The sequence below is a fragment of the Schistocerca nitens genome, chromosome 6 (genome assembly GCF_023898315.1).
Source record: "Schistocerca nitens isolate TAMUIC-IGC-003100 chromosome 6, iqSchNite1.1, whole genome shotgun sequence".
In the NCBI taxonomy this organism is placed as follows: Eukaryota; Metazoa; Arthropoda; class Insecta; order Orthoptera; family Acrididae; genus Schistocerca; species Schistocerca nitens.
The window spans coordinates 416,578,476-416,650,564 of record NC_064619.1 but is presented as its reverse complement, the minus strand read 5'-3'; positions in this window follow the sequence as shown (position 1 = coordinate 416,650,564).

Genomic DNA, 72,089 nt, shown 5'->3' with positions numbered 1-72,089 from the left:
GCAGCTGACCTCGGTCCGTCGTTGGACTGACCCTGCGGACTACAGCATGTCGCCTCCAACAGGGTAGTCTGACCAGCACGGCGGGGCTAGACGTACGGCGGTCTCCAGTGGTCAATGCAGCATGAAGACTCGAGGGCACTAAAGGAGGAACACACTAAGAGCAAAACTGCCGCGCAGCTTTCTTAAATTGGACAGACGGAGGCACCGCAAGCACTCAGGCAAGACGCTATAAAAGGCCCTCCTCGTCACTAGGTATCAACATCAAAGATATAGAGGGAAGGCCGGTACACAGCTCATCAATGTCTGTGAATTCCAATGATGCTTTCGGTGAACCAGCGCGACAACAACGGAGGGAATGGAAATGTGGTAAGACAGAACACTGTCAGACGGATGGTGAGTGTCGACTACCAAGCAACATAGTAACTTACGATAGTCGAAGCAGAGACGATATAAAATGCAGACAGCCAGAAGCAAGAAAAGAGTATCTGAATAAGAGTAATTTGTCTGTAGTATACCCCTATATGAAACGAACGCGGACAACAAACAGGTCGGATATGAACAAAAATATGGTGCTACAGAACAATGCCGAAGTTTTACGTTCACGCTTCACCACATATCACGCAGGGTGGAGGCTTCGCCACATTTCACGGGGGGAAGGAGGCAATCTAGGGCAGGTGTGACACTCATAGGACAGGGACATGTGTGTCGGAGAACTCCGTTCAGCGCACATTGCTCACCATGGGAGGAAGAAACGAAGACTAATGTTTGAAGTCCCGTCGACATGAGGTTATTAGAATCGGAGCACTAGCTCGGAACAATCCTGTCAGGTGCAGGGAGCGTTTCAGGGAAATCATGGAATACCTAAAGCCGGATGGCCGGACAAGGATTTGAGCCGTCGTCCTCTCGAATGCGAATCCAGTACGCTCTGTGCCACCCCGCTTGGTGTGTTGATAATGGGGCTCTACAGCAAGCGAACCCTACTTGTTCTTTTGTTGATCTAATGACATCGTCAACTACGATTCTAGTGGGCAAGGAAAATCGAGATTGGACAGTGGATCGGTGGGAACGTGTCACGGGGTCGAATTAATCACTTTTCATGTTACGCCATTTCTACGATCACATCCAGATGCGCCGTCATCAAGACGAATGGCGGCTCGAAACATTCACTGCTCCACTCAGACCCCAGTGAGGTTGGGTTGGGTTGTTTGGGGAAGGCGATTTAGGGAAATCACGAAAATCAGAATGGCCGGAGGCGGAGACCCCAGTGAGACCGCTATTACGCCACATGGGACTTTCACCTGTCTTTCGTTAGACTTGGGACAATAATCGCAGGCTACATGACAACTGTAGACTATATGAACACTATTACGACTACCTGCATCCCTTCATGCTTTGTATCTTCCCGACGGCGATAGCATCTACCAGCAGGATAAATGGCTGCGTTAAAAGGCCAGAATCGCTCTAAAACGACTGAACTCGTCGTTGATGTGTTGACCACCAAAGTTGGCTGATCTAAAGGCGATGGAACGCATCTGGAACCACTAAGTCTAGAATTGCGTAGCCTGCACGAAGACATCTGGCGTCACGTAGCTCCGTAGATCTACGAAGGACTTGTCGGATGTATGCCAAGCAGAATCGTTACTGTGTTTTGTTCCAAAGGCAGACCAAGACGCTTTTAAGCAGGTGGTTATAATGTTCCGGCTCAGCAGTGTACATTGAAACTAATATATGGTTTGTTAATTTGTGCCAGCCGGTGGGGCCGCACTGTTCTAGGCGCTACAAAAAAAATGTTCAAATGTGTGTGAAATCTTATGGGACTTAACTGGTAAGGTCATCAGTCCCTAAGCTTACACACTACTTAACCAATATTATCCTAAGGACAAACACAGACACCCATGCCCGAGGGAGGACTCGAACCTTCGCCGGGACCAGCCGCACAGTCCATGACTGCAGCGCCCAAGAGCGCTCGGCTAATATCGCGCGGCTAGGCGCAACAGTCTGGAACCGTGCGACCGCTACGGTCGCAGGTTCGAATCCTGCCTCGGGCATGGATGTGTGTGATGTCCTAAGGTTAGTTAGGTTTAAGTAGTTCTAAGTTCTAGGGGACTGATGACCTCAGAAGTTAAGTCCCATTGCTCAGAGCCATTTGAACCAATTGTTAATTTGTATTTCCCACGAATAAACTGAATCGAGTAACCGCTCAGTAGATATAAGAGTCGCTTCGCCTGAGTTGCAGTAATCTGTACTTTTTCTGAGTGGTGAGAATAGTTTTGGGGGTGTGGAATCTCCTCGCTTGACACCTGCTTCACTTCTGAATTTCTAGCTGTCCTTATGAAATTTAATGAATGATGTTGCATTGACGTACGTTTTCTTATATGTTTGCAGGTTTATAACGCTTCCACTGTTAAGTGCGTCTTCTTCTTCACGGCATCTAAATGCGCAGTGCGCTCTTCCCGATTCATTCCTGCGTTTTCGCCGTTGGTGTTGCAGTGAGTGTAGAGGTTCGTGACCCGTGTTTGCAAACAACGGCTGGCCTGAGTCGGGCCGCCTCGCTGCTCGGAGCTGGCTGGCTCATTACGCGCTTAACGAATCACCAGCACAGCACGCAACGTCACGGCGCGCCCCGCGAGAGCCACTCGCCGACCCCCGCAGCAACGGCGCGCCTCCGCGCCAGTCTGAATCGCTGCTACCGCGACGCCACGTCTCTCTCTTCACTCTTCACCCACTCCAACGCACACCGGCGTCTGTCAGCTTTTTTACTGCCACGTTAAATGATGTAAAGTTATCCGACGCCTTCAGAATTACGAACGGGACGCGATTCCTAATTAGCGTCGACAACATTCAGTACCATCCCGTGCCGCACCTGCAACGAATCAGTAAACACCTTTCAGAAGAAAAAGAAACCTTTCATGCGTCGCCCTGCCTGTCAGATCGTGTCTCTCTTCTTCGAGCATTCGTGAAATGGAGCAGTAAGCCTTTTTTATGCGCGCACCCATAGATTCTACGAGGGTTATCCAGAAAAGAATTTCCCACACAGGCGAAAAGTGGAAATACTGTGTGAGGGTATCGCGCCTGTTTCAGATATGTAAGTAGTAGCTGTCGTGTTCGACAGCTGACACTGCGTAACGTAACAAAGTGGAGCATCCTCACTATAACATCTCTACGTGTTACAAATTCCACTGCAGCGTTTTTAAGTCTGTATGTTATTACTAATCTCAGGAACTACTGTAGAGATTTTGATACGGTTTACACTAACAGATACTCTGATTCACAAGGACTGTTTTTGTGAGTAATTAGTTGTTTCCAAAATATTCAAATGTATGTGAATTCCTCAGGGACCAGACTGCTGAGGTCATCGGTCCCTACACTTACACACTACTTAAAGTACCTTATGCTAAGAACAACACACACACACCCATGCCAGATTACGGACTCGAACCTCGGGCGGGAGGGGCCGCGGAATCCGTGACAGGGTGCCTCAAACAGCACGACCACTCCGTGCGATAGTTTTTTACAGAAATAATGTGTGTAGAGTATATAATACACAACTGGACATTAAAATTGCTACATTAAGAAGAAATGCAGATGATAAACGGGTATTCATTGAACAAATATATTGCACTAGAACTGACATGTGATTGCATTTTCACGCAATTTGGGTGCATAGATTCTGAGAAATCAGTACCCAGAACAACCAACTCTGGCAGTAATAACAGCTTTGACACGCCTGAGCATTGCGTCAAACAGAGCTTGGATGGCGTGTACAGGTACAGCTGCCCATGCAGCTTCAACACGATACCACAGTTCATCAAGAGTAGTGACTGGCATATTGTGACAAGCCAGTTGCTCGGCCACCATTGACCGGACGTTTTCAATTGGTGAGAGGTCTGGAGAATGTGCTGGCCAGGGCAGCAGTCGAACATTTTCTGTATGCAGAAATGCCCGTACAGGACCTGCAACATGCGGTCGTGCATTATCCTGCTGAAATGGAGGTTTCGCAGGGATCGAATGAAGGGTAGAGCCACGGGTCGTAACACATCTGAAATTTAACGTCTACTGTTCAAAGTGCCGTCAATGCGAACAAGAGATGGCCGGCCAGAGTGACCGTGCGGTTCAAGGCGCTACAATCTCGAAGCGTGCAACCGCTACGGTCGCAAGTTCGAATCCTGCCTCGGGCATGGATGTGTGTGATGTCCTTAGGTTGGTTAGGTTTAAGTAGTTCTAAGTTCTAGGGGACTGATGACCTGAAAAGTTAAGTCCCATAGTGCTGAGAGCCATTTGAACCATTCGAACAAGAGATGACCGAGACGTGTAACCAATAGCACCCCATACCATCACGCCATGTGATACGCCAGTATGGCGATGACGAATACACGCTTCCAATGTGCGTTCACCGGGATGTCGCCAAACACGGATGCCACCATCATGATACTGTGAACAGAACCTGTATTCATCTGAAAAATTGTTGTTTTGCCATTCGCGCACCCAGGTTCGTCGTTGAGTACACCATCGCAGGCGCTCCTAACTGTGATGCAGTGTCAAGTGTAACCGCAGCCATGGTCTCCGAGCTGATAGTCCATGCTGCTGCAAACGTCGTCGAACTGTTCGTGCAAATGGTTGTTATCTTGCAAACGTCCCCATCTGTTGACTCAGGTATCGAGAAGTGGCTGCACGATCCGCTACAGCCATGCAGATAAGATGGCTGTCATCTCGACTGCTAGTGATACGAGGCCGTTGGGATCCAGCACGGCGTTCCGTATTACCCTCCCGAACCCACCTTTCCATATTCTGCTAACAGTCATTGGATCTCGACCAACGCGAGCAGCAATTTCGCGATACGATAAACCGCAATTGCGATAGTCTACAATCCGACCTTTATCAAAGTCGGAAACGTGACGGTACGCATTTCTCCTCCTTACACGAGGCATCACAACAACGTTTCACCAGGCAACGCCGGTCAACTGCTGAGTATGAGAAATCGGTTGGAAAGTTTCCTCATGTCAGCACATTGTAGGTGTCGCCACCGGCGCCAACCTTCAGTGAATGCTCTGAAAAACTAATCATTTGCATATTACAGCATCTTCTTCCTATCGGTTAAATTTCGCGTCTGTAGCACGTCATCTTCATGGTGTAGCAATTTTAATGGCCAGTAGTGTACGTGTATTATTGTCTGTTCCACATTTAATTAGTGCTTCACGTGACATCTTTTGGCAACGTCGAGAGCTACGAGCTGATCAACTAGACAGGAGGCGGTATCTGCTGGGAAAAGCGGTAAACAACCGCTGCTACTCCGGAGCGCAGCGAAGTCACACCAGAATCTCTACATATCATTAATTCAAGACTCACTCCAAACGAGTTTTTCTATCAGTATGTGAAAGCTAACCTCAGAAACTACTGTAGGGATTATGATAGAGTTTTCACAATATGTTATAAACAAGTCGTCCGACCATAGATGCTTATGCTACCCTTGCGAAGCAAGTCGCTAATCACTTATATAGTGCAGTTAGTTTTGGACAACAATTACGTAGTAGATATTCAAGGTGTACTTCTCTCACAAAATTTTCTAAATTATTATTATAAAATAGTAGTTCGATTTGCTCACTGGTAGTGTATAGTTAGTTTAGCAAAAAAAAATTGCACTACAGTGGAGGACTTGATATTTAAAATTTCGTAATAGCACATGCTCGAAAAATTCCGCCCTTACTTTAACTGGGACACTTGCCTGTACGAATTGCTAGTATTAAGTTTTCTGACTGCATAAAAGTGTTTGATTTAAACTGACATGTCATTATTCGGAACATCTTCTATTAGCATCATCATTCGTATAATACAAAATAATGCATAATGCGTTAATTTCACTCCAAAAATATAGAAACTGATTAACATTTAAAAGCGCTAATAAACTCGTCGTTCCGCGCCCCTAACCGACACACAAAATTTAAAACTGCTTATGAATTACTAATGGGTACAGGGAAATGTGCGATCGTTTTGTTATATTATTAGCTAAACATTCGTTAGCGTAACTAATCCTAATTGCATAAATTTTGAATTATTGGATGAAAGTGAAACAAAGTTGCGCACTCGGACGCCACAGCGTGATTTCTTGCATACGTACAGCATAAACATGTCTGTATTAAAAACTCTTTATGCACATATTTTCGATGGAAAAAGTACGTCACACAGTTTAACGAAACCGCAATTATATGTGCGAAAATTATGATGAGTAAACAGTCTGAAGCTCTGATAACCAACTGGTACAGCGGATTGAGTTCTCTGTTACAATACTCGAGTTCAAGAGTTTTCGAAGGGAGAAGTAATCTTTTTTTTCTTTTCATGGTGAATGAGAACACCGCTGACAGCTGGTAAAACTTGGTTTTAATTGATCACACTACCGATGTCATGGCTTATAACCATATCTTCAGGTACAGTTTACTTAGTTAAGAACTGAAATATAATTATAAACTCTGTTCTAATTTTTTGCTGTGGTTAGACAGTGCAACAAATTTGAACTGTGTGTCTTGCGGCAAAATGAAAAATATGTATTCTTTGCTCAATCACGTAAGCTGACTGCGAAAATTAAATCAGAAATGTTCTATCAAGCGCAATTTTTTCTGTAAAACATACATCTCATATACCACTTTCGAGAAACTGAAAACGACGTAGTAACAGTACAGAAGAAATGATGATACTTGATTAGTATACAGATCACGTAACAAAAGTAATTGTTTGTATTACAAAACATAAAACAAAGTGAAAACTGTACGAGAAAGCTGAATAACGTTTGAATTGTACTTACAAGTTAGACACTTTTCCTGGGTACTTTCCGTTTGTGGGTGGACAGTGAAAATTCTCGAGAAGTGTGCAGCAGTAACCCACCAAAAGGTTTGGTAACTCTCTTCCATTATATCGTCTTTTCTACGGCATCAAAACCACAGTGAAATCACTCTCCACGTCCGTTATTCACATCTCCAAGATTAGGTGGGAATAAATCCAAATGGGAAAGAAGGAAATGTAATTTCAGAGACGTCTTGCACCTCGGAGCCTTGTAACCGTCCAGCATGTGTTCTGTCAGTTCCCTGTAAGTCGCAGACACTACATTTTCCCAAGAAATTGTAGAACACGTATTTAAAAGCAAGTCAAGCTGACTTTTCACTATCCGTCAGCAACTATTCAAAAGTAATATCTTTCATCAAATCGCGGATTTGAGGCCCAGTGAAAATTCCTCCTTTAATTTTAGCAGTACTAATCGCAAAAAAATTAGATATCAAAAATAGAAAATATGGCCATCTTTGTCCACTGCTTTCACAAAATTCTTCATAACGCCCAATTTCAGATGGAATGGTCGTAATAGCACACTGTCTTTGTCAACAACGGATTCATGAACACATTAGTTTCACCAGAACTGAAAAATTCTTTCAAAGGTCACTCTTTTACTACATAGTGGTCTTTCCTTGCCCTAGTAATCCAGTGACACAAGATACAGCAATATTTTGTGTAACCAGTCTGCATTCTCAAAAGAAGTCCCAGAACTTTGAGATCACCACAGATTTTCCGTTTGTGATTCTAACAGCCAGTATACTTCAGGAGTAGCCTCATGTTCTCGCAGGTTTCCTTTACGTGAATAGAGTCGGCCACTGGTATCGAAGGTTTCATGTTTTCCGTTATGTAAGAGACCAGCTTTGAGCCTACTCTTCGAGGAATCTACAAATAGTTGCTACTATTCCGGATTGTGAATCATTTCAAATTTTGTAAGCAGCCCATTCATGTCATTACAATATATAAACTCTCTGTCATTAAGAAGAAAGTGGAAGACCAAGCTGTCGTTTACGGAATGAAATACTAGTGTTTGGTTCTAACAGGTTCTTTTCTTGAAGTCGAGACCCAAGTAATTCTCCTAGTCTCTTTGAAAAATTAATATCTCTTACAAGATCGTTCAGTTCTGCCTGCGACAATGGCTGTGGTTGTAGCCATGATGCAGATGTCGTGTACTCAAGATCTTCATGATCCATCGATTTTTCAGTACGATCGTCTGTTTCATCTTCCAGTGTCCATCCCGTTGGTGGTTTTGGGACTGGGAGAGAATCAAAATGCGGAAATGGGAGAATTGCAGATTCCAAATTCGGATAAGAAATTGTGTGCTTTGATTTACTTGAGATTCCTTTTACTTTGATTAAACAAAAGCCACCATCTGTAATGAGTTTTCTGAGTTTCCTCCAAACTGTGGTACGGCAATTGGAGTAGATGGGTGGGTTCCATGCAACCAATCTCCTAAATAGCGAGTGCAACATGAGTAACAGTCTGTGGTTCACAACAGTTACTCTCATCTACCTTTGAATGAAAATACAACTCGTATGCCCTTTTGAGCGATCGGTGCAATGGGATGTCTTTGAGACCTAGTCGTAAACTCTCCACACACATAACAGAAAAGATGTGGTGAATTAACACACTTCCTAGACATAGCTGAGTGTAAGAAACGCACGTTAACGAATGTGCACGCGTCAAGAACCGATACTGCGTGATTTCGTAGTGAAATAGTTGATGGTCCACGGTCGACTGACTGATGCAACTGCAACTTCATTTTACCTGTCCAAAGTGTCTGTCTTCCCATCCCTCCCTACACCCAGCATCGACAGTGATATTCCTAATACAACAGAAAGCGATAAGCGCCGCGACAACATAAATAACGTAGCCGAGCGCAGATAAAATTGAATTTCCAGAGAAAAGTTTTGGAGATAGCGAACAACGATTTTCACCAACGTTATCAGGGCACTGAAGTACATACCAACCACACATTTTTGTTCTGTGGCAAATTTCATTGTCGCCCTGCGTTATTTTGAAGACTTATACTCCCAAAAATTATTACATTAATCTACCACGTGTGAAGCCAACGTTCTTAGTCAATGTATTACCATTCTGACAATACCGCCACATTTTTATTTTTTGTTTTATATTCCTTCTTAATGGCTGTACAGAAATTACAGTAGATGCTATACAAAACACACGAAGTTATTTAATACCAGTAAAGAAATAGTAGAATCGTTTTTATTACTCCGCGCTTAAACATGTATTTTTCTCTAAAAATTTACTCTGTTCTCTTCCACCCAATACACCTCTCCATTCTTTCCGGTCCACTATCAGCAATGCTTTCCGTTAAAAGAGGAATAATAATTATTATACAGAATTGATAGTAGAAGTAAGTAAGTTGGAAACTGTGGCGTAGTTTTATGGACTTAAACAATTCTTGCCAACCAGTATATCGATAATTTTAAGGCTTTTGGAAGTGTTTATGATTCCCATGACCGGAATTCTGCTGAAGAATCAAGTGACAGAAAAATAATTTTTATACCATACCGTTTTGGTATATTAGATTTAGAACAATCACGCACGGAATAAATGACAATACGAGGCGTTACTATTGTAAACTATCTTTATTATTTATGTATACCTACATTACGAAATGGTTCAAATGGCTCTGAGCACTATGGGACTTAACATCTATGGTCATCAGTCGACGAAGTTCAAGCAATAACTGAACAGTGAACATAAATTCATTAGGGCGTAGCATTACAATTTGCGGCTGTGATTCTACCGTCAACTGTTAGGTTTATCAGTACTTCATTTGTACTTACAGAATGTAGAGCCAACCTGTGAGTGGTTTGTCTGCTGGACGCGTTGAGGACTCTGTTGCTGCCCAATTATAAGACGCCAGAATTACGCACTGCCGTTGCCCATGACCGAACTTGGACTTAGGGAATAAGTGCGGCAGCCAAGAACAAACCACTTTGGGCCTCTTTTATCTTTAGGGGCGTTCGACTGTGTCCAATACCGTGTTCCAGATGTCCACCGCACTGGACAGCTGTTAACGTCGCTTCTTGGGCGTTTATAATACGTCCTTAAAACGCACGAAAGGCACAGTACCAGTAGGGAGTATCCACTGGAGTGGACTGCGTGCATTTGCAGCCACAAGGCGTGTTTTAAACGCCAAAGAAGCGATATTAAGGGATGCCGATAGCAGTGGACAGCTGCATCACAAGGCTAATTAATGTACTGTTGTTGGTCAAACTATTCCTGTGTTTTATTGATGATATTTAAATCACATGATCAATTTCGAAATTATCCTATTTTGTTTTCTTGCGTATCTGTGACAGTCCAATTCGGCAGAACTGTTCAAGTAAACAAAGCGGTCCAAAACAAAACCACATCAAAAATCAGTAGAACTGCTGTAACTATATAATATGGTTAGTTTATGTGTGCACAATGTGAAGTCCAAACGGACAATAACCGAAGTTACAGCCTGTCCAATGGAAAGTGATTTACGATTTTCTTCAGGCCTTTATGCTGAAAGGCGTGTCACCAACCATCCTAGAGTACTGATCCTGTGCGGAACACTATTGTGTCTTACTCCAGAAGACATAGTTGGCTTTAAAATGATGCGACTGGAAATACACTAGCTCCAACGTGGCAGACGTCCATGAGGTTTTTATTGTTTCCAGACATACGCTCATACAGCCATAGCGAGATTTATTTTGTGGGCATGGAGTGATGCTTACGCTATATTAAGGCTATACCTCTTTTTTTCTTTATCTTTTGGAAGCGGTACGAAGGAGAGGTGGGGGGCGGGGCGGGGGGCAGGATGAGGGGGAGCTCACCAATCTTCTAACTTCCACCACTTCCCACCACTAAGAATTCCTCTTCTGTACCAGTCTCTTCAACTCAGAGTAGCATTTACGCCTGAGTCCAGAATTATTTCTTGGATAGATTCCAATCTGTGACTTCCACCACAGTTTTTACGCTCCGAAGTTCCTTCTTGTACAATGGAGGTAATTCTCTCTATCACCTCTTCTTCTTGTCAGTGTTTTCACAAATTCATTTCCTCTCCAATTTTGCGAAGTGCCTACTCATTTCTTATATTTGCAGTTGACCTATTTTTCACAATCCTTCTGTAGCACAACATTTCAAACGCTTCTATTCTTTTTTTCTTTCATGATTCACTTCTGTACTGTACTGTGCTCCAAATGTGCAATTACAGTGTCGGCAATTTCTTCGTCCAATTTTACAGCTACGAAACTCGGTCTTTATCACGCCTAAATCCTTTGTACTCGTAGAGAAAAATGTCCTAATCAGGCAGGGGTCCCTGGTCACTGTTAGAATGAAAGGAGCTGGATAATGTAAAACATAAAATATCTTTGGTATTAAAAACAGTCTGTAGATTATACATGATTCTTACATAATGGACGTTCAATCATTCCTAGCAAGTGAGCTGTTCGAATACCTATGTACCTATATATATGCTAGGTGATGGAAAATTCTTGAATATTTTTCCAATACAGACCATCTACGCAAAATATCAGTTGCATTGTGAAGCTACGCAAGGGTTTAACTTTATTTCAGTACTGTCCGTATCAGTGTAGGACGCCATTAAAGCGCAGCACCCGGCGTTGTATTGCGACTGCAATACAGAATAAACACGCTCAGCTAAAATAATATCACACCTATCAGCATTTACTTTTCTTTTCTGTGAGATAACAGGAGCTAAAGCAAACAGCAAATGGCCACCCAAACCATTACAGAACACCTATCGTTCTTGGCCGCTGGATGGAGAAATTCTATAATGTACTTTTTACCCGTTGTTCTCCATTCGCAAACAGACCCTGCGACAGAGAGTATATCGCAGTACACTTACATTACGCTTTGGTATTCCAGGTTCTGTGTTCTTATACGAGTACAGCATATTGCACAGTAGTACTTCTAGCATTAATATCTTATTTCTGCAGTTCACATTTCACCTTATAAATTGGCATGTTTTTAAATGAATACCAAACCAAGCAGTGTCGTTCAGCGGTGCTTGTCTTTCAGTTACTATTAATAATCCTTGTATGTTACCCCATGTCTCAATCAGTGAGTTTATATTTCCGCCACTAGTGTATTCACCAGACGAACTTACCAACAGACTGTGTAAGGCATTCGATGCCACCCGCATACTTTTTTAAGCGCTCGTGGGGAATTTTGTGGTTCGTCACGATCGACGTCACAGGCGATCAGCCACCAGTGCAGCGCCTTGATGCATTTCCAATAAGTGGTACTTCGTCGGCTGGCTACAGATCACCGAAAGATGAGCATAAGCCAGCGTGCAGTTTCGCAACGGAACCTTGTGGAAAGCCATAAGTGATTTCTCCCCAATCAGAAGAATCTCCCTTGCTAGCAATGGTTGAAATAAAACCACCGTTTATCTAGCTATATATTGTGATTCACACAGTTAAATGCTTTAGACAGAACATAGAAAACACCAACCGGTATTTAATGCTTGAAAATTTTGTGAATGAACGTGTCAATGGCAAGAATATAGAACGCTTTATTAAACGCCGAGACAGTGGATATCTTCCACATGCATAATTGTATACATCCCCGAAAGGCACAATACGGTACACAGCGGGCGTACCTTGTTTCACTATTAGTCTTTCCCTTTCCTGTTCCACTCACAAACAGAAACACAGAAGAAAAACTGTCTATATGCCTCAGTAAGAGACCGAATTTGTCTTATCTCGTCTTCGTAATCGTTGGTGGCAGTAGAACTGTTCTGCAATCTGATGGAATTGCCATTTCTTTAAATTTTATTTTTCGTAAAAAAGAACGTCGTCTTCTCTCCAAGGATTCTCATTAGATTTCACGAAGTATTTCTGTAATACTCGCTTATAGATCTAACATGGTGGTAACATTTCTAGAAGAACGTCAATGAATTGCTTCGATTCGTTCTTTTAACCTGTACTGGCGAGGATCTCAGACACTCGAGAAATACTCAAGAACGGGCGCTCTAATGTTCTGCACGCGGTCTCCTTTATAGACGAGATAAATTTTCATCGAATTCTCATTACTGACGACCTTATGAACTCATTCGTTTTGCGACGTTACGCCTAGATATTTAACTGACGTGACTGTGTCAATCGGGACGCGACTAATATGGTTTTCGAACCTTACAGAACTGACTTCCCATCGATCTGCATTATAAATTACATTTTCTGACACTCGGTACAAGCTGCCATCATCAGACCACACAAAAAATTTTGTCACCCTGTATCCTCCAACAGTAACACCAAGATGATACTTTTACGTATATTACAGTGTATCAACAAACAGTCGCAGATTGCTGCTCACTTTAACCATAAGATCACTTATGTACGAGAGTTGGAACTTTAATAATGGAAACTACAAAAAAGATACTTGTTTCAAAGTTTTACTGACCTTCAAAGTAGTCGCCAGCATTGTGTATAAGCCGTTGTACCAGCTATGTGGAAGTCGTAGGACACTCTTAGCAGTGCCAGTTGTGTTGAGACTTCGAGCGGGGCGGTCTATTGCCCGACGAATCTGTAGCAGTTCTGAAGCGAATGCCGTGAAGTGTTTCCTTCAGTTTAGAAATCGACTTGAACTCACGAGGGCTTAAGTCAGGGGAGTGCAGTAGGTGGTATAGCACTTAGCAGCCCCACCAGTCAAACAAATCAGTAACATTTGGAACATTTTGGAACACAACCTACGAAAGCTTAGAGAGAGAAGTGATTTTGCAAGTCAATGCTCAAGCACGTACAGTGCAAGATGTTACAGTCTTGTTTGACTGATTGGGCTGCTAAGTGCTGCACGACCTACTGCACTCCCCTGACTTAAGCCCTCGTAAGTTCAACTCGATTTCTAAACACTTCACAGCATTCCCTTCAGAACTACTACAAATTCGTCCGGCAATAGGCCGCGCCGCTCGAACTGTCAACACAACTGGCACCGCTAAGAGTATCCTACGGCAACGGGTTATACACAATGTTGGTGACTACTTTGAAGGTCAGTAAATCTTTGAAACACGTATCTATTTTGTACGAGCTGTAAATAAATAGTTGCCACTATTAAACTTCCAAACCTCGTATATACAATACAAGAGCACGCCTGACGATACTCCTGTCTCTGATGAACGTTCACCATCCAGGACAACAAAAAGCGTTCTGTTACGTAAGAAATCTTCGAGTCATTATATATTTGGGCGCCTGTTACGTACTCTCGGAGCTTCGTTAACTTTCAGTAGTTAGGCAACACTTTCCAGACGTCGAGGAATGTGGAATATGGCTATTGCCCCCATGTGTGTTTCGCAGGATCCCGTGCGAGAAGAGGCCAGGCTGAGTTTCGCACGAGCGATGCTTTGTAAATCGTTACTGATTTGTGGGCCGAAGTTTTTCTGTCTTTCATTTCCTTTTTTTTAAAAAAGCAACTGACCTCATTTTCCTGTTACAGATTAGCGACTTGTAGCCAGCGTAACAAGGTGGTGGGAGTGCCACCCTTAGAAATACTACTAAACCTGATAAGAGTGGAAAACGGAAATGGAAGAGGCCCTTGAGGCTCGAAATCTAATGTTGTCGGTGTTGAAAAAAAGAGGAGTCAGTCACGGAAAGCTGGCAGGTGTGACACAAGTAAGTGGAAGTAATCATACTTAGCTAACGGCCCATGTGGTTGCCATCCACATATCCACGCTAGGGGAGCTCTCTAGAGGGACTACAGTTTGTCTGAAATCTGACTAAAGATTGAAATGACCATCTAAAATATATGAATCGAAGCTGGTTCTCAAGGAAACTCCGTAACTACTGATCCTTTGACCCTAGAATAGAAGAAAGATAATGACGAATAAGATGGTGCGATTAGCTTTAAATTGTTTGCACATATGTCTAACCCGTATTTGTACGGAGGTTGACCAAATTATGGAAACTGAACAACAAATAACGTTACGAGATGTTTCGCCTATAGTCCGTCAGCGTACGAAGACACGTTTGCTGCAGAAGGGGTTGCGTAGTGACAGACGCGGGCGCCTAAATCTTCGAGGCTCTGTAGGTCGTTGGATGACATTTCCGGACACAGTTTCCCAGCCTCGCCTTGCTCCTCAAAACACCTTCTACAAGTTACCAAACTTCGTCTCAACATTTATGGGACATCCTGTGTAAACAGTATTCTGTCCAGCGCCAATAACGCAGAATTATTGCCCTTTGGTGATGAGGCGAGCATTATAATTAAGCTCAGCAGAACTAGCAATACTTTAAGTATTCAGAAGTGTCACTGACCGGTTCTTGATAAATAGGTCACCACATATGAAAACCGCAGATCCCTCAGATTTGTATAAGGCAAGATAAATCGTCGTCGGTAAAAATAAAGTGGAGGGTCAGGAAATAATTTAAAGTAATTGTTCAAAATTTCTGAGTGAGCAAACTCATCAGAACTTTAACTAGAGATCAAATGTTATAGATGTCATACGCTTGAGTTCAGTAAGACTTGCTGAATTTGTAATTGTTGATTCTGGCGGTGAAAGATTAGAAAAATTATTAATTTACAAATTTCCCTTCACTGACATCATATGGGATAATTTTCTGTGGTATTTCTACATACTCACATAATGCGTTCATTACACAGAAACGTTGTGTGAGGACGATATCTGGTGTGCACCTGCGAACTACAAGTAGGCGACTGCTTACACAATTATGCGAACTAACCATAGCCTCAAAATGTATTTATTCTCTTGTAAAGTTTGTTGTGAAGAATCACACAAAAACTAGAAATAATTATAGCGTTCATAAATATAATAAAATATGTTCAAATGTGTGTGAAATCTTATGGGGCTTAACTGCTAAGGTCATCACTCTCTAAGCTTACACACAACTTAACCTAAATTATCCTAAGGACAAACACACACACACCCATGCCCGAGGGAGGACTCGAACCTCCGCCGGGACCAGCCGCACAGTCCATGACTGCAGCGCCCTAGACCGCTCGGCTAATCCCGAGCAGCATAAATATAACATTATGAACAAAAATAGCCCTCACTATCCACGTCGTAACCTTATCTTGCACGGAAGGGAGCAAAGCATGCAGTGATAAAAATATTTCACAGAAAATGAACGTATAAATTAACTTACCTGACTTTATGATAAACTGCCTTAAAATTTACAAAATAGCACTTTTCTAAAATCTTTTATTGATATGAAACTCTGAACTGGTACGACATTTTCACTGATTCATGCTAGCAATCACTGTGCTTTATAGTGGACAAGAATGACGATAATTAATTTGGCTGGCCTACCTGTGGGCAAGGAACGCGTCTCTTCTGCAACCTGTCACTATTGAGATAATGATGAAACTGTCAAAAATCGAATTTACTTTACCGTACTTGCGATGTGCGCTGCAAGGCGGTATCGTATCACTTTTCACGAAAATGCTTCTGTAGCACACAACCCGCGACGTGACAAAACACATTCATAAAGGTAAAGAAGGAAAACTGAGGAATTAAACTTAACGATTCATAAATGAGAACAAAGACTTCAGATATAGCTATGCTTCATTAAACCGTAATAATATACCCTTACATAAAGTTCTCACAACTAGACAAGTTATCAAAAATCTTTCTCAATAATTTTGCTGTGTACAATTACTTTCCTTGAGACTTATTTCATTTATAAGAACTTACAGTGAACTTTAACCGTACACAAAGTTCTAAAAATAAGAAATCACGCAATTACGAATATACGTATAAAAAACTATATTACCTTAGAAAACTTCCCTTTTGACATTCTTGCATTCGTATGATCTCAGTTCCAGAAAATTTTTCCTCAGAATAAATTAATACGGAATGCTTTTCAAACAATGATGCTTCTACATATAAAATTACTTTCCTTTATAATATGAATATTTATATATGTGTTTGAAGAGTGAGAGATTGATTTTTGATTGAAATTTTTATTTTAAGTCGTAACTCGTACGTAAAGTTTGGTTGCAGCCTCCTTGAATGAGGCTTCTGAACCAGTTGGTGACGTATTAGAATTTGGAGGAAGTTATTGTTCTTTAAGGTTTAAAATATGACTCTGTTAGTTCCTTGACCGTATTGCGGATAGCTTTGAGTCCAAGTTTTCGTAGCTTTTCACACCTAAGGGACCGCTGTTGTAAGTAAATAAGATCAAACAGCAATCTGCTTTTCGTGAGAAAAGAAGATTGCTTGGCACACAAACTTCCTTCAAACTACACGTCCTGCTACATCAAAATTGGTCAGTGGAGATCAGCACCATACTATTTTACAAGAACATAATCCAATTACCGTAATTAAGAAATTATGAAAGGTTGTTACTTATTGAATGAAAACTATGGAGAATGCATTTCTTTTCCTATATTTTAGTGAACTTTGTACACTTACAATTCTGTCGACTGATGGACGGCGACGACAGTGAAGTTCACCTCCTTTTCCAAAAACAAGAAATTTCCAGAAAATTTGTATACATAAATGTTTGACAACTCTTACACATACTTTACTTGTTTTTATCACTAAAATATCAATTTTCATTAAATGTAGCAATACGTTCTGAGCGACGGCCTAGCAACACGTCCTCTTTCCAGAAGATACAGATTAACAGTTCTCTTTTTTTTTTAAATAAATCAGTCGTCTTTTTTTAGAGTCCATACTCAAAGATTCACAACTACTATCGTTTCAAGGATTGCGCGCTGAAGAGTTTGTTGCTGTCCAGCAGCGCTTCACTTCACTTCAAGTACTTTTTGAATGAAATTTACATTTACGGTATTTACATACATTACTGAGCTTCTCAGAATAAAAACAGACACAAATTAGTTTTAAAAAAAGGAGCAGTGCGGCTCACATAACATTACATACTACTCGTACACGGAGGCCAGCTTCCATCCTTCTCAAAGCAAGTACATAGCCAGACTGATTTTTTATTCCAGTCTATGATCACAAATGAATTCTTTAGACGATGACCGATTTCAGTCTGTAATGACAATCCTCAGATCTTTTTTACAACATGTCCTAAAGTGGTACGGCCATAATGGCATCGTCAGAACATATAAATATGCCATTATGGCCCTATCACTTTAGGACATGGTGTAAAAGAGAGCCGGCCCGAGTGGCCGAGTGGTTCTAGGCACTACAGTCTGGAACCGCGTGACCGCTACGGTCGCAGGTTCAAATCCTGCCTCGTGCATGGATGTGCGTGATGTCCTTAGGTTAGTTAGGTTTAAGTAGTTCTAAGTTCTGAGGGACTGATGACCTCAGAAGTTAAGTCGCATAGTGCTCAGGGTAACGTGAACTGTTGTGTCTAGACAAGACAGCCTAGACACAATGAGAGGAAGCCGAAAGGCACGCGCTTAAACTCACGCAGGCTGGCGTGAGGTCTGAAACAGGATACGTAATGAATGCTATATAGAAAAGTACGTAGCTTCTGGAATACTTAACTTTAATCCACATTTGTAGAACATCGCTCTTGATGATACATTAATAGAATCTCAATATCAATTGAATACGGCGCCTTGCTAGGTCGTAGCAAATGTAGCTGAAGGCTATGCTAACTATCGTCTCGGCAAATGAGAGCGCATTTGTCAGTGAACCATTGCTATGAACGTCGGCTGTACAACTGGGGCGAGTGCCAGTACGTCTCTCTAGACCTGCCGTGTGGTGGCGCTCGGTCTGCTATCACTGACAGTGGCGACACGCGGGTCCGACGTATACTAATGGACCGCGGCCGATTTAAAGGCTCCCACCTAGCAAGTGTGGTGTCTGGCGGTGACACCACATGAACCATTTTTGTAAAAGAGATCTGAAGATGGTCATTACAGACTGAAACCGGTCATCGTCTAAGGAATTCATTTGTGATCATAGACTGGAATAAAAAAGCATTTTACAGTATTGGATCACTGTTTGTACATGCGATTATGTCGCAATTGGCGAGACATAGCCAGACTGTCTAAAGCTACTTGCTACTCTCTTCATAAGTCTGTGGTCTCAAGAACAGACTTGCAAAGAATATGGTCATATCGATAATACGGCGGTTGAGTACACTTATCAAATTCACAACTTCACATTTATGGTCAAAACTTCTTGAAAATCGACGTTGCAAATAGGTCAGACCCCTTTGAGACTGGTTTCCTACACTGTATTAGACACGGTAATGTGTTTTAGAGTTTCCTTATTTTTAGCCACTCTCCGCACATGAAGATGACCTGCTTTTCTGTCTCAGGGGAAATTTGTTACATTCGAACTCAGAATGCGTGTCGCGGTACGGTGCGCGACGGTCGGTCGCTGCCCGAGGGGTGTGCGGTGACGCGGCGAGGCAGCTGAGCGGAACCCGGGCGACGGCGGGCTGGGGCAGGCTAGGGCAGGCGAGGCCAGCAGCCGCACAGCACGGCAGAGCAGAGCAGAGGACGGCGGCGCGGCGCGGCGCGTATTGATTCCGCCTTGGGACCGCCGGCGCCCGCGCCGCGCTGCCGGCACGCACCGCGAATATGGCGCGCCAGCGCCGCGCCGCAGCGCCGCCGGAATCTGCGCCCGTTCTCCTGCCCTCTCTCCTCTGCCTGCCCTCTGTGCTCTGCCTCACTGGACGCCGTGTTCTGCGTGCTGCAGTCTCCGGCACGGCTTCTTGTGCAACAATAATCAGTCGACTATCACAGCCGCGGCCAGTGGTTGTTACAGCAGACTGTTACTGTTCCTGTGGTCGTCAGATCTTGGACTGGTCAGATGCAGCTCTCCACATTCGCCTGCGCAAGCATGTTCATCTCTGCATAACTGCCGCTACATCTACATCTACATCTACATCCATACTCCGAAAGGCACCTGACGGTGTATAGCGGAGGGTACCTTGAGTACCTCTATCGGTTCTCCCTTCTATTCCAAAAAATGGTTCAAATGGCTGTGAGCACTATGGGGCTTAATATCGGAGGTCATTAGTCCCCTAGAACTTAGAACTACTTACACCTAACTAACCTAATGTCATCACACACATCCATGCCCGAGGCAGAATTCGAAACTGCGACCGTAGCAGTCGCGCAGTCCCGGACTGAAGCGCCTACAACCGCTCGGCCACCGCGGCCGGCCCCTTCTATTCCAGTCTCGTATTGTTCGTGGAAAGAAGGATTGTCGCTATGCTTCTGTGTGGGCTCTAATCTCTCTGATTTTATCCGTACGGTCTCTCCGCGAGATATACGTAGGAGGGAGCAATATATTGCTTGACTCCTCGGTGAAGGTATGTTCTCGAAACTTCAACAAAAGCCCGTACCGAGCTACTCAGCGTCTCTCCTGCAGAGTCTTCCACTGGAGTTTATCTATCATCTCCGTAACGCTTTCGCGATTACTAAATGATGCTGTAACGAAGCGCGCTGCTCTCCGTTGGATCTTCTCTATCTCTTCTAGCAACCCTATCTGGTACGGATCCCACACTGCTGAGCAGTATTCAAGCAGTGGGCGAACAAGCGTACTGTAACCTACTTCCTTTGTTTTCGGATTGCATTTCCTTAGGATTCTTCCAATGAATCTCAGTCTGGCATCTGCTTTACCGACGATCAACTTTATATGATCATTCCATTTTAAATCACCCCTAATGCGTACTCCCAGAATAATTTATGGAATTAACTGCTTCCAGTTTCTGACCTGCTATATTGTAGCTAAATGATAAGGGATCTTTCTTTCTGCGTATTCGCTGCACATCACACTTGTCTACATTGAGATTCAATTGCCATTCCCTGCACCATGCGTCAATTCGCTGCAGATCCTCCTCCATTTCAGTACAACTTTCCATTGTTACAACCTCTCGATATACCACAGCATTATCCGCAAAAAGCCTCAGTGAATTTCCGATGTCATCCACAAGGTCATTTATGTATATTGTGAATAGCAACGGTCCTACGACACTCTCCTGCAGCACACCTGAAATCACTCTTACTTCGGAAGACTTGTCTCCACTGAGAATGACATGCTGCGTTCTGTTATCTAGGAACTCTTCAATCCAATCACACAATTGGTCTGATAGTCAATATGCTCTTACCTTGTTCATTAAACGACTGTGGGAAACTGTATCGAAGGTCACACATTCGCTTGAACCACCTTACTGTATTAGGACCTTGTCTCCCTATGCAGCTTTTACCGTCCTCTAGCCACCCTCCATTACCAAAGAGATGCATTTTACCCACCAAAAGACCCCCTTCATTTTCTCAAAGTTGTGCAAAAAATTTATTTTCTACCCATGTCGTTTCACTGCATCCTCATTACTTACCTGATACACCCCTCCAATTTTCAACATCCTTTTGTAGTGAAACATATCAAGACAGTTATGTGTCTCCTTCTCTGACCTGTTAATCAACCAGGTTTCAATTCCGTACAAGTCTGAAGTCCAGACAAAAACAGATAAATACTCTGAGGTGACAAAAATCATGGTATACCGCCTAATATCGTGTCAGCCCTCCTTTTTCCCAGGCAGTGCTGCAACTCGAGTGGCATGGACTCCCCATGCAGAAATATTGAACCACCGTTCGTAATTGCGAAAGAGCAGGATTTTGTGCACGAACTGACCTCTCAATTACGTCCCATAAATTTTCGATGGAATTCACATCGAGCGATCTGGGTGGTAAAACATTCGCTCCAATCGCCAAGAAAGTTCTTCAAACCAGTCACGAACAATTGTGGCCCCGTGACACGTTTTAGAACATAAAGTCCATGAATGGCTGCAAATTGTCTACGAGTAGCTGAGCATAATCATTTACAGTCAATGATCGGTTCCACTGGACCACAGGACCTAGTCTATTCCATGTAAACATTGCACAGTATGATGTGACAACTTAGGTCCGTGGCTTCGTGCGGTCTGTACCACACTCGAACCCCACTGTCAGATCTTACCAACTGAAATCGGAGCCTAGGCGCTTCAGTCCGGAACCGCGCGACTGCTACGGTCGCAGGTTCGAATCCTGCCTCGGGTATGGATGTGTGTGACGTCCTTAGGTTAGTTAGGTTTAAGCAGTTCTAAGTCCTAGGGGACTAATGACCTCAGATGTCAAGTCCAATAGTGCTCAGAGCCGTTTGAACCTTTTTTATTTATTTATTTATTTATTGAATCGGAGCTCACCTAACCAGGTCACCGTTTTCCAGTCGTCTAAAGTCCAACCGCCATGGTCACGAGCCCAGGTAAGGCGCTGCGGGCGATGTCGAGCTGTCAGCAAAGGCACTCGCGTCGGTCGTCCCCTGCCGTAGCCCATTAGCGCCAAATTTAACCTCAATTTCCTAACGGAAACCTCTGTCGTACGTCCCATGTTGACTTCTGTGGTTATTGTCTGTTAACACTGACAATTCTACGCAAACGCCGTTTCTCTCTGTGGTTAAGTGAAGGCTGTCGCCCACTGCGTTGTCCGTGGTAAGAGGTAATGCCTGAAATTTGGTGTTCTAGTCACACTCTTGACATCGTGGATCCCGAAATATTGAATTCCGTAACGATTTCCGGGATGAAATGTCCCATATGTCTACCTCCAACTACTATTCCGCGTTCATAGTCTGTTAATGCCCGTCGTACGACTATAAACACGTCGAACATCATTTTCAAACGAATCATCTGAGTACAAATGGCAGATCCGCAATGCACTTCCCATTTATACCTTGTGTACGCGATGCTACCGCCATCTGTACATGTGCATATCGCTAGCCCATGACTTTCGTCGTCTCAGTGTATCTGTTACTACTTTTTATCATCTCATCGTACCTCTTACTACGTAAGAGGTTGGCAACACAAACCGCAGGTGATTTTTGGCCTCCCCAAAGTGGCCTCCCCCATCTTTCTTGGTCCATGCAGTCTTCTCAAATCAGTCACATCATACACATATCCGCCTGCTTAGCTGACTGGTATCGTGTCTGCCTACCATGCTGCTTGCCCGTGTTCGATTCCCGGCCGGGGTGGAGATTTTCTCCGCTCGTGGACTGGGTGTTGTGTTCTCGTCATCAATTCATCATCACCGACAGGCAAATGGCCCACTGTGGCGTCCCCTGAAATAAAACTTGCAACTCGGCGGCCAAAGTACCCGGGATGGGACTACCCGGTCATTAGTACTACTTGGTCATTTCATTTCATACGTATGCCCTCTCTGACCCCGTCCGTCCATCTCATCTGTGATCCTCTCCTTGGTGTATTGCCTCTAATGACTTGTTCCACACCTATCACGTGATCTGGTCTTCATGACGCATGCAGTTACAATGTCCAGCGACTTGTACACCTCGTGCAATTAACAGGTTTTCCTTTTTCTACAGTCATCTCCTCCATTAGCCCAAAATATCTACCTCAGAACAGCAGTCTCAAAACTTAACAGTTTTATTTCTATCTTTTGTGTCATATAGTCCTGCTCTCTGATTCATTTAGTACGGCAGGTTGTATTATTGTTTGACCTGTTTCTCGCCTGGACTGTTGCCATTATTTACTGGTCTATCTCATCCCTTTCACTGAGTTCTGCCCCAAGCTATTCGAAGTCTTTTCACCCTGTCGAAGGTTTTATCATCTACATGTAAAGGACGTTGTCGTTCTCTCCGCTCACTACGAGTTGTTTGGCTTTATCCATATTCATCTTCAAACCTGCTCTCATAACTTGTTCCATTAACACTCTGAACCAGATCTTACTCATTTTGTGCTATTGAAACTCCTTCATCCGCATACGCCAAAGTGTTGGTCTTCCTACCCAGCTTTATTCCTGTCTCCAGACTTGTTACCTTTCTCGGCGGTCTTTCCAGAGTCAGATTAAAGAAGAGGGGAGAGGCTATCTCTCTGTCGTATTATAGTCTTCACCTGAAATTTCTCTGACATCTTTCCATCCACTTTCACCTTGCATGTTGTCTCTTGTATACATGCATGTGTTAGCTTCCACGAAACATGCGCCCTTTTCAGTTCTTGCCATATTGTTTCCCTGGCCACTCTGTCATTCACTTTTGGTCGTCAATAAAAAGACAGTGAACATCTCTGCGAAATTTCCAGTTCTTTGATAACATTTATCTTATTATACTAGTGTGTAGTTAGTCTACAGTTGATTTTCTTCTTCCAAACCCTGGTTGTTGGAACCCAGGTACCTTCTCGAGGTATGGTGTTAGCCGCTTCAGCAACAATATGCTCAGGATCTTGTAAGTTGTGCACAAGGATCCTTTCCCACCTACAAGCTAAAATTCTCTTTCTCAGTGTCTCTGCGGGTACGCCATCTTTTCATGGTGCTTTACCTCTCTTCAGCACTTTTATGGCTTCTCCTACCTCTTCCATGCTCAGTTGTTCATTCTCCGCTGTTGGTATTGTAGTTCTATCTTCCCTGTACAATCCTTCTTCTTTTCGTCTTCTTCTTCTGCTTCTTCTCAACACTTATATTTTTATTGTCTGTAATTAATTAATTTATTTATTTATTTATTTATTTATTTATTTATTTATTTATTTTTTTTTGCAGTGCTGTTCATGCTATTGCCTGTCTACATTTTATATTCTCTCTATTGCTGCCGCGATCAGTTATTTTGCTGTCCTTCTGTCCTTATAGCAAACTCTGATCTAGAATGACTCAATTCCATTATCCTTGTTTTACTTCGGTTGATGTTCGTCTTACAGTCTGTTTCCAAGACATGTCCACTCCGCACAACTGATCGTCCGAGTTCTCTGCCGTCTCTGAGAGAATTACAGTTCCTAATATCAAATATCTGCCTTAATTTGAGGAAGAAATTTCTGAGAACGTACGTCTGGAGGGCAGCATTGTATGGTAGTGAAACATGGACTGTGGGAAATCGGAACAGAAGAGAATCGAAGCATTTGCGATATGGTGCTACAGGAGAATGTTTGAAATTAGGTGGACTGATAAAGTAAGGAATAAGGAGGTTCTGCGCAGAATCGGAGAGGAAAGGAATATGTGGAAAACACTGATAAGGAGAAGAGACAGAATGATAGGACATCCGTTAAGACATGAGGGAATGACTTCCATTGTGCTAGAGGGAGCTGTAGAGGGCAAAAACTGTAGAGGAAGACAGAGATTGGAATACATCCAGCAAATAATTGAGGACGTAGGTTGCAACTGCTACTCTGAGATGAAGAGATTAGCACAGGAGAAGTATCCGTGGAGGGCCGCATCAAACCAGCCACAAGACTGATTCCTGAGTGTCCCTGAACATTTTCTTTCGTCGACCAAGTGGTTCAAATGGCTCTGAGCACTCTGAGACTTAACACCTCAGGTCATCAGTCCCCTAGAACTTAGAACTACTTAAACCTAACTAACCTAAGGACATCCCACACATCCATGCTCGAGGCACGATTCGAACCTGAGACCGTAGTAGTCGCGCGGTTCCGGACTGAAGCGCCTACAAAAAGCTCGGCAACAGCGGCCGGCGAGAATACAGTCTTTACAGCAAAGTTTTTATCTCTGCAGCAAAGTTTTTATTTCTGCTCCTTCAGCTTTAATTCCCTTTCCAAATTTTTTAACGGTTTAGTTTCCTGCTTGCTCAGTGTAAAGCTACAATAACGGCAGTGATGCGTCACAGCCCTGTCTCACTTTCTTCTCAACTGCTGTTTACGTTCCGCGTCCATCGACTCATACAATCGCAACATGATTTCTGTACAAGATGTAGACAACCTTTCGCTCCCTGTATGTCTGTCCTGAAACGTCGCCAAACTGCAACAGCATCCTGACCTGTTTTGTGTACCAAGGGGGATCTGTTCCATCTTAAACTCTACACCTCTACCTCAGTGGTATTATTTTCTCTGTGATAGATTGTATACCTCCTCTGTAACACGAGTCTTCTTTTGCTACAACGATGATCTGATGGTACTTCACATCCGAAACCAACAGTTGCAACGATAAACCAGAAATTCTCATACTTTTAATTAAAAGATAAAAAGTAGACCTCACTCTGTTCAAGTTAATCCATGCAAATGACATCTAAAATTGAAATCACGGATGAAAATATAGAGATAGTGCTTAGTATTGCATTGGCCGACAGGCGTAGCCTTAGTATGTCATTACAACAGAAGTGCCTTGCACAAAAATATAGAGAATAGCTGAGAAGGAAAAAAGAATTTCGATTACCTTGCAAACGATAAAACGTAAACTGGTGAATACTAGGCAAATCTTCCGAATGACATAGTACTATGTTATATGTTTCGCATGGGTCAAACATAACCATTTAAATCACAACGATCGTTGTATTGTGTACGTTTGCAAAGGATCTATAAGTATTATTAAAGCATAAAAAACTAGTGATGGACTAGGTTTGCCAAAACACAGTGAGCCTAGATCTTGGCGGGAAGCACTAGGATTAACTCCATAACCGCAGAACACGAGACCTACTTATCTTACGCGATGCCCGTCTGTAGACAGCAAAGGGAGCTGTACGTGATCAGCAAGGTAGCAAAAGTTGTTCCAATGAACGAAGAAAGCGCTGAATGCAGTCACTCATTGTAAACCAACAGTCATGTTTCCAATTAACAGTACCTTTATTTTACAAAACGTCGTATACTCTTTGGTAGTAAATTCAAAGTCTAGCTTATCCATTATCTTTATTTTGTTCAGATTTCATTATTAATATATCTGTATTATACACCCACCAACAAGACAAGAAAATAATTTTTACATTCATATTTCTCTCATACATCCGCAGTACACCCTAACCCACATGATATTTTAGATATTAGTAAGCATTAGAATAAACAGTCATTACCTAGGGACGCATACATAGAGCGACTATTTAATAGCAAGCGAATCAAAATCATGCAATTAAAACGTTTAGACTTTGTACTGAATTATTATTTCAGATTTCTGTTTTGTTTGCATACTCGCCAATCGTAATTTTCTCAAGCTGTAAATAAATATTTCGAACCGTAATCCATACTTTATAAATTAATACATTTGCTTGCGTCTTCCAAAAAAGCCAAATATTGTCAACCTGTGGCTCGACAGTAGAGCAATAGATGTCATGATAGCTGCCGACTTCAGGAGGAGCTTTTCTTCGACTGCTCCAATTTCCGGACCTTTCCGATGTGATTAGACTAGTCTATGGATCCTATTCGAGAGCCTAGACTATTTGTCTAGTGTTTCCTAAACGGGCTTTGCTGTAAGTCGTTCGTAACGACTGCGTCCGATGTGATACTGCGACTGTCAATTGCTGAGAGCAGAAATGGCTGACCAAATTATATGTCTGATCATATTCGCTGCTTAAATACTGAGCAACCTTCTTTCGTATTATCTATCTTCTGACTGATTTGATGCGGCCTACAACGATGTCCTCTCTTTTCTTCTCTCTACCTCAGTATAGCACTTACACCCAACGCTTTCAATCATTTCTTCTAGTTATTCCACTTAGTGTTTTCAACATTTTAATTTTCTAACTGATTCTTATGTAATGAGGCATTTTATCCGTCCGTAATACTTGTTAACCTCTTCTTTTTCTCTTTTTTTTTTCTCCTTCTCCTGCAGTCCATTATTCACTTCGTATAATAATGTACTCTAGAGGCACGTTCTCGAAAATTTGTTTATCAACTTAACGGTATGTGCTTGGTATTAGTAAGACTTCTTTTGGTAGGAAATTACTTCTTGGCTTCTCTAGTTTGCTTCTTCTAACCTCCTTGCTCCATCTGCCGTGTCTGATGTTGCTTCCAAGGTAGCAGAATTTCTTCAGCTACGAATTGAGAGTAAATCAATGAAAGATGTCAAACGTCAATATATGTTAGACGACTTTCTTTGTGCTTTACTCTCAATTGTTACTTTGGCACAATATTCTGCTGATGCTATCAACATACCATGAAATTCTTCCTCTCTTTTAAAAGGTTATCAACGACAGCAGCAAATATATCATCGATACCCTTTCACCCTGAATTTTAATCCCACTTCTGTAGCTTGTTTTTTGTTTCTTTCACTGCTCCTGCGATGTGCAGCTTGAGCAGCAATAATCCTTGACTGGCGCATTTTCTAATCTGGGCACTTCCTTCTGGGTCTGCGACTGTCGTTCACTCTTGCTTATTCTACATTATGATAGGGAACCCATCTTTCGCTAGAGCGTGTTACCATCTACTTAAGGTTTTTCAACGTTTTCCACGGTTTTAAACAATCAGCCTTTTTTAATTCGATAAATGCTACGAACGTGTCTTGTATCTTCATAACTCTGATTTCCATTATCTAGTTTTAAGATGGACCTGTATCTCTTACATTTCCTATAGTCTAACTGAGCCTCATCTCACAGATCTCCAATTTTAATTTCCATTCTTACTACGGTAAGTATGTGGGTGCATGACTTGTCTATATGAGTATGTGATAATTCTCTTTTCACCTTCGCGATTGTGTAGATGATGTGTAACTGTGTGAAATCTTACGGGACTTAACTGCTAAGGTCATCTGTCCCTAAGCTTACACACTCCTTAACCTAAATTACCCTAAGGACAAATACACACACCCATGCCCGAGGGAGAATTCTAACCTCCGCCGGGACTAGCCGCACAGTCCATGACTGCAGCGCCTTAGACCATTCGGCTAATCCAGCACTGCATGTAGATGATATTCTTCCAGAAGTCAGATAGCATTCCTCTAGACTCATAAATTTCAGCCAACAACATTGGATAATTGTTTGATTACCGCCTCCAACAATGACTTTAGAAATTCTGAATTATGGTCATCTGTCGCTTCTGATTTGTTTCATCGCAGGTCATCCAAACCACTGTCAAATTCTGACTCCTACAGTAGAGCCCCTGTGCCCACCTTATACACATGCGTTTCATCTTCTTTCACAATTCCTTTACTTGTTTTGTGCCTCAATCTCTTTGAAAGACGTTATCCATTCGGTTCAACTGATCCTCAAAGTATATATATGACAATGTGAGAGAAGTAAACTGAGAGTTGGATATAATACAGTGGCATCAGTAACAATAAGTTAGATTCGTACTAACTGGAGCATAGGTGTTTACTGTCGGAAACCACTTAGCGAGACGAGCACGCTAACCTGTTGGGTTGCGTGACAAGCGGTCATTTGTAGCGTGAGATCTGGCGCTCCATCAAGGTGGCGTGCTGTACCTGGGTGGCTCTCTTATGCGCTTGCTTTATTACACGCTTGTCGGGCAGTTTAACATCAATTAGCTTGAAGACTGTTATCTTGCATTTCGGTGACACGATCTCTTGCATAAATGACTGTAATACAAGTGCGTGGGGAACGGACTTCCGGACTTGAAACTTGAAACATTACGGCTCGGCAGTAACAATGTTTGTTGTCATTTATGACACATCAAGTTCCTAATTTGTAAGTCTGCATGTTCACATTCTTGTACAACGTAGATCAGCATTTTTTCTCCATTTATGACCAGTTACGATGCGTACAGTCATCACCACATACTTCGGTTATTCTAAACTGTACTAGCGTGGATCTTATAGTTTGAAAATCGTTCGTAAAATTAAAGAAAGAAATTGTAATCACACACAACTTCATATTTTTATACATTGGATCATTATACCCTTCGCTGGTATTACGCCACATTCCATATTCACACTTACATCATCGTCAACATGTAAGGGATCCAGGATCAATTACTTAGCATTATTACTTGTTTATTCACACAGGTCATGCGTGCGTCAGGTACAGATTATTGTGATATAGTGTTGTGTGAGTTATCGACTACACCCAGTGGTGGTGGTCGAAAGTAGCGGCTGAGCGCGTCGCCTTCGTCGCGGGCAGTCCCTCAGCAATCGCCGTAATTGCAATAATTAGTGAGGAAGTGTATTTTTATTAAGAGTGAACTTCTAAAACAGAATTGTGCATATGTGTTGCGAGTGAATTTTCCGGCAGTGTTCGCGTCTACCGCGCCGGTCATTATTGGATTGCAGTGTATCTTGGATTGCAGTGTTGGATATTTGCGTGTCATCAAAGTGGCGTGTGACGAATAACATTTCAGTTTTGGCCTGTGTTGAAATTAACAGTTTTCACTCACTCGAAAGGGTGTCTTACATTTGTTTCTAGAGAGAATAGTCAACCGTAATTTCGATTACAATGGTAGCGACATTCAATTTAATATTAGTATGCTGCCACTTAATATCATTGTAATATCTGTCCAAGTCAGTCGACGTTACTCTTTAGATAAGGTCACGAACTAATTTTAGGCTGCTTGCCTTATTCAAATGAAAACGTTCGTAAAATCACAAACAAATGCTTAACATCCACTGTTGTCAGAGGTCACCTACGGACAAATTCATCGTTACATTCTTCAGCTATAAGCAGCCGTGTTCCTTCTCTATCGTCATCCATCGACCTTTCACTATGTCTTTGTATCGGTCCTTCTTTAATTCGAAGAAACCACTAAAAACTTCCTTAGCCAACCTACTATCCATTTGACTGGTTTCGTTTACTACCTGCCTGTATGACATTTTCATTAGAGTCGAAATTATTTATTGCTTTCCAGCCTCTTCTTCCCACTTTTCTTTTGTTCTCCCGGCTATCCCAGCAATCCCCAAAATACATCTCTCCTTTATCACACGAAAACTTCGTATTTCTGAGTCCAAACTGTTAACACACAATGACAATTTCCAATTTTCGGCGCAGTTGGAGACACATACACACACACACACACACACACACACACACACACACACACACACAAGGTGTCCGGGGTATAAGTCAAGACCTGACTGAGGATTGTATATTGAACAACACTACTTAAGTTTTTACTTCATTTGCAGACTAATAATTAAGCTATTAAGAGTAGTATGTTCTTAGGTTGGTTAGTGCCTCTAAGTACATGTGGCAAGAAAAAGCAATTAATGCTTATTTTCCCCTGAACAGCATTTCAGGTGTTGAAGAACTATACTAACAGGTGTAGTTCACCTAGTGGTGCAGTTATGGCCGTGTACAAAACATCAGGTAATAAATTACGTGACTTGTTTGTTGGAAGATAGTTAGACACACAAAAAACGACTAACACACTAAAGTATGTACATATTACGGAACCAACGATCACAATACCTGCACTTATACCCTTTCCGTTCAACTACATTAATCAGTTGTCCCTCAGGCAACCAGTGACGTGGTACTACGCACTGCATTCAACGAATCATTTCAGTGGTGCGGTGGTAGTGGGTCGTTCCTCTCGTTGTAGTTTTCACTATCTCCACTAATACAGAATCCGGTGTATGATGATATTTCAGTGATTCCAATATCCATGAAATTCACAAATAATTTGTCCCACTCATCACTATGATGTTGACCCTCACTATCTAAACTGTAGACATTGATTCGGTTTGGAAGGGTGTCATAAAGCCGTCACGTCTTCTCCTGAAACAAGCTGGCTCACAGATGTTGTAAATTGACCTTGATATCCTAGCTACGGGCACGGACGGATTTGACATCAGAGCTGGTCTCACACATGATCTGTCAGGCACAGATCTTGGGACGTTGCTGCTCACGCGAGTACCTCAAAATCGCACAGAGATATCATAGAGACTCCTTCGTTGTGTGGACGCTCATTGTCTTCTAGGAAAGTGACTCCACGATACGGTCGTACGAAAGGTAGCACATGAGGATGTACAGTTAAAAAAAATACTGTTCCTGTCATTGCTTGTCTCTCTTTTCGTTTATTTCGATTTTTCTTGATACGTAACACCAAACATCATTGCTACTGCCAGCATCATCATTATCGTCCACTGCTAAACATTGGTTCTCTTCCAGACTTCTACACTCGTTAGGATCTTCAACTGTCCGCCTCCAGTCTTGTTATTCTTGTTTCTTTATATCGCCAGTCCATCAGCTCGTCAGTCTTTCCTTACCACAAGGAGGCCAACACACAATGTCCGCGACACATCCTATCCCACGCTCAACTCCTGTCATTCCTCTTTTCAATCTCTCTGCGTATATTTCCATTCCTCGTTGGACAACCTTCAATATTTGAGTTTTTTGCACATTTAACGTATGTGTTTGTACTGAGGGTGTACACTGTTCATAGGCTTTACCTTTAGCACATACTGGGAATTTATTTCTGTATAAGGCATTCAGTTACCCACTTCTAAAACACCCTTTTTTAACTTCTTGTATATTCCTTTAACTGCTCATGTGCTTCTTCTTTTCTGTTGTGCTAAATATTCATTACCGTCAAATGTTTCTATAATTTAATCATCGGTATTTACTATTTTCCTGCCTGCATTTTGATTGTGCATTATTTTGACATATCTGTAAGTAATCTTCCTGCCTACTGTGATTCTTGCACTGTCCATTTCCTCCAGCTTTTACTGAAGTTCTTCTGCTGTCATACTTGTGCTAATTTTCGACGTGTTTTTGATTCCGTAGTACATTCGGTAAAAATGAAACCCCTATAGGATTGCTTTGTTGTCCGTCTGTATGTCCATCTAATAAGATCACTTCTGCCAAGGAACGGGTAGAGGTAAAAATGGTTCAGTTCATTTAATATATAATGGTCTTCGGTCCCTTGTCAATGTACAGAACTTAAGATAATAAGCGAATGTAGTCAAAAGATACCACCATTTATGTCACGTATTTCGATACGCGCGAACTCACTATTCAAAACCTGTAAATGAACTAGCTATAAACGTAATTAAGTTTTTTTTCGGACCTCTTACAGCGCAAGACCTACTCGTACTTCTCCGATTTTTTTTTACTGATATCGATATCAAATATTCGATTTGACATCTATGTAATAAAAATCAGAATACTGGTATTGGAAACATCAATGGACAGAACATTTCTCGAAAGTTTTAGCTCACATTACAGGTTCTCAATACGGGCACCGTTTGTGCGCGTGGAAGATCGAAACTGGCGAAAGAGAACGTGCATTTCGCGACTGCAGCCCGCCATAGAAAGCTGTTGAATTGGTTGCCTATCTGCAGGCGTGAACTAATTCGATGTGACAATAGGAAGCTTATGATCTGACTCACCTCCGCCGTAGTACAACTGCATCACGGTGCGTACTACGAATCAAAACTGGGACAGACACTCTATCCGCTGATGCAATTCTTCTGTATATCTTTTTGTTCTCGCGCAGTCGTCTTCTGAAATCCCACACGTGCTTATGAATAATTCTGCACACAATAACGTCGGTAACCACACTTTCCTCCGGTATTATTTAGGTATCGATAAAGTTTTTATGCGCTGACATCGAAATGTAATATCGCATTGAATCTGATATTGAAACGCATAAAAATGCAACCTGCAAATCAGACAAGAACAGACGGTAATGGCGTATAAACAACTGGACGCCCCGCACGATGCCTTCGACAAGACCGAAATGTACCTCCAGGGAACAAATCTTTCTGAGTTGACTGTGAGAGCTGCATTGTCTTGATCGTAAAACCGTGTCGTCAAGTTTTGACTTGAAAAGAGGGACGGGGGTGGGAGCAGGAGGTGTGGGCGCTAGAACAGAAGTCTGCTTGAAAAAGAAAGAGTGCGGCGACGGGGGTTGGGGTTGAAGAGGGGCGAGAGGCAAGATGAGGTAGTGGGTGGGGAAAAGGGTGAGCGTAGCAGGGTGGGGGAAGAGAATTCCCGTGAGAACTCGCAACTGTGGCCACGACTGCGGCTGCGGCGCTGGGCAACAGCTGGCGGCTCCAGGCACCGGGAGCAGACCGTGTCTCGCTGTCCCAGTCCATCTGTTCGGCTCGGCTGATTAAACGTGACGAAACTTCTCTCTGTGTTGGAGGTGACGTTTTCGTCCACAGTTATGAAGAAACTGTCGACATATTCAATTTCAGATATCAATGGTTGGTTTTTGAATAAGAAAAGTGTGTAAGTACAGCGATTGTCTACCCAAAGAGTAGTTCCCAGCCTTGTGGAAGTTAACCATCTGGGGGATTAAATGAAAATTTCAGAGGGGTAAAATCAAGAAGTTTGACATTAACAGTTCAATTAAAAAGCAAAATTATTTCAAAAATATCACACCTACTAGAAGTATACTGTTTTTTTTTTTTACAATCTAATATTTTCTACCTAAATTTTAAAATACGAAAATCTGGTTGTGATGCAATGAGGGCGAAGTCAACTATCATGAAATGAATGCTATTTTCAGTTTCAGCGCTATCAGTAGCCTTACCCACCTGCTTGATGAAGCGCTCTTGAGTGTGCAGATCACTATATTCATTTGGAGAACCTTTTAGTTTACAGCTTTTGATGTGCAATCCGTAGGTGGTTGTCAGATTTAAGTGACAGGAAGAAAAGGTCCATGTCAGATAGGTTATGAAACTCTCATGACGAATCCTCTTCTGAGTGGAGAAAACTTTCTACTAGCGTTCCACAGGGTTCAATTCTAGGACTCCAACCATTCTTACCATATACAGAGTATCCCAAAAGATCTGCGAAAAAATTTTAGGGGTTTTAGAGTGTGTCTTGAGCAACAAATCGGAACCTGACGTCGGGTGACGTCACCCAACGATACTATAGAGCGCCGAAGTTACAGGCGCCGGCTCCCATCACTAGGCCACCCATTCCGCAGCAAACGTGACCTTGTACGATTACGGACTGTGAGCAGAACGTCTCGCAATGTTGTTCGTTTTTCAGTGGTCACGACTGATTGCCTGGATCACCAGTGGAAAACATGGCGCTAGCTGCTGCGTACAAAGGCCTTGTCTCCAACGAATGCGATACCCTGTTGCCTTCGTGGATGACGGTCTCATTCGCGTCTTTCTATCTGCAGTTTATTTTACTCTTGCATATCGGTAAACGGATTTTAAAGAGTGACAGACGAAAAATAAACTGCGGGTAGAAACCCATGTCCAGAAACGTCATCCAACGAGATAACAGAGCATCGCATTTATAGGAGACAAGTTCTTTGTACACAGCAGATAGCTCGATCTTCTCCACTAGCGATAGTGGCTATCATTCACGATCACTGAATAGCAAGCAACATTGCAAGACGTTCCGCCTACAGTCCGTCAGCATACAGGGTCACGTTTGCTGCCGAAGGGGTGGCGTAGAGGCACGCGCAGGCGCCCATATCTTCGAGGCTATGTATGTCGTTGGATGACATTTTCGAACATAGGACACAAGTTCCTAGCCACGATTTGTTCCTCAAACCCCCTCTACAAGCCATCAAATGGTTCAAATGGCACTGACCACTATGGGACTTAAAATCTGAGGTCATTAGTCCCCTAGAACTTAGAGCAGGACAGCACACACATCCATGCCCGAGGCAGGATTCGAACTTGAGATCGTAGAGGTCGCGCGGTTCCAGACTGAAGTACCTAGAACCGCTCGGCCACAGTGACCGGCTAGAAGCCATCAAACGTTGTCACAACATTTCTGGAACAACCTCTGTAAACGATATTCTGTTCAACGCAAACATCGCAGGAGTGGCCGTGCGGTTCTAGGCGCTACAGTCTGGAGCCGCGAGACCGCTACGGTCGCAGGTTCGAATCCTGCATCGGGCATGGATATGTGTGATGTCCTTAGGTTAGTTAGGTTTAAGTAGTTCTAAGCTCTAGGGGACTGATGATCTCAGAAGTTGAGTCCCATAGTGCTTAGAGCCATTTGAACCATTTTGATGAGGCGAACATTATAATCAAGCCCAACACAACAAGCAACAAATGAAATATTCAGAAGTGTCATTCATTGGTTCTTGATAAATAGGTCGCCACTTAGGAAAAGAAAATCTGTACAAGGCAGGATAAATCGTCGTCAGTAAAAATAAAGTACAGAGTCAGGAAAGTATGTAAAGCAATTGTAGAAAATTTAGGAGTGTACACACTCATCGGTACTTGAACTAGAGATCAAATGTTATAGATCTCATATGCTTGAGTTCACTAACACTTGCTGAATTTGTAGTTGCTGATTCTGGCTGTGAAAGATCAGAAAAAAAGATTAATTTACGTCTTTCCATCCATTTATATCACATGGAAAAATGTTCTGGGGCATTTCTACATACTGACTTAATCCATGCATTGTACACTACGTTCTGTAAGGATGATACCTGATGTACTCCTGTGGACTACATGTAGGTGACTGCTTACACAATTATGTAAACTAATCATAGCCTCAAAGTGTAACGTGTGTTGTGAAGAATCACACAAAAATTAGAAAGAATGATAACATTCATAAATATAGCACTAAGAACAAAAATAGCCCTCACTATCCACATCATAGACTTATCTTACACAGAAGGGAGGCAAGCACGCAGTGATAAAAATACTTCACTACCTCACTTCCGAATTGTAGGTGTTGTCAGATAATGAAACTTTTAAAAACAAATTGAGATCCTTTCTTTATAACTTTCACTGCATGAATGCCTTTCTCAGTTCAGAGCATGTATGTATGATTTGATAACATCCAACAAATTTTATTGCAGATTAAGATTCTTTCAAAAAATCCTGTGATGTAAATGGTCAGCATGTAGCCTTGATGTCGCAGTGCCTTACTAGCAAAACTACTGACATGGTCCCCATTATGGCTACTTTTGCGAATATGGTTCAAGACGAACAAAATAAATTAGCTCCATCTAGTTGTGGCCTCGCTTGTCCTTCAATTTTCCGCTTGGTCATTTGTCGGAGCAACAGTAATAAGAGATGTACCTATGTTCAAAATGGCGAACGTTTTGGATTTCTCTCGAAAAATAAATATGCAAAATCTCTGCTTATTCACAGAGAAGGCAACTAATTTAACACAACACTTTAAGGTAGTCAGCTTCCAGTCCAATGCTGAAGTTGATGTCAGTTATCAGAACTGACAACAGAGCTCAACGTAATAAGCGAAAAATGCTCATACACAGATGATAAATGTCAGTACATCTCATCAGCAATAAATTCTAGTACGAAGTTTTCTTCGAATTTGTGATTTCGAGTAACAAACGCCTGGGCACTAAATCAAATTTCAGTAAGTAACGTGATATTTTACAGATGCTGATATCTGAAGTCGAAACACAGTAAGTAGGATTCAATAAAACCGAACTACCAATATTTTGGTGAATGGTTGGTGGCGAATATCAGTTACAGAGGTGAGCTCCCTATCACTGATTGCGGAACGCTTCCTCGATGAGAGAGTAAGCTCTTTTACGTATCCCTTGTGTTTCTAGGCCACCTGTATCAATTTGAGCCTCCGAAGCTTCCAAGTGCTTGGCGAAAGTAAGATACAAACTGATAATTTCTCGTCACCCTTTCAAGTCTCACCGTCTCTCATTGGTAAAGTGAAAGATAGTAGACACATTCATGCATCATCTTCACAGTGACTATATAATGCATCTCAACTGCTTCTTGTTTCTGTGAATCACAAATTAAAATCGAATGATACAAGTGCTCAATAAATTAGCGACTGTTGGCTTCATGTCGCATAACGTTATGTTCATAAAAACTAGAGCAGGTTTATTACAATGTCAATAGGCTTTTGCAACAACATAAGACCTAACGCACTAGAAAATTTTTCGTTCAAAAAAAATTAATAAATCAAATCTAATTTTGTTTGTAAAGAGACGTGTCAGTGACTTTTATGGCAGGTTTGTGGCTTAACTAGTGATTGGAAAGAGAAAAGTATTTGCTTCTGAAATATTTTCATTACATATAACGAATATTCTTTCTCGCAAATTCAGCAACGCCGAAAGAATATACACTTCCATCAAACTCAAAAATCAACTTAATCTAGTAAATTACGGCCAACATCAATTGGTAATTTAAAGCTAAATACATCGTGTTGGCCATTTCTCTTGACTGCGAAATTCGTCTCAGGTAAAAGTTTCCTGGCGAACGAAATAAGCCATCCGATGCTAATTAATGAATCTGCAGCGTAATATCATTGGTTAATTAGAATTGATGAGGAAATTAAATTGCTGGCAGCGTCTAAGACGGTGTATTAAACCAATAACGACTATAGTTGGGCTTTTCCATTATGAATGACGTATTGATCCCAGGCGACTGTTGCAGAAGTTCGCGACTCTCGACTGAAGGGGCACCTTTTATGCAGCCACCAGTAACTCCTTTCACTAGCTACGCTCCGAAGAACAAGAAGAAACCTACGCTCGAATCAGCTCCGTCGAAAACAAGTAGGAAGTCAGATTCAAGAAGTATGTCTGAGCGCAGTTGACGGACTATGAAACTGAAAAAGCTACCGCTGATTTCTTTTCTCCTCATACCTCAGTTTGAGATTCCGTCTCTAAAGATGCCGTCGTTGACGTGATGTTAAAGCATCAACTTACTACCTTTTTACGAAATATTACCGTAAATGTCAAATATATTTCGTATTACTGTATAATACAACGCGGTTAGGGAATGGAAGGCTGGGTGATATTGTCTGTTACATGGTTGAGCTGAATATTTCTTTTATTTTAAACACTAATAGTAAGTAAAACCGCGTGTGGTTTCCGGACTTCTGCTTCCTACTTCCTGATTGCTGGTGGCCGTCGACTGCACCACTGCAGGGATAAAAAGCAACCTGACACGAGACACAGTTCAGTTCGAAAAAGAGCTGTATAAATACGTTGGCTTTCATAACATTGTTAAAATACAGCCACAGTTGGAACTAGACAGTGGTCAACGTTCTAAATCTATTCGAGACTGATAAACCGTTTGCGCCAGAGCACCTATTCTTCAAGATCCAGTAGCCCCACGGCTATTATACCGCACTAAATAATACGGACGTGTGCAACAACCAACCTGCCGGGACTGACGAAACTGCGACCAAGGACAGGTGACTCCAGTCGGATCCACACAACGACAACAACAATATTTTCCACCCAGAAGTGAGCAGTCTCTCTCTTAAAATTTCTCACCACAAATGAATACGGATGAAACAGATAAGGACAACAAATCAAGATGCTTGAAACAGAATCTACACTTTTTCGCGTCCTTCAGACGTGTCATTCGCAATGGGCTTCGCCCAGACAGTAGATGGGTCACACTTGCCCTGAAGACATGTTTAGGCCACGACGGTGTGACAATATTCGCTACGTTGCTAGTTTCTTAAACAACAGACACACAACACATCATGATGTTCCTCTTGTACAGCGTGCAGGACACCTCTTTACCGATCGACAGCCTCCACAGAACTACAGAGCTCAGAATGACCGTATTCAAGGCATACAACGTGCATAACACAATGTCGTCAATCAACAATTGGGAGTGCACACTGACAGTCAAATGTAACAAATAAACTGAGTTTCCAGGCGGACTGCATACGACAACATAAGTGCTCACCGAAACACAATTTGCGTAGTTGTGGAGAAAACACCAACAAATGGATTTCCCAAGAAGTGGAACCATTGTGCTCCAGAACACGCACTTATGCATTCGTGGACTTGTGTGCGACCATAAAGTACATACGCGAAACAACAGAGTCATGTAATAGTGGAAATCACACCATCCCAAGTCGTGATGGTACCGAGCTCCGGGAAAACATTCACTCACACGTTACTCGCCTACATATGGAGGCCAGGAAGTCCGTTCCTAAAATAGAGCCAAGCTCTAAACAAGATGGTCTACCTTGCATGATTCATACAACTCACGATGGTCCGCAACTACCGACGGACCCCTAGATACACAATCTTCCACATACTAAGTCCGCAAGTCCACTCTGCTACATCTCGGCAAGTGCTCTATCTTACTTCCAATGACTTCACGAAAACCAGTCTGCCTGACATAGTAGATACATGCCACGTATGACACTGACGTTTAATCGCGAAAAGGACTACTCCACAGCGTTGCGGATATGAGCTGACCACCACTTCCGAACTAGTGGCTGGGAGAAGAAGAACTCGTCGGCTAGGCAGCGTCTGTCTGCCTCTGCAGGAAAACCGTCATCAGACCTCCCAACAAATGTAAATAGCGCCGCGCAGAAGAGGCGGTGGGATGAGCACCCGGCTAGCTTCCTCTGTGTAAGTAATGAGAAGTTACCATTTAATTGATTGCCCTGTTTATCTATTCCAAGACATCAAGACATTATGTTACTGGGGCTCTCCTAAAGGAGTATGTCAGATGTTATTTACACTCGAAGACAAAAAAAACGACGCATCACGAGGGAATTATCAGAATGGCACAAAAGTAGGTACACATGACGTACATGTTCATACGAATAAATTATTGCAGGCTCTGAAAAATTAGATGATTTATTCAAGAGAAAGAGCTTCACAAACTTATCAAGTAAAAAACGTGTAGGACCATCTCTAGCTCTTATGCCAGCAATTATTCGCCTTGTTGGATGTTCTCCTCAGGAATATCGTGCCAAATTCTGTACCACTGACGCGTTAGGTCGTCAAACACCTGAGCAGGTTGGGGGGTGGGGGGCTGCCCATTATGCTGCATCGTTCTCAATTGGGAAGAGATCCGGTTGCATTGCTGGCAGTAGAAACCTTCGCCGTGTGTGGGAGGGCATTGTTTTGCTGAAATATAAACCCAGGATGGCTTGCAATGAACGGAGACGGAAAGGGGCGCAGAATATCGCCGACGTACCCTTGTGCCGCGGATGACAACTAAAGGAATCCTGCTATGAAACGAAATGGCACTCCAGACTACGACTCTTGGTTGTCGAACCTTTCGCCGGTGACACTAGTTTGGCACTCTACCGTTGCCGAAGGTGTCTCTAGACATAACTTCGCTGGTCGTAGGGGTTCAGTTTCAAGGACTCATCACTGAAGCCAACTTTATTCCAGTCAATGAGATTCTATGCGCCGATAACCAGTGAAGACGTGTCTGGGGACGTCGTGGCCAGCGGTGGGATACAACCCTACTGTTAACCGCCATACGGACCGACAACCAGCAGTGATGGTCTGGGATGACATTTCGTTTCACAGCATGACCCCTTTAGTTGTCATCCGCTGCACGCAGCGGTTCAGCGACGATATTCTACGCCCCCTTCTGTTGCCCTTCATGACAAGCCATCCCAGGCTTACATTTTAACGAGATAAAGCCTAACCACTTGTCTTCACTCTTGCCGAACCCTACCTTGGCCAGCGATGTCGCTGGATCTCTCCCCAAGTGAGAATTTTTGAGCACTGCGGGGAGGGTCTTCCAATCAGCTCAGGATTTTGACAATCTAACGCGCCAATCGGGCAGAATTTGGTACGATATCGCTCAGGAGGACGTGCAACAACTCTATCAAACCGTGTAACTGCCTGCATCAGTGCCAGAATTTGGACCAACGCGTTATTGACTTGCTCAATTTGTGAAGCTCTCTCTCTCTTGAATAAATCATCCAATTTTTCTGAAATTGTAATCATTGCTTGTTTGTATATGTACCTCATATCTACTAATTTCCAACCCATTCAGATAATTCCTTCAGTTCTGAAATGACTAGTGTTTGACCAGCAAATGAACAATTTAGCATTAACTTCTCATATTATAAAGCACTGGAATGGGCCCGAATGTATAAACACAACAGTTTTGACCAATAATTAAGCAGACAAGTTTGTGCTATTTTTAAAATCCATATTCGGAAGAACGGTGAATCTGGTCCCTATCGGAGCATCCTGATGATGATTTTCCTAAATTGCTTCTGGCAATTACCAGAATGTTGTCCACTATAAGGCCACAGATGCCTACCCGTCCCATCCTTATCAAACCAGACCAGTATTTATATATTTACATGTACGTATGTATCATGTTATTTGTTCTTAAACTATAAGAGTAGGATGAGCACTATCCTCGTAAAAGTGATCCACAGAACAAAACTACTTCTGCCACTACTAAAGAATTTCCTGATACATTGTTACTCGCGTTATGGAGGTCATTTCGCCGTCTCAAGAAATGTCAGTCGTTTAAGAAAGCTATAATACGAATAGAAAGATCAGCTGGAAGTAATCCGAATAAGAAAAATGCATATTTTCCCATTGACTGATCATCACAGTACATTAGCCTCGCAAACCATTCGACTGGCACCCGTAATTGCTGTCGCAGGTTCCCTCGCTCACGGTAGGCTGAATCAGCAGCTGCACCTGATGCCTGGATAACGTGAAAGATAGGGACGGAGTGAATATTTTTGTACATTGCAATCTAATACAACTGGAAAAATTTCTCAGTTAATTATTCGAATGAATGATCGTAACAAACGACATGGAAGAACTGAATGGAAGATCCATCGACTCTATGTTCACAATATGTAGATCACTATCTCAGTCGGAGAACTAATCGGTAAGAAACGTTATGACCGCTTGAAGCAGCCATCCCACCATTCCCTTAGAATGGTTAGAGGGAAATCTCGGGAGCACTTCTCTTACTCTTCTTCTGCCAATCCAGGATTAGGACTTGAGGCCTGTCCAGCTCTCACCATCTTACCATTCTCCTTCTTCCAATAGGATAGTATTCCATTGCTTGTCGTCAATTCTCTGAGGTGACATGCCCTATACACGCTAATCATAATTTCGTTAGAATACTTTTTCAGTATATGTCTTTAACCGCAGTTCATTCTTATTTTATCTTCACTTGTTCTCTTGAGCAGCCTTTCACTGATCTAAGGAACTTCATTTGTGATATTGCAAGTTGCCTTATTCTTTTGATAGTAATTTATTAATTTCGACATATTAGTGTGAGTATTTTCATGTGGTTGTGAAATATCGGTTGGGTTTCTCTTTCAGTTTTGCCATGGAAAGTTCTTGTTATCGTACCACATATAGATCGATAGGTGTGAAATTTCTTATTTGTGTCTAGCTCTTCTTTAAAAGTTATGTCACATCCCATATACGGCAAAAGGCACACGTGTTGTATTACTATGTTGGAGATTATCTTAGTTCTCATCAGATATTTTCCTAAAATGGGTTTTGTTTTTGTTTTTCCTGTTGATAGCTTCATGTTATAATTTAAGCTTATATTTTTTTAAGCTGTATACTACTATTTCATTTTCATCCAGTCGCTGACAAGATCTTCGTGGTAGATGTTGAACGCTGTTCGTGACATACTACAGCCTTGCCTTACTCCCTGGTTTGCCTCTGTTTCTAGTGTCTGGTCTTTGTCAGTACTGTGCTTATTACGATATTTCAAAATGAACCTTGGTATATTTTTAACACGTGCCTAGGGCTTCAACGTGGTCAAAATACAGGCCTACTGCGTCGTGTTTCTCGCTGAAACATGGCACAGCGTAGGTAGGATAGGAGGTGACAAACAGCTTTCCTGTTGGCGTAAGGTTCATGGACAGTAAAACCATGTGTGATTTAAGTATGAACAAGAGTGTGTAAGTGAGCTGCTCCTACATCTGTGCATATTCTCCGCACTATATTGTACGATGTATGCGGAGGGTGCATCTGCTACCATACCCAAACCCCTTTTTCCGGTGAGAGAACAACCACAGTTGAGTTTCCGCGCCGACTCTGTGATTTCTGTTTGGTATTACGGCCATTTTAAGGATCTGTGTGAAAGAAAGTATGTTTCAGTCTTCTCGGAATTTACGCAAATGACACAACGCGTCTCTTCCATCGCCTGCCAATAGTGATGGCTTGCTCTTACAAAAGGCATCTGTAGCAAAACGTTCTGCTCTTACCGGCTCCTCTATCAGCTCCACCTAGTAAGAGCCCACGACGTACGAACAATGGTCAAGAATAGGCTGAACAAGGGCGTTGTAAACTACCTATTTCCTAGAAGAATTAAACATGTCGATGATTTTTTAAGTTCCTCTCAGACTATCTGCCAGTTTCACAATTAATTTCATGCTGCTGTTCAACTAAGAGTTGCTCGGACAACATCTACGTATTTTACAGTTGTAAACTGTTTTACTATTTGATTGTCAAAAGTGTAATGGAATAATATCGGGTCTTTCCCACTATTTATGTGCAATACATCACAATGTTTTATGTTGAGGGTTGAGACGTTTGCGATAAGCAGTCCAGACAAGAAGAGAATAGAAGCTTTTGCAGCTGGTGTTGCAAAAGAATGGTGAAGATGAGATGGATAGCTCGAGTAACTAACATTCAGGTACTGAATGGAACTGTAAGAAAAAAATGTTTGGTCAACTTGATTAAAAGAAAGGAATGGTTTGGGGACAAGGAGGGGGGATACTAACTGTGTAGAGTGAAAGAATGATAAATATATTAAGCAGCTTGAAATAGATGTTTGTAGATATTCGGAGATGCAGAGGCTTCTACAGCATACTTTGGTGTGCACAGCTGCATCAACCCTGTCATTAGACTGAAGACTACAACGGCAAATCTCCCATCTAAGTCTCAGTAATCTGTAGGTCTTCCTGAAATCCGCTATGTTGTGTCCTATCTGAAAAAACGCCGAGACGCCAATTCTTTGACGATTGTTATCGATAGGGGCACCACTGCCAGCGCAACTGTCTACTGTCGCATAGTGGTCGTCATGGTGACAGTCTGTGGCACGCCTTATGTCGTCGCACAATCTCTTTACATGCTTGTGTTGCCACAAACAAGCCCACGTGGCTGTACGATCGTGCACAACCGACCGAACAAATTGTCTGCCCTCTCGAGCGCTAATCGCGTGGGATAGTTTAGATGCAAGATGACGTCCAGTATTGTTCTCCTGAACCCATCGCTTCGATATTCGCTTGACAGTCGTGAGAGTCCAACAAATGTTAGCATGAATATTGCGGAACGATAAAGTGCAGAGTCCGTGGACCATAATCCTACTGAAGTCGTGGCTTACGATCCTGCATAGCTGACCGAGAAAATTACCTGTCCTCTCTCAAAATTTTGCAACGATAAACTACATACTCGATGGAGCATAATCCAACAGCTGTCGAATTCCGACACGTGCAGACGTTTCTGCTTGTTACACACTGCATAACACGATCTCTTCACAAACAAGCAATAATAAACGCGATTTCAGAATAAGAAACGCTCTACAGACAGAATGCACACAATCTGATCATACGAATCCTGACAGTTGTTAGTGGATAATGTGGACTGTGTCCACCTTTCGCCTTCATGACGGCTTAAACTGTGCTGAGGACACTTTCAGTGAGATATCCGAATGTCTGTCGAGGGATATCAGCCAATTATTCCGCTACAGACGAAATCAAGGGCAGTGAAGTTGGAAGCATGGATTTGGAGTGAAGACGACATTCTAACTCATCTCAAAGGTATTCCATTTGGTTGGTGTTCCATTGGGTTCACGATGAGAAAGACCCCTGTCCATCACAGGATTGTTATTGTCCACAAACCATAGCCATACAGATGCTGCTTTATGGCACGGTGCGTTGTCATAGTGACAGAATCAGTATCTCCGAATTGTTCCGCTACTGTGCACCGGCCGTTGTGACCGAGCGGTTGTAGGCGCTTCAGTCCGTAACCGCGCTGCTGCTACGGTCGCAGGTTCGAATCCTGTCTCGGGCATCGATGTGTGTGATGTCCTAAGGTTAGTTAGGTTGAAGTAGTTGTAAGTCTAGGGGACTGATGACCTCAGATGTTAAGTCCCATAGTGCTTGGAGCAATTTTCTCTATTGTGCACAGTACAAAATTCTGCGAAATGTGCTAATATCATTTTAAATACGAATTTTCATAAGCATTGTAAGGGGATCACACCTTAATCACAACGAACACCCCCATACTGTAACGCCACTTCCTCCATACTTCCCTGTTGGCACTACACACGTCGGAACATGAAGCTCCTCAGAAATTAGCCAAATCCAAACACTTCCATCGAATTGCCACAGTGTATAACGTCATTTATCAATCATTTATTTCCAGTCATCCACTGTTCAGTGGCGTCGCTCTCTACGAATACACTACCTGAAGCGTCGTTTATCATGGAATATAGAAATGTCTTGCTTATAAGGTGTTGCTCGGGCATTGTATCCCTTCTTTTACTAATTTCCTGAATGTGATGTTACAGAAGAATGTTGAAAATTAGGTGAACTGATAAGCTAAGGAAAGAGGTTCTCCAGAGAATCGGCGAGTAAAGAAATATATGGAAAACACTAACAAGAAGAAGAGACCTGCCAGGTTAGCTGAGGGCGCTAATGCGCTGCTTCCTGGGCATGGATAGATGCGCCGGCCACAGATCGAATCCGCCCAGCTGATTAACGACGAGAGCCAGTGCGCCAGCCAGCCAACCTGGATGTGATTTTCAGGCGATTTTCCACATCCCACTAGGTGAATACCGGGCTGGTTCCCACGTTCCGCCTCAGTTACAGGACTCGCAGACATCTGAAAAACTTTCGCACAATTTCATGGCTTACACTAGACGCAGACAGCTGTGGGGGAGGGGGGGGGGGGTCGGTACGGTGAAGGAAGGGCATCCAGCCACCCTCTGACACTAACATCGCCATATCCATAGTAACAAGGCCGACCCTGCGCTAAAGTGGGGCAAAGGCCCAAAGGAAATGACTAACAAGAAGAAGGGAAGAAGTGTAGGACATCAAAGAATAACTTCCACAGTAAAAGAAAACAGAGACTGGAATACGTCCAGCACGTAGCTGAGGACATAGGTTGCGAGTGCTACTCTGAGATGAAGTGGTTGGACAGGATAACGATTTGTTGTCGGCCACATCAAACGAGTCTGAAGACTAATGTCTCAAGGAAAAACGCACACTTATTGTGATACTTGGACTGATGACATTAGAACTCCCTAGTAAACTATTTCATTGATTTCAAGCGATTCTTTTACAGTAACTCTCCACAATGCCCGGCGGTTCCTGTCTCTCAGCCTGTGTCTGCCTGCTCTTGGTCTAGCCACGGTTGTTCCTTCATGTTTCCACTTCACTGTCACGTCACCAACAGTCGACTTTGGCAACTCAAGAACGGTTGAAACGTCCCTGATAGATTTGTTGCACATGTGATATCCAATGACTAGTCCGAGTTCGAAGTCACTGATCTCTTCTGACTGACCCACTCCAATGTTACTGCTTCTCTACTGTCAATACAATTCCCCCGCGTCCCTTTATAACGGCGGATCCACATTACAAAGAGGTGTCTGGACAGTTTTGATCAGACAGCTTGGATATAGTTGCTCCCAACTACTATTAAGTGGAGTCCATCCACGACCACACTTGCGTGGCGAAAGATGGAGGAAGATGGAGGAAGGAGGAGATAACTGTTCAACAAACATCCCGTCGACAGCGAGGTCGTTAGAGACGGAGTACAAGCTTGGATTAGGGAGGGACAAAGAAGGAAAACAGCTGTACCCTATCAAATGATCCATTCGAGCATTTGCATTAAGCGATTTGGGGAAATCACGGAAAACTAAATCAGGATGGACGGACGCGGTTTGAACCGTCGTCCTCCCGAATGCGAGTCTTGTTTTCTTGCATGTTGACCTTCCAAAAAGATCTACTGTCATCTCCCTGCTTTGGTTGGTATCCAAACAGAATTCCATTGAAAATGCAGAGAACTCAGCGATTTATTTTCTGCTGACTTGTTAATAATTTGTAACTTTCAGAGAAGCGACAACAGTGGCGAATTTTGAGTAAACCCTACACTTCTCTTGTTGCCAAGTTAGAATTTACTTCTTTCGGCAAAACAGAGAAGCAGCTTATAGAGTGTCACCTCACTAATATGTTGGACGGACGCAATTGTGAGAAAATTCTAAAACAGTGGCTTACTAATTTTGTTAAGTGAGGAATGAGGGCAAGTAAGATCAATAGCTTATGAAAAATGACATTCTTGATACAAAAATTAACATGTAAGTTCTTGATTTACGTTATTCCAAAACCCACAACATTTCTCTCTTCACCAGTTATAAACGACCCTTAAAAATTACGTTCATTCATCGAAAAAGTATTTAGTTAGTAGAATAACTTGGTAGATAAGGAAGTTTCTTATGATAACCATATGCAAAAATACTCTGCTCTTGGCATGCTGTCATTTTAAAAATCTCTTTTCGATATCTCAAACCGTTTATGAACTGTCATGAATTGTATGGATATTTCATTGTGGCTGCGTCGCTGGCACTCGCGATCGCAAACGGGTGTGATACATACGATTAACTTTATCGAGATTGGTGACAAATAGAGACTTCCACCATTCCCCCCTCCCCAAAAGAAAAATAAATTTCACACGCAGCAACATAATATGTAATTTACACCAAATGCAAAATCACAGCGACCCTTGTTTTTCATTGCAAGTGGTTCAAATGGCTCTAAGCACTATGGGACTTAACATGTGAGGTCATCAGACCCCTACACTTAGAATTACTTAAACCTAACTAACCTAAGGACATCACACACTTCCATGCCCGAGGCAGGATTCGAACCTGCGACCGTAGCAGCAGTGCGGTTCCGGACTGAAGCGCCTAGAACCGCTCGGTTGGTTGGTTGGTTTTGGGGAAGGAGACCAGACAGCGTGGTCATCGGTCTCATCGGATTAGGGAAGGATGGGGAAGGAAGTCGGCCGTGCCCTTTCAGAGGAACCATCCCGGCATTTACCTGGAGTGATTTAGGGAAATCACGGAAAACCTAAATCTGGATGGCCGGACGCGGGATTGAACCGTCGTCCTCCCGAATGCGAGTCCAGTGTCTAACCACTGCGCCACCTCGCTCGAGAACCGCTCGGCCACAGCGGCCGGGTTTCATTGCAAACTTTTTCGAATTTTGCAATTGTCTTATATAAACATGAATATCACAAGAACTATGACCATCAACGAAATTATGTGTATGTCATCATGAAACTGACGTTGTTGTTGTTGTGGTGGTCTTCAGTCCTGAGACTGGTTTGATGCAGCTCTCCATGCTACTCTATCCTGTGCAAGCCTCTTCATCTCCCACTACCTACTGCAGCCTACATCCTTCTGAATCTGCTTAGTGTATTCATCTCTTGGTCTCCCTCTACGATTTTTACCCTCCACGCTGCCCTCCAGTACTAAATTTGTGATCCCTTGATGCCTCAGAACATGTCCGACCAACCGATCCCTTCTTCTACTCAAGTTGTACCACAAACTCCTCTTCTCCCCAATTCTATTCAATACCTCCTCATTAGTTATGTGATCTGCCCATCCAATCTTCAGCTTTCTTCTGTAGCACCACATTTCGAAAGCTTCTATTCTCTTCTTGTCTAAACTATTTATCGTCCATGTTTCACTTCCATACATGGCTACACTCCATACAAATACTTTCAGAAACGACTACCTGACACTTAAATCAATACTCGATGTTAACAAATTTCTCTTCTTCAGAAATGCTTTCCTTGCCATTGCCAGTCTACATTTTATATCCTCTCTACTTCGACCATCAGCAGTTATTTTGCTCCCCAAATAGCAAAACTCATTTACTACTTTAAGTGTCTCATTTCCTAATCTAATTCCCGCAGCATTACCCGACTTAATTCGACTACATTCCATTATCCTCGTTTTGCTTTTGTTGATGTTCATCTTATACCCTCTTTTCAAGACACTGTCAATTCTCTTCAACTGCTTTTCCAAGTCCTTTGCTGTCTCTGACAGAATTACAGAGTCATGGGCGAACCTCAAAGTTTTTATTTCTTCTCCATGGATTTCGTTTCCTTTACTGCTTGCTCAATATACAGATTGAATAGCATCGGGGATAGGCTACGACCCTGTCTCACTCCCTTCCCAACCACTGCTTCCCTTTCATGTCCCTCGACTCTTATAACTCCCATCTGGTTTCTGTACAAATTGTAAATAGCCTTTCGCTCCCTATATTTTACCCCTGCCACCTTCAGAATTTGAAAGAGAGCATCCAGAAAACATTGTCAAAAGCTTTCTCTAAGTCTACAAATGCTAGAAACGTAGGTTTGCCTTTCCTTAATCTTTCCTCTAAGATAAGTCGTAGGGTCAGTATTACCTCACGTGTTCCAACATTTCTACGGAATCCAAACTGATCTTCCCCGAGGTCGGCTTCTACCAGGTTTTCCATTCGTCTGTAAAGAATTCGCGTTAGTATTTTGCAGCTGCGACTTATTAAAGTGATCGGTAATTTTCACATCTGGCAACACCTGTTTTCTTTGGGATTGGAATTACTGTATTCGTCTTGTAGTCAGAGGGAATTTCGCCTGTCTCATACATCTTGCTCACCAGATGGTAGAGTTTTGTCAGGACTGGCTCTCCCATGGCTGTCAGTAGTTCTAATGGAATGTTGTCTACTCCCGGGGCCTTGTTTCGACTTAGGTCTTTCAGTGCTCTGTCAAACTCTTCACGCAGTATCATATCTCCCATTTCATCTTCATCTATCTCCTCTTCCATTTCCATAATACTATCCTCAAGGACATCGCCCCTGTATAGACCCTCTATATACTCCTTCCACCTTTCTGCTTTCCCTTCTTTGCTTAGAACTGGGTTTCCATCTGGGCTCCTGCTTTCCCTTCTTTGCTTAGAACTGGGTTTCCATCTGAGCTCCTGATATTCATGCAAGTGGTTCTCTTTTCTCCAAAGATCTCTTTAATTTTCCTTTAGGCAGTATCTATCTTACCCCTCATGAGATAAGCCTCTACATCCCTACATTTGTCCTCTAGCCATCGCTGCTTAGCCATTTTGCACTTCCTGTCGATCTCATTTTTGAGACGTTTGTATTCCTGTTTGCCTGCTTCACTTGCTGCATTGACGTATGAAGCTATCAGTAACGCAAAAACGATTTTTTTACCAAACAGTTATCAAAATTTTGGTAAACATTTTTGGAATACAGTGATCAATTAATTGTTATATTTTGATTAAAATTCAGTCTTGATCACGCTATGTCTGTTTTAATGGGTAACCGGTTTCGGTTTTCTCTATAAAACCATCCTCAGACCTGTGAATAAATTTTAAGAAATACTAGATACCAATCTTTAAATGAATGAAAAAGTCTAATGATGTTAAAATTTTAACAAAATGAAATAAAATTAAAATAAAATTAATTATACCCATTGGCTCCCTTGGGTTGGTAGGTGGAGCTCTCCTTGTTGCTGTGCAGTCAACTGATGGTTATGAGTGCTGAGCACGAGCTTAAATATGTAGAGGCTCCGCCTACTTCCTGTCACACTACTTCATAACTGCCAATCAGCGTTCATAATATGACGCCATCGTCAAAGTATAAAAGTAAGAAATACACTAATAACATAAAATTGATTCATTTAAATATCTGATTAACAGATAGTAGTTATGTCTACAACTTATTTATATTTAGGATAAAACAGTGAATTGCGATGTGTGATAGCTGTGCCCTCTATGGACAACCTTAATACTATTACAGTGCCAGTTACATCAAAGATAAAAATCCTTGGCGTTGTGGTATATATCGATTATACCGAGTCGTCTACATCACACTTGCATCTTTGTTGCATGCTGTAGAATCGTCTTGTTTTAACTGTAGTTTTTATGGCAATCTTCTTTATAGCATTAGGTTAGCAGCCAATAGTACGTTCCACATTATGTATATCTAAATAACTGATGAGACTGCTGATGCTGCATATTTTACATACATTGATTTTGCCATGGGTATAACTAATCTTATATTAAAAAACAAAAGAGTAGATGCTTTTATTATAAAATTTCGTCAAAAAGGTCGTAATAATATTTTTCACGAAAATCTAATTGTTCATTGAGCAGCATTGATGATTTGGTTTTCAAATGAGCATATATCTCGATTTCTTCTAGGATATTCATAAGTAAGCCTTTATTTGCATAATGAAGAACTTGTAAATTCTGTTGTACTGTCCCCTCAGCATGATTATTGAATGTTATATGATGACCAAAAACAGACTTTGTTCGTGAGGTACCTGACGTATGTTCTTTGTACCTTACTGCAAAATTTCGACCTGTTTGGCCGATATATATTTTTTCACAGTCTCTACATTGGATCTTGTACACTCCTGATCTGGTAGATTTTCTATTATCTTTATTTACGGTATGTCTTAATTTTTGTTGTAAAGTATTGTCAGCTGTAAATGCTATTGTTATTCCAGAATTTTTGAATAAAAAAAAAAAAAAAATATATATATATATATATCGGCCAAACAGGTCGAAATTTTGCAGTAAGGTACAAAGAACATACGTCAGGTACCTCACGAACAAAGTCTGTTTTTGGTCATCATATAACATTCAATAATCATGCTGAGGGGTTTAATGATATTCTCTTAGAATTGAATCGAGCTTCACGCTGGGTGCCATTTTAACGAAATTACTGGAATGAATGATTTGAAATTTCGTTGAAATAAAAAAAAAGGAAATAATAATTTTATTTCTTGCTTAAAAGTTAATTTGCCTTAGTGCGAACTTCGTTGTAGAACCACTCTCTTCATTACGTGTGGTAATAAAAAAAACAAATTTTACTTTCTTAAGGATTACGTACATTTAAAGGAAATTATTACGTGCACTCATATTAATTGGATAGTACTATCTGGATAAGAACTGAGTCTCTTAAATCATTCGGCCTTGGCATACACTTTCCAGAATGCAGTGGGTTTTTCTTTTTGTGAAATATTTTTACTGACTTTTATCCCGGCACTAGCCATAGAACACAAGAATATTTTAATTAACAGAAAATGTCTTAATTATTGCCAAGCCGACATTTATCACTGATCAAACCTACTACATTACGCATGTGATTTATAGATGACGTGGGCATGCTCATTTACATAAATAATTCACACTTTTAATGAATACTAATATATTTAGCCCAAACAACAAGTCAACTCACATTAATTCGTACGCTTTGATTAAAGGCGGCAAAGTCCCGACAGATACAAAAGAAGTACATCTTAACTCTGCTGGATAACCACGATGCATACACAACCTTTAGTGCCCACAATGCGGGTTAATGAATCAGGCGCGTCTAATGGGCGCGAGCGTAGCTGCACATCGCGTCTGCTAGAGCGATCAAGGATTAACACTTCCTCACTTCTTCCTCACTTCAGCTGCTCTGTCCACAACTGACCCTTCCTCACTCTAGCGGCTCTGTCCACACACTGACTCTTCCACACACTAGCTGCTCTGTCCACAACTGACCCTTCCTCACTCTAGCGGCTCTGTCCACACAACTAGCTGCTCTGTCCATACAACGACAGAGAGTCTCCACATGCCAAAGATAAACAACGGCACGACTATTACGATTATTAACATTTCTTTGTAAATCGATTTCTAGCAAATATCGCTGATACCGCAAATACTGACACTTTTACATTCACATAATAAATATAGAAATTTCCTATCCTAATACAGAGAAATGTTACAAAAAAATATAATAAAAATAACAAACATATTTCATACCACATTCAGTAATATTAAGATATATATATATATATATATATATATATATATATATATATATATATATATATATATATATATATATATATAACTTGCCCAGATCGGCGTATATGTTACAAATAAATTGTGAAAATGCCAGGGAACGTTACATTGCCCCCTGGCAGCATTTGGCAAAGAGGTTTTACACTTTGACACAATGGTGCCAGTAACGTTCTTTACACCTCTGTATGTTTTATGGAATGGCTCTTGTAATTAGCCCCAGGATTATATAAGTACATGGCTCCCCCATTTGGGCGTAGGCAATCAGGAAACCTGGGCAAAACTGTGCCGGAGCCCAGCCATCCCAGTTGGTTTATAGTCCATATTAACAGTTTTTCATTTGAAGTATTTTTTGCAGTTTGTCACAAACGGGTTTACACAATTACACAATATCACTATTTTTCTTGTGATACACTACAAGGTCACTTGTCCTAGGATATATCAATTACGGACGTACATAGTACATGTTCAATGTTTATCAAAATGAAGTCATTAATATGTTATTCAGTTTATGTAAACATTTCAAAAGCCAATAATGTATTTGATGAGCGGTGGGGTGCGGCGCTCGGCGCGGCGCGCTGACTTCGTGTAGGTCACCGCCCCATCGTTGACAGCTACGGCGCGTACGGGCGTGGCTGTCTGGTCTGCTACGGGCTGCTGTGGCCGCTGCATAGCTGCTATAGCCGAACGCGTTGGATACCAGCTCGCCCGTGCGACGTCTTCTTGCGGTGCTCCAGGAAACATGCAACAAGTTCACAAACAGTATACTATCCGTATTTCCTGCTGTGGGAAAGAACGCACACAATTAGTGGTAGTTATTACTCAGTAGGCCTTCACTAGTCTGGTTCGCACAAGGTTTCATTGTCACAGTACACTTTTATGGGCACACAATATTTTCCACCGTCATGACTTGTCATTAGTCACACGCTCTTTCCTAGCGTCCCTTTACATACAAAAAGTTAAAATTTGACACTAGGTTTATCCACCGTCCGTTATCGGTTCACTGTTCGTGTTGTGCTAGTTCTTTATCAGTGACTGTCACTGTCTGTTTCTGCCGCACAATACTACACTTTTGTTAAAGTTTATTTATTTCTATTTACAATGTCCGCTGCTGCAACAGCACATTCGTAACCTTTTACCAGAGTGTAAGATTTACGTACATACAATCAACGTCCTACGTAACCACAGTGAAGTCTCTGTAGGCGAAAATTTACTTGGACCGTATCTGGCTAGCTCTTTCTTATTGATTGAATCTGCACATGCTTCAATTGAAGCTTCTTTGTGAGTTTCTTTACGCTACATAAATTTACAACAAGGTTGCCTCCCGTGGTGCTCTCGGGTCACTACTGGGTGCATTATTTTGTGATAACACTAGTGAGATAATAAAGTTCTCAGGGCCTTATATTACTAATATTGTTCCGGGTTCAGATCTGTCAATCTGACAGCTACACATAGATACACATAATATAAAGGATTGTGCCAAGAAATATCTCAAATTAAACACAAATTAAAAGAGTACATAACACAAATATCCACACACATGAAAAAAGTCAATCATATTCTTATAACTATACACTCCTACACTAGTACACCTTATTAATGTTCATTGTTTACAAAGGAACGGTGTCCGCATAGGACTATTAGTCTTTTACTGTAGGAATGCTTTTACATCCTTACGCGGATACAGTCCCCGTACTCTCCCTGAGTGGGGATCTGCTAAGAGATAGCTACACTCATGTGGCACACTTACTACTCTAAAAGGTCCATTATACACCAATTGCCACTTGCTATTCTGTTTCAAAGATGCCGAGGACTTAGGATGATTGCGTAAGAGCACCAAGTCCCCAACATTAAATGTTTGGTTATTCGTTACATGTCGATTATATTTTTCCGTCCTTTTCTGGGCGCACCTGGTAAGGTTGCATCCCGCTTTTCTTATCTTCTCTTCCTTAGGCTCAGGAATGACTGGGACCTTAGGCAAGGGTGCCAGCCACTCGTTAAGAGCTCGATTATTATTCATTAATATCTCATTTGGTGGATACCCCGTAGAAGCATGCGGGGTTGCGTTGTGAATTTCGACAAACTTATGTATCATATCTGGCCACCTTGTGTGCTTATATGCAATGTATAACCTGCAAAATTTATTTAACTCTCCAAATACTCTCTCTACTAAACTTGCTTGTGGGTGAAAGCGGGAAATTAGTATACGCTTTATATCTTGTTCATATAAATAGTTTTTCCAGGTATGGCCTGTAAAATATGAAGCATTATCCGATATTATCGCTTCAGGCTTACCTACTTGTATAAAATATTCTTTGCCTAACCATTTCACTATTCCACGAGCAGTGGCTGATTTAAGGCAGTATATTTTTAAATATTTTGAAAAGAGGTCATACACCGCTAAAATGTACTTCAATCCACCCCTGGCTCGTGGGTAGGGTCCTGCTATGTCTATAGATACTAATTGAAGTGGTCGATGAGGCACAATAGGATGCAGTTCAAACCTTGTGGACTTATTTTGAAACTTAGCCTTTTGGCACAGAGGACAAGTCCTGATAATGGTGCGAGTCTGCTGGCTTATCCCTTTAAAATAACAGAATTTGGATAAAATCCTTATTGTTTTGCCTATCCCAGCGTGACCCCAAGCTAAATGCGTGTGCCACACTACAGCTGGGATAGCCTGTTGTGGTATACACACGACTCCGTGGTCATTTGACACACTTGTTTTATAATACAGAATATTATCTACTATTTTGAAATTCTGAACACTTTTAAGATTGGTTCCTTCTTTAATTTTGCTAATTATATCTCCCCAGATCGGATCAGTTTCCTGCAATATAGACATATTCTTACACATGTGTAAAAAGTCCCTCCTATGTACTTTATCTTGTACCAAGAGTATTCGATATTCCTCCGATTGTTCTAAAATATTTGACATTGAGGATTGCCCTAGTGGAAGCCTCGACAAAGCGTCTGCCACAACATTATCTTGTCCCTTTAGGTACATGATTTTTATTTTATATTCCTGTAATGCTAACTAACCTCCATCTTAGCAAGCGGGTATGGTATAATTTGCAAGTCATTAAATAGCTCAGAGCCTGGTGGTCACTGAATACTTTGACTTCCTTACCATAGATATAGTAGTTAAATTTCTTTACCGCCCAGACCACTGCAAGAGCCTCTAATTCGGTAGCAGAATATACTCTCTCGCAGCTGCTTAGTGTGCGGCTGGCAAACTCGATTATTTTTACTGTTGTGGGGTCGTTGCTCCTTTCCCACTGAAATAAACAAGCACCCAGACCGTATGAACACGAATCTGTCGCTATACAAAAATCTTTTGTCATGTCTGGGTGTCGCAATATGTTTGCATTCACCAAGGCGTTTTTGATAGCGTCAAATGCGCGTTGACATTCGTCTGTCCACACCCAGTGCGCATTTTTACGCAACAGGCTCAATAACGACTCGTTATTCATTAATTGGTTCGGGACAAATCGTCTAAAAAAGGATGCTAGACCTATAAATGCCTTGAGCTGTTTCTTAGTTCTAGGACTAGGAAACCCACGAATTGCATCAAGTTTTTTGTTGTCAGGTTTGATGCCTTGTGGTGTTATTATGTGACCTAGGAATTGAATCTGATTACGTCCAAACTTGGATTTATCAAGATTCGCTGTTACCCCTGCTTGCTTAAACCTTTCTAAGACTTTACTCAGTAGTTCTACGTGCTCCTCCCAGGTGGCAGTGGCAATCACTAGATCGTCTACATATACTGTCACCCTTTGCAGCAACTCCGGACCCAAAACCGCGTCAAGGGCTGTTATGAAAACTCCTGCACTTACATTTAGGCCGAAAGGTAGTACCCTAAATTGGTAGCTTCTTCCCCCAAATATAAATGCAGTATATTGTCTCGACTCGGCTGTAAGTAGAATTTGCCAGAAAGAACTTCTCATATCAATAGATGTCAAATATTGCACTCCATGGAATTTTCGAAGTTGCTCATCAAGGTTTTCCGGATGAGTCCTGACAGGTACAATGATTTCATTTATGTCTCTTGCATCCAGTACTAACCGTACCTGTCCGTCAGCTTTTGCTACCGCCACCAATGGACTACTATAAGGGGACAAAGACGGTTCTATTATTCCCCACTCGATCAGTTTTCTTATTTCCTTAGCTACTATTTCCTTCTTGGACCAAGGAATGGAGTATGAGGCTCGACAGTAAGTTTTGTGAGGCTTTACCTCGATCTTGTATTGATATCCCTTAACAACTCCTGGTCGTTCAGAAAATACATCTGCATAATTAGATAATAACTGTACTATTTCCTTCTGTTGAATTGAATTTAAATTTTCGGACTGTGATACTTTGTTCACTAATATATCCATATTCGCCTTTGATTGATCACCTTGTACGTCAGGATTATAGAGATTCTGCCCTGGACAATAATTGTCTAATTGTAGTATCGATTGATTCCTACATTTTATATTTATGGCGTTACAATTAGGTACAGGTACCTCTTCAGATCTAAGCATGGAAAATTCTATTCTCCTACCAGCATTCATCGAACTTAATTTTCCCCGAGAAAGGTCTATTATTGCGTCCCTCTCTCTCAAAAAATCTACCCCCAAAATGCAGGCTACCTTTAAACCCTTTACTACCAGGAATGAGCTCGTTATGGCTTCTTCCCCTATATACATCTCTACCCGCACTTGGAGCTTAATTATTTGTCGCTGTGCACTTATGGCTCCAGTGACTCTACAATTATTCACGGGAAAAGTCAGCATACGCCTTTCCTTCCCCAGTACCTTGAATAAGTCCATACTCATAACACTAACAGTAGCACCTGTATCTATGACCACTTGCACATCAATATTGTTAATTTTAACTTCTATTATCACTTGTACATTGTCCTTGTGTTCCTTTATGCACGTGGATGGTTCGGTTATTAATTCATCTCCCATCTGTACCCCGTCATTATACCTAAGGATACAGATTGTTTTCGGTGTTTTGTTTTGTGTCGGGCTGCTCTCACTCCAAACCGTAGCCGACGATGGAGAGCGTATCTCGGCCGCATCTAGTTTGTTGAATTATTGCTAGTGGATGGGCGTGGCTGCTCTGTGTCATTGACCTCCACTATGTGCACGTTGTGTTGCGTCGGCCGCCACGGCTGCGCAATTGGCGCATTTTGTGGTGGCGGTCGGTTATTGTCATATCTATCACTGTTTTGCCGGTCCGGACTGGGCCTCTGGTTCTGTGGCCAAGTTCGGTTTGCATCATTATAAGTATTAGTGTTGTACGGCCCCCTGGCATTTTTCCATCTATGACTGCTTGGTGGGCCTGTTTCATACCGGTCATCGAACCTCCTTTTCCTATCATTATTCCCCGGTGGTCTATTTCCGTTCCGGTCTCTATCTCTATTTCCGTTTTGTGTATACCCTTGTCTCCTATTATTACCTCCGCCGTTTCTATTACTGGTTAGAGGCGTGTTATTTCTACCATTTCTATAACTATTTCCGTTACTTCTAATCTGTTCAGAGGCCGCCTTAATGTCCTCCTGCATCAGGTCAATTGCGTCCAGAATAGACAAGAAATGTTCCATATCATTTTCGGGCACGTGTATAAGCTTTTCCTTTACATCTATCGGCAAGTGTGATTTCAAAAGTCTGATCAAATCCCGAGATGAAATCTGTTCGTCCCAGTAACGGGTCTTATTAATGTACTTCTCAAAATATTTTCGCAAATTGCCTAATCGTGGAGAATACGGCTCTGGATTATATACTTCCTTCCGTAATCTCTCCTGAATACATGTTGACCAATATTTGGCCAAGAATGCCTTTTCGAATTGCTCATATGTATCGCAACTGTCAGCTGCTTCGGTTGCCCATAACGCAGCATCTCCCTGTATGTAAGACATAACAAACTGTATTTTCTGGGTATGACTCCAAACGCTAGGCAAAATGTTTCTAAATCCCTTGATAAACACTACAGGGTGAACAGATTTCTTCTCCGTTGTAAAGATCTGAAACTGTCGGTTCCTAATCAGACTTTCTTCAATCACTACTTTGGAATGACATTTATTTGTTCCGCTTACATCGGTTGCCTGTCCTGTCTTGCAGTCACAATTGTGTACTGCTGTATTTATATGCCTATCATTGTTGGACTTGGCTGGCGTGACATACGCCAGCGCATCGTCTTGCCGCAAACTTAGCTCCATTTCGGCAAGACGGCGGTCCACACTCCGCTGCCACAGCGGAATGTCCTTTTGCACTATCTTTTTAAGATCTTGCACATCCGCAGTAGAATCCATCTCTCTGGCCTCAATTGCGGCGTGCACTTTCTCATCTAATTCCTTTATGAAGTTACGTTCTACTTTGTGCACATGTTCGATCACTTTGTTCTCAATTACGTGGGTTGTGTTAAGTTCTAGTTGTTCGACCCTATTAGTCAGGACACTGACTTCCTCTACGATATTGGCATTAGCCATTTGAATACTATTTAGTCCTTCGCTTAATGCTTGCACCGTTTTGGGCATGGTTTCATATTTTTGTTTCAAGTTAACAATGTCACTTTGCATAACTTCTAAAGCTTGCATCAACTGCAAGTCCCTCTCATGCATGCGTCGGTCACGCTCTGCTTGTTTGGCATCACGTTCTTTATCACGCTCTGCTTGTTTACATGCAAATTCAGCTACCAATCTCTGGTCACGCTTTGCTTGTTCGGCATCACGTTCTTTATCACGCTCTGCTTGCATTTGTACAAATTCAGCTTGGAAAGTGATCATGCGCTCAAACATATCTTTTAATGATTGCACTTCTGACATCACACCACTCTCTGGTCCGTGCCCAGTGCTTGCGGATGGCTCACTATTTACGCTATCAACTGAATCACTGGGTGGCAGTGGCAACATTTCTTGCCCTTCTGCCCCCAGATTCTCACATTGTACTTCCTGAGCTACGTCACTAACATTACTTTGTGTCCCATTTTCTAACTCGGTATCACTATTAACTAACTGTTGCTCATTATCCATGTTGATATCTTTCTGACTACGCAATCTAACCATAGTAAACAAAAGAAATAAAATCTGAACTAAGTATCCTAACACTTCAGGTTTCACTCACATAAGCACACAAGAAATGGACATTACCCAATACATACGTACTATATACTACAATGACTAACTACTTAAATGTCCTGTTATTTTAAAACAAAGTACTAACAACAAGCACACCACTAATGATCCGAGGACACTGCACGGAGGCTACTTTACTACCTACAGGACAACTACACTGTAGCTTTACCTTTTGGTGATCTATCTTGGGTGCTGCTGCCCCCTGATATTGTGGAAGGTTATTAATTTTTCAAAATAATGAGCTTTCTGCTTCAGCTCCGGATACATAGTGTTCTCATGCAAAAAATCATACACAGGTATTACCACACAATATTGGTTAAGCAATACATACAGTACATGACAAAATTATTAAATGTCCTGCAACAAAGTTCGACTATATTAATTCCCTAGGTATCTCAAGGGTATTTCGTGGCCACTGCATATTCGAGCCCCACGCTGGGCGCCATTTTAATGATATTCTCTTAAAATTGAATCGAGCTTCACGCTGGGTGCCATTTTAACGAAATTACTGGAATGAATGATTTGAAATTTCGTTGAAATAAAAAAAGGAAATAATAATTTTATTTCTTGCTTAAAAGTTAATTTGCCTTAGTGCGAACTTCGTTGTAGAACCACTCTCTTCATTACGTGTGGTAATAAAAAAAACAAATTTTACTTTCTTAAGGATTACGTACATTTAAAGGAAATTATTACGTGCACTCATATTAATTGGATAGTACTATCTGGATAAGAACTGAGTCTCTTAAATCATTCGGCCTTGGCATACACTTTCCAGAATGCAGTGGGTTTTTCTTTTTGTGAAATATTTTTACTGACTTTTATCCCGGCACTAGCCATAGAACACAAGAATATTTTAATTAACAGAAAATGTCTTAATTATTGCCAAGCCGACATTTATCACTGATCAAACCTACTACATTACGCATGTGATTTATAGATGACGTGGGCATGCTCATTTACATAAATAATTCACACTTTTAATGAATACTAATATATTTAGCCCAAACAACAAGTCAACTCACATTAATTCGTACGCTTTGATTAAAGGCGGCAAAGTCCCGACAGATACAAAAGAAGTACATCTTAACTCTGCTGGATAACCACGATGCATACACAACCTTTAGTGCCCACAATGCGGGTTAATGAATCAGGCGCGTCTAATGGGCGCGAGCGTAGCTGCACATCGCGTCTGCTAGAGCGATCAAGGATTAACACTTCCTCACTTCTTCCTCACTTCAGCTGCTCTGTCCACAACTGACCCTTCCTCACTCTAGCGGCTCTGTCCACACACTGACTCTTCCACACACTAGCTGCTCTGTCCACAACTGACCCTTCCTCACTCTAGCGGCTCTGTCCACACAACTAGCTGCTCTGTCCATACAACGACAGAGAGTCTCCACATGCCAAAGATAAACAACGGCACGACTATTACGATTATTAACATTTCTTTGTAAATCGATTTCTAGCAAATATCGCTGATACCGCAAATACTGACACTTTTACATTCACATAATAAATATAGAAATTTCCTATCCTAATACAGAGAAATGTTACAAAAAAATATAATAAAAATAACAAACATATTTCATACCACATTCAGTAATATTAATATATATATATATATATATATATATATATATATATATATATATATATATATATATATATATATATATATATATATATATATAACTTGCCCAGATCGGCGTATATGTTACAAATAAATTGTGAAAATGCCAGGGAACGTTACAGGGGACAGTACAACAGAATTTACAAGTTCTTCATTATGCAAATAAAGGCTTACTTATGAATATCCTAGAAGAAATCGAGATATATGCTCATTTGAAAACCAAATCATCAATGCTGCTCAATGAACAATTAGATTTTCGTGAAAAATATTATTACGACCTTTTTGACGAAATTTTATAATAAAAGCATCTACTCTTTTGTTTTTTAATATAAGATTAGTTATACCCATGGCAAAATCAATGTATGTAAAATATGCAGCATCAGCAGTCTCATCAGTTATTTAGATATACATAATGTGGAACGTACTATTGGCTGCTAACCTAATGCTATAAAGAAGATTGCCATAAAAACTACAGTTAAAACAAGACGATTCTACAGCATGCAACAAAGATGCAAGTGTGATGTAGACGACTCGGTATAATCGATATATACCACAACGCCAAGGATTTTTATCTTTGATGTAACTGGCACTGTAATAGTATTAAGGTTGTCCATAGAGGGCACAGCTATCACACATCGCAATTCACTGTTTTATCCTAAATATAAATAAGTTGTAGACATAACTACTATCTGTTAATCAGATATTTAAATGAATCAATTTTATGTTATTAGTGTATTTCTTACTTTTATACTTTGACGATGGCGTCATATTATGAACGCTGATTGGCAGTTATGAAGTAGTGTGACAGGAAGTAGGCGGAGCCTCTACATATTTAAGCTCGTGCTCAGCACTCATAACCATCAGTTGACTGCACAGCAACAAGGAGAGCTCCACCTACCAACCCAAGGGAGCCAATGGGTATAATTAATTTTATTTTAATTTTATTTCATTTTGTTAAAATTTTAACATCATTAGACTTTTTCATTCATTTAAAGATTGGTATCTAGTATTTCTTAAAATTTATTCACAGGTCTGAGGATGGTTTTATAGAGAAAACCGAAACCGGTTACCCATTAAAACAGACATAGCGTGATCAAGACTGAATTTTAATCAAAATAAAACAGTTATCATCTTCATCTTATGTAAAATGGATTGAGAACTTTTGCAGGGGGTGTGCCCCGATTCTGTCATCATAGTGCGTCGACAATCGTTCGAAAACGGCTAAACAGTATCGCTCTTCCCTTGCAAACAAACGAAAGAGTTCACCTAGTGCTTCGGACGGCGCACCGTACCGTGCGTGGACTCCACACTTTGATGTGTATTACGTGCTATATTCATCGTTTCACTATTTCAGTAGCCAGAGATGTACCAGATATTAAAAACAGTTCCAAGTAACACACATACGAGTTGTTAAGGTTCGGCGAGTGCCACGGCAGCTTTATTGGAAACGTACGCTCGTGGAATAAATGTAAAGTTTTGTCCGGGTCCTCTGAACGTTTGAGTTTCCGGCGGCGTAAGCGGCGTCCGCTTCTGGCCGCCTCGCCTCGCACATTGTCGGCGGGCCTTTGTGGCGGGGCGCATGCGCACTGCGCCGTACTGTTGCCGATGCGCGGCTACCAGCTCCCAGCTACCTGCTTGCTACGTGCTACCTGCTGCTTGCTCGCGCGGAAAGGCTCCCGCCCTGCTGTAATCAGGCACCGCTTCGCCTCTCATTCACGGCCTGCAAAGGCGCTTCCCGGTACCACGCCACGCAGCACACGGCTCGGCGTTCCGCTTCACAGAAACGCACCGCACTTCTCACATGCCGGCATTCCGAGTCCTTTCCCTCCTTTTAACACCAACTGACGGAACACATCCGGTGCAAAGAAATATTTGGCGCCTCCGGTCCTTGTTTCGACCGACACCAGTTGTGCGAAGAGCAAAAATTCACAGTAAAGCGGCACAGTACCGCAGGAGTGGTCGATGCTCTCGTTTTATTATTTTGTCGGCAGAACAGTTTACAACTCATTTTTATTTAACTGTTATAACCCGTTACTGTCGAAATCAGTTATCTTCAAAAGTAAAACTAAAATATAGGAGTAGTCTATTCTAAAACTGTATACAATGGAATGTTCTTGATCATGATCAAAAGCAAGAGTTCTCTGTAATGGTTGACAAATGCGAAAGTTAGTTATGAATAGCAAGCATTTTTTATATAAGTTCGACAAAGTATTGAAGCCACGTGTGATATATTTTTGTTTTGTAGTTTGTTTTATTTTACTACAACGCTCCTCTCATTCACGTTATACAGGGTGTTACAAAAAGGTACGGTCAGACTTTCAGGAAACATTCCTCACACACAAATAAAGAAAAGATGTTATGTGGACATGTGTCCGGAAACGCTTAATTTCCATGTTAGAGCTCATTTTAGTTTCGTTCACCTACACTCAATGGAGCAAGTTATCATGGTTTCATACGGGATACTCTACCTGTGCTGCTAGAACATGTGCCTATACAAGTACGACACAACATGTGGTTCATGCACGATGGAGCTCCTGCACATTTCAGTTGAAGTGTTCGTGCGCTTCTCAACAACAGATTCGGTGACCGATGGATTGGTAGAGGCGGACCAATTCCATGGCCTCCACGCTCTACTGACCTCAACCCTCTTGACTTTCATTTATGGGGGCATTTGAAAGCTCTTGTCTACGCAACCCCGGTACCAAATGTAGAGCTCGTATTGTGGACGGCTGTGATACAATACGCCATTCTCCAGGGCTGCATCAGCGCATCAGGGATTCCATGCGACGGAGGGTGGATGCATGGTATCCTCGCTAACGGAGGACATTTTGAACATTTCCTGTAACAAAGTGTTTGAAGTCACGCTGGTACGTTCTGTTGCTGTGTGTTTCCATTCCATGATTAATGTGATTTGAAGAGAAGTAATAAAATGAGCTCTAACATGGAAAGTAAGCGTTTCCAGACACATGTCCACATAACATATTTTCTTTCTTTGTGTGTGATGAATGTTGCCTGAAAGTTTGGCCGTACCTTTTTGTAACACACTGTACATTAACAATTTTCGAATAAAACCTGAATTCAAATGTTGACAACTTCAGCTTTTCATAAATATTGTTTATGTTTAAGGGATAAACACAACGATGTCTGTGTAGGACAAAGATACTGCGTAGATTACCTGGCCCATTACATACCCTCACTCCAGTTTCTAGACAGTTCACTACTAGTAAGACACTGATCGCATATGTAAAGAAAGCGATCATTTAAGGTAACGCCTGATAGGTATGCAACACATCTAACGCACATGTAATGCGGGTGTGAACTTGAACTGACGAAAGCTACTTGGAGAAATGCCGTAGTCTACGCTGACTTACGTTATAGCACAGTAGCCTACAGCAGTTTTAAAACTCTATGTGTAACTCTAGTTTTACTTCTTTTACTCGACCAATGCGAGCATCTTAAGAAATTACCTAACCAGTGGCCACACATTACAGAACATCGGCCTGTGTTTAGTGCTGTCGTCATACATACGTACCTTTTATGTACGACAACGGCGCTTTACACAGCCCTGCAGATTGTAACGTGTGAGGCTCACCTACGTAACTTCTGTAGATGCTCACGTTGGTCGAGTTACGCATGTCAAAATAAAGAAACCTTTTTGCGACTTGTGGCTGCTCTGCAGTTCTAGTTTCTAACGGTCGCTGTTCCCCTGCAGGCGATTGGCCTCATTCGGCCTAAAATAGTCATTCATACCATAGGAGCAGCTTCCACTCTGGACCAGAATGGCTTTGGTAGATCTTCAGTCTTCTCATCAGGGCTGGCCGCTGCGCTAACTTCAATCCTGGATGCTGGACTCCATCAGTTTGTGCAAGTAGATTCCTTGTGTCGCCGTGAAGAGGCTCTGGTCTACGATATCATCCATAAGGATCGAATCGATTCTGCTCTTCCCGAGTCGTCAGCGGTCTACAGTTCCGCTACATACGCTTATTTAATTTCTTACAGCGTTACTAGTGCTTAACCAAACTCTCGCTGGTCGTTGTTCCGTCTTAACTAGTGCTTCTTGTGTAACGTTACGGAAGCTAACGGAGGGTGGTTCCGTCTACGCTATTCTAACCGTTGTCCCTTAAGTGCTCGCAGTCTCTTACAAGAGTGGCGCTTTGGCTCTTCTGCATGACCTAGTAAAGATGTTGATAAGTTTACGCTATCCAGCTGGCTTCTGGCGACACTTTCCCATGGTTGAGAAAGGCCGACAGTTTTGAACGTAGAAAAACTTTTACTCTCGCCTTCCCTTACTAATTTTGTTGCTTAACACCTGTACTACATTATCTGATGTGTGAGTACATAATTGTAACAAGTTTGTTAACTGGTTATGTACTATAGTCGCAGCTCGCATGTAAAACAGTTGATTATATAGTGGAGTTCTGGTGACACCGATCTGGGTCATCTTCAGATTTGTAAAAATTGTTTTTTGAACACTGCGAATACTTATAGCAATATTCCTCAGTTATGAGTTTGTTTTTGACGGTCAAATACTGATATATCCGTGTCGTGAAATATGAATACACTACTGGCTATTAAAATTGCTACACCACGAAGATGACTTGCTACCGACGCGAAATTTAACCGACAGGAAGAACACGCTGTGATATGCAAATGATTAGCTTTTCAGAGCATTCACACAATGTTGGCGCCGGTGGCGACACCTACAACTTGCTGACATGAGAAAAGTTTCCAACCGATTTCTCATACACAAACAGCAGTTGCCTGGCGTTGCCTCGTGAAATGTTGTTGTGATGCCTCGTGGAAGGAGGATAAATGCGTACCATCACGTTTCCGACTTTGATAAAGGTCGCGATTGTAGTTTATCGTATCGCGACACTGCTGCTCGCGTTGCTCGAGATCCAATGACTGTTAGCAGAATATGGAATCGGTGGATTCAGGAGGGTAATAGGAAACGCCGTGCTGGATCCCAACGGCCTCGTATCACTAGCAGTCGAGATTACAGGCATCTTATGCGCATGGCTGTAACGGATCGTGCAGCCACGTCTCGATCCATGAGTCAACAGATGAGGACGTTTGCAAGACAACAACCATCTGTACGAACAGTTCGACGACGTTTGCAGCAGCATGGACTTTCAGCTCGGAGACCATGGCTGCGGTTACCCTTGATGCTGCATCACAGACAGGAGCGCCTGCGATGGTGTACTCAACGACGAACCTGGGTGCACGAATGGCAAAACGACATTTTTTCGGATAAATACAGGTTCTGTTTACAGCATCATGATGGTCGCATCCGTGTTTGGCGACATCGAAGTGAACGCACATTGGAAGCGTGTATTCGTCATCGCCATATTGGCATATCACCCGTCGTGATGGTATGGGGCGCCATTGGTTACACGTCTCGTTCACCTCTTGTTCGCATTAACGACACTTAGAACTGTGGACGTTACATTTCAGATGTGTTACGACCCTGGCTCTACCATTCATTCGACCCCTGCGAAACCCTACATTTCAGCAGGGTAATGCTCGACCGCATGTAGCAGGTCCTGTACGGGCCTTTCTGGATACAGAAAATGTTCGACTGCTGCCCTGGCCAGCACATTCTCCAGATCTCTCACCAACTGAAAACGTCTTGTCAATGGTGGCCGAGCAACTGGCTCGTCACAATACGCCAGTCACTACTCTTGATGAACTGTGGTATCGCATTGAAGCTGCATGGGTAGCTGTACCTGTACACGCTATCCAAGCTCTGTTTGACTCAATGCCCAGGCGTATCAAGGCCGTTATTACGGCCAGAGGTGGTTGTTCCGGGTACTGATTTCCCAGGGTCTATGCACCCAAACTGCGTGAAAATGTAATCACATGTCAGTTCTAGTATAATATATTTGTCCAATGAATACCCGTTTATCATCTGCATTTCTTCTTGGTGTAGCAGTTTTAATGGCCAGTAGTGTATATTTGCTAGTGCGGAATTTAATATTTCGCTGATGGGTACTGCGTGAAACACGACAGATATCATCCGTTATCCTGTGGAAGCCCCTGCTCACGGAAAAGAGCTGAAACAGAGAGTTTACGTCTACTGCGCCATGGTTTCCTTTAGCGTGTTATTTCTTTCGCTGCGCCTTCTTTTTTCCGCCGCTCTCTGGAGAATTCCCTTCCGCTGGTGCACGAAGATGAGAACTTCGTGATTTATAGCGCCACGTGGCGGCTGGGGCAAGCAGCTCTGTTCATCTGTAAAACAAATGGCTGGCACACGGTACGACTGTGCGGCCAGTGGCGCGCGAGCCGTAACTGCCCCCGCCGGTGCTGGGCTGCGGCGGGCAGTCCACGTGGCACGTGGCTGCAGACAAATGTGGGCGGGTGCGCCGTCCTGACACTCACAGCCGGCCACAGGGCGCCCTTACAGCACATGCGATACATGCGCCTTCTCCAAGAGGGATATCAAATCGAGTCAACAAAAAAATGGCTCTGAGCACTATGGGACTTAACATCTGTGGTCATCAGTCCCCTAGAACTGAGAACTACTGTACTTAAACCTAACTAACCTAAGGACGTCACACACATCCATGCCCAAGGCAGGATTCGAACCGGCGACCGTAGCGGTCACGCGGTTCCAGACTGAAGCGCCTAGAACCGCACGGCCACACCGGCCGGCCAAACGTGTCAACAGATCTTCCAATTCTGTCCTCGCGTAGACTTCAAAAATTCTTACTTTTATTCTGAGGGATTTAATGTGGCTCACCTGACGTTCTCTTCCGCGTTAATCCACTTTTTCCGAGACTAGAATTTACGCTAGAGATCGGAAATGAGCTCCCGTTGGTTGGTTGGATGATGCAAGCGACCACACTGTTAGGTCATCAGTCCCTTTTCGCCGCGCGGGATTAGCCGAGCGGTCTCAGGCGCTGCAGTCATGGACTGTGCGGCTGGTCCCGGTGGAGGTTCGAGTCCTCCCTCGGGCATGGGTGTGTGTGTTTGAACTTAGGATAATTTAGGTTAAGTTGTGTGTAAGCTTAGGGACCGATGACCATAGCAGTTAAGTCCCATAAGATTTCACACACATTTGAACATTTTTGAGTCCCTTTTCCCTCTAACAGCAGGTCTTTATGATTGTAGATCTGAGACAGCCTGCTACGAAAAACCCAGGGGAAAGTCAACGAAGGCGAGATAAGAGACAAAAAGAAGGGAGACAGAGGAAGAAAGGAAGGCAACGTGCCCCGTATGTCGAGCAGCAAAGCCCCCGAAAGCAGAGTGCAGTGAGGGGACACGCATTCCCCAGCCCCCTCCACTTACCAGAGGTACTACACTCAGATATAGCCTAAGAAAGACCAGCAGCACGGACAGTGCAACAGAAACACAGAGAGGCAAAAGAGAAGAGGGGGAAGAAGAGTAAGAGAGCAGATAGTGTGAGGACTGGACTGGACCAGCAAACCCATACAGCTGCTGCCCGGTCTGGGCAGAGGAGGCAAGAAAGTGCTCTGTCAACCGATCAGTGAGCCGATAAGGTTAACTGTCCCTCTCTTAAAGGGAGTGGTTAAAGCCCCCTTCGCGAATAAAACGTCAAACTTAAGTCAGCCACAGAGACATCGTCTCCTAACACTAGGGGTAGCGAGTCAGGGAGATGAGTCCGCCACAGGGTGGCTAAGCCGGGACAGTCCAGCAAGTTATGGACCACCATCAACGGAAACCCAAAGACATTGGGGTGAGTCCTCGTGATTGAGAAGATGACCATGAGTCAGACAGGTATGGCTGATGCGGCACCAGCAAAGGATTGTAAAGTCCTTGAGAGAGGCCTGCATGGAGGACCTCCACAGTTCTTTGTCCCCTTTATCACCCGTAGTTTGTTTGGTGAAGTCAGAATGAAGCATTCCGTTTTCTAGATTCCTAAAACATAATGGCATAGCACCGATCGGAGGTCTCGGAATACCTATCTCAAGGGCAGGTTTACTGGTAGTCAGTTCGCCACTGATGAGATCAATATCATCAACCTTTAGAACACGAAGGTTTACATTTACATCGTAAATGAAATGCAGAATCAGATTCCTCGGTTCTTAACTGCAAAAATAAGTACACTTGATTAAACTTCCTGGCAGATTAAAACTGTGTGTGGGACCGAGACTCGAACTCGGGACCTTTGCCTTTCGCGGGCAAGTGCTTTACCTCGCAGGAGAGTTTCTGTAAGGTTTGGAAGATAAGAGGCGAGGTACTGGCAGAAGTGAAGCTGTGAGGACGGGGTGTGGGTCGAGCTTGGATAGCTCAGATGGTAGAGCAAAAATGGTTCAAATGGCTCTGAGCACTATGGGACACAACTGCTGAGGTCATTAGTCCCCTAGAACTTAGAACTAATTAAACCTAACTAACCTAAGGACATCACAAACGTCCATGCCCGAGGCAGGATTCGAACCTGCGACCGTAGCGGTCTTGCGGTTCCAGGCTGCAGCGCCTTTAACCGCACGGCCACCTCGGCCGGCGATGGTAGAGCACTTTCCCGCGAAAGGCAAAGGTCCCGAGTTCGAGTCTCGGTCCGGCACACGTTTTAATCTGCCAGGAAGTTTCATATCAGCGCACATTCCGCTGCAGAGTGAAAATCTCATTCCGCATGTACACGTGATATTTGTCAATTACAGCTCCACCTACCACGAATGGTAAACAATGATTTGAGTAAACCGTATGTCAGAGTGAGATTTTCACTCTGACAACACCCTTTGCAGCACACTTAAGAGACACCAATCACAAAAATATTATATCAATTACAGAAAGGTAAAATCATGGATGCGATGGAAGAAAAACAAATTTACATCCATCTAAACGACTAATTAGAGTTTTAAATGAACAAAAAGATTTTCTAAATGGAAAATTCCTGGACAACTGTTCTCTTATTTTGCTCTACACTACGACGTATTCCAGGCCAACCAAATCTTTGTGAGTCCTCTGGGTAGTTTTATTTATGGGTGACAGTCCAGTCGGAGAGAACAGGAATTAAAGCACACTCTTGCCTTCTTAACAAAACCAGCCTAGCGTTCAGTTGATGTAATATCGGGAAGGCTGCGCCAGGGCGGCCGGACGATATTGCGGTTACGAGTCCAATTACTGTGCGCGGCGCTCGCTGGGGGGCGCGACCGCAGCCTGGTAACCGCGTCAGCAGCCGGCGCCAGGCAGGTGGGGCGCACCGCTCCACCTCATTTCCGCATTCTTCGGCTCGCCGGAAACCACCGTCGGAGATCCCCGTAGACCTCGAGCGACGGGGGACTCGCGGTAATTGGGGCGTGCCACGCAGGGCGCACTAATCCGTTTGAGCCCTCCATCTGCGCCTAATGCGACGTGCAAGGTGGTGGCCGACGCTCATCTTCCGCTTTGCTGTCGTCTTTGGCACGCGGTTTACTGTACTAACAGGTAAGCGCTGCGAAAGGCAATAAAAGAACCGGTCACATCAAACTAAGAACATTAGTTAAGTTGGCAGTGAAGAACCAGAACAAATCTACAGGGTGACTCAGAAGTCTGTTAACGTACGACAATTTAATACTTCATGGAATAAAATATGTAGAGAGGTAAAAGTTGACACTCATACGTGAAATGACATGGGGTTTTATTGAAACCAGAAGACTATACTAAAGGACCAACCGATGATGCTTCATATGGTGTACATATGTAAGGTATTCTGCCTTACGGCAGGTCTTGTCATGGGTTAAGCCTCTTCCACTTTTGTCTGTCCATAGCCAGTCTTTTCATTTCTGAATATTTGCCACCTTTGATATTGTCCAGCATTTGATATCTTCTTCTCCTCTTCCCCCTTTTTCCCTCCTCCATTACCTCTATTCCTTCTTCCACTAAACAGTCACTCTTCAAACAATGTCCAATCAAGTTCCGATTTCTCTTTCTGATGACTTTCAACATGTTTCTTTCTTCTCCAACTCTTCTTAATACTTCTTCATTCCTTACTCGGTCTTCCCATTTCACTTTTTCCATTCTTCTCCATATCCACATCTCTAGTGGCTCCAATCTTCTTTCATCTACCTTCCTCAATGTCCAGGTCTCCGCATCATATAGTGCAATGCTCCACATGTAACATTTGGCAAGTCTTTTCCTCAGATCTTTGTTTAGTGGTCCACAAAGTAATTTCAGTTTTCACTTGAATCCTTCTTTTGCCATTGCAATTCTTTTCCTAATTTCTGTTGAGCAATACATATCATCCATTATTACACTTCCCGAGTAATTGAAGTTATTCACTTGCTCTATTTCGTCTCCCCCTATTTTCATATGGCGTTTTCTCCCTTTTCCTTAAATTACCATGCTTTTCGTTTTTTTTCTTTTTAATCTTCATTCCATATTCTTCTAATTTTGTGTTTAGATCATCTAACATTTGTTCCATCTCTCTTGCACTCACTTCCATCACAACCATGTCGTCTGCAAGTCTTATACACTCCACTCTCCGACCCCCTATACAAACTCCTCTCATTCCATCAAAACTTTCACTAATAATTTCCTCCAGATATATAT